Here is a 57,088-nt window from a genome sequence, read left to right as displayed (position 1 = left end):
TTTGAGGTTAGCCTACAGTAAATAGTTAATGAGTTCTAGACCATCCTGCTCCACAAAATAAGACCTTCTTTCAAAAAAAAAAAAAAAAAAAACTCTAAATAAGTAAAATAGAAATGCAATAAAATTGGCAGTGGTAGCAAGAAAATTAACCTCTGGAAGGAGGCATTTAATCTTAGTAGAAGTTTGTATAGAAAACTATAAGCTGTGTCTGGTCTGTTGAAGATCGATAATCACATTTGTACCTGACCTGATTTCTGAGGTCAGGCTGTTTTCTCTGCCAGTATTTATTCTCTACACACTGTTGGCACAGACAGGAGATTTTTTTTTTTTTTTTCTGATGTCAAAGAAGTGACAGTGAATGCTACTTAAGCTTTATTATAATGTTAGGAAGACCAGTGTTGTTTATGATTTTCTAAAATATTAGCCCCTAAGAGCCCCATGGCAAATGAATGCGTCCACAAACAATGATGAAGCTTAACAGATCTGTACAAACATAAATACACAAATAAGCAATAGAATTCAGTCACAAATGTATAACTGCTTTTTGATTCCACTTAATACAACAAACTTGAAACAGACAAATTGGAAAAAAACCCAAAAAGCAGGCAGTCGTTTCCAGTGTCTAGGGGAAGGAGAGAGTGAGGTTTAGTATTTTGTGAGGGGCGAGTGTAGACTTGAACAAATGAATAACGTCTGTAAACAAATGGTGGTGACGCTTGCCCAGAAATATAGATGCATTTGTTTTGGTTACATTTATTTAGCTACAACCAAAAAAAAAAATTTAAAATGTTTTGTAAAGAAACTGAGAATTGCAGTCCTCTTTTCAACTCCAGGAGCTATTATATTTCCTCTCCCTTTTCTTTAATCTGTCCAGACTTGGGAGGGTAGTGGAGAGTGATAGGAAGATGTGTTTTATTTTTGAGAAAAGGTCTCTGGTAGGTTGCCAATCTAGCCTTAAACTCATTATCATCCATGGTGTTGAGATTATAGATATGATACATCACACCCATTTTCAGTTTGTTAGCCCCCCCCCCCACATACACACACACACACACACACACACACACACACACACACACAGAGGAGTGGGGAGAGAGAGAATATGAGCATCTTGGTTTATGATTTTTTAAACTTGTTGTCTACTTTTAAATTATTTTCCCCCCTGGAATTATTTTGAGATTGTTTTGGCATTCTTAACCCCTTCCCCCCTACTTTTCTTCTCTACTGCAGATTAAACCAGGGACATCTCTTGTGGTCATATCTTCCCCATGATCAAATCTTTTCTAGACTTCTGTGTTAGTTTTGGTTCTTCCATTCTTCATTAATGAGCATATGTAAATATATATGAGTGTGTTTATGCATTTATAATCTGTAAACATATTCAGCAGATTTAGTACAATGAGCAGGAATTTTAAGTGCAGACAACCTTGGAAACTCTCTTCATTTCTCTACTTTTAATTTCTTCATCTGTTAAACAATTATTTTGTCTTCTTTAATAATGATTGACACAAGGTTTAAAAAGGTATGTTTTGTTCATTATTTAGAATATTATAGACAAACAACAAATGACAGTCATCTTTACCCACATGTTTGCTTGTGGTGTATCAGAGTCTCCAAGAGCAAAGGAAGGCCACATTTACAGAAGAACATGAGAGACTGTGAACCTTGCCTGTCCAATCTTGATTTGCCTTGTTTCTCTATAGGATGTAAAATAAGAACTCACTGAAAGTTAGAGATCAGCAACTGTAGACTTCTGTATAATGAATTTGAGGATACTGTGGGTTTTCCTTTTCCTCACCACAAACTGTCCTGACTCACTTTAAGCCAAATGACAAGATTCAGAGAACTTGGCATGGCAAGGAACACTTGAGTCATACTTAAAAACCATAAGGTGCTTAGATGGTGCTGGGTACCTACCTGACATGTCACTTCACAAATACCATATTAGATATAAGTAATAAGTGATATATTTTTATAGATACATATTTTTTGTTCCTTTTGTACTCTGTGGGTTCTATGAAAAAGAGATGGCTATGCACACCATTCAGATATACATGACTTAAGAGCTTCCTGGCAGAGGAACGACAAGGCAGGAAAGGTCTGGGCATACAACCTTAAATAAAAACATTAAGGTAGGATAATTAACAGTAATCAAAGAAAACAAGTTCCAATTCAGAAGTCTTTAGCAATAGATTCCTAGGGAAAATAACTCCAAATAACTGACAAAAACATCCCATGGGAGGTAAAGAACCTGTGGATATTTACTGTCTTCCAGAAAACTCTTGCATCAGATTAAATATAAAACCTGTTCTATCTGGAACCAAAGTAACTGATCGAACTTAGAAAACAGATCGATAAAGGAGATGTTAAGTATGACTTGCACTTCTCACTATGGTCTAACACCTGAGATGATTACGAACAGAAGAAAAGCAATTTTGAAGGAGATAAAAACCTAGAGTTTGAATAGTAGATTTAAATGCCTTTTTTATTGCTTGTGAAAGTCTGGAGGATACCAATTGCCCAAAGTTTCTGGGAAAGTTACTGGACTGGCCTGAAATTTCAGCCAGATAGATGAACAAGCTGACAGAGCAGGTTCTACAGGAACAGTTGCAAGTAAGAATAAAATCAATTCTGGCAGCACCCTGTTGGATCCAGCCCTATTATTAAACCAGTCTCATTAACCACGTGACCAAGGACAAGGAATTTCATGTCTTTATTTCATCATAGGAAAAAAAAATAAGAGAACTATATTCAAGCATTACACAAATTAACTTTCTTATTAGCACAAAATATCAAACATTTAATACTGCGTGGTCTATTTAAATTTCAGTACAAGTTCCGTATTGTTAAAAGTATTAAAGACAATAAATTCCCCACTTAGAAAAGCAGAAAACAAAATAATAAGATAAATTTTATGGTCATCTTTTGTGAACTCTTTAAAAGAACACAAGAAATATTGACCAGAACGTGCGAGAGTACACTAGTTCTTTATTTCTGATAAATATTTATCAATATTTTTATGTTTGGGTATTTGGCCTACTTGTAGAGACCAGAAGAGGATCTCAAATATCATGGAACTGGAGTCAAACACGTGATTACAAACCCTCAATTTGAATGCTGAGAACTGGACCCAGGTCCTCTAAAAGAAGAGTTTTTAACTACTGAGCAATCTATTTCTCCAGCTTCAGTAATAATCTACAACTCTGATAATAACCATACATGTATAGGCTTTCTCTTCCATGGATCGTTCCACTGACAATAGCTGGTGTTTTAGCTCTGTTTATTGAAGTAGTTGTTTTCATATGACAGGCTGACATGGAGCTGGCCATTCTTAGACAGTCTCTCTCATATACAACTACTGAGGCTTTCCGCTGAAGCACATCTTACCTCCTCCAGCAGGCTAGCAGAGATAGTGTCCATTGCATACTAGGAGAACAACAGCAGCGGATGCTGCAACACTCTGCAGGTCTAGGCTTGGAATTTATATAATATCAACTTTCGAGAGGTGAGGGAACCTTTACAAAACAGGGCCTAATTGGATGTCTTCAGTTAAATAGGGGAGTATCCTTGAAGGTGTATCTTGACCCGTCCTCCCGTTTTTATATCCTAGCTGCTGTGAAATGAACAATTTGTGCTGTCACGTATTACAGTAATGATGTAATGCTTTACTGCTATACAAGAAACAAAAAGATCAATTAAGTAGACTGAAGCTGAGTCTAAATAAATTTTTCTCTTTTTTTCAGTTTTTGTGTTATTTTATTTTATTTACATTTCAAATGTTTTCCCCTTCCCAGTCTCCCCTCCACAAATCCTCCTCTCCATCTCTCCTTCCCCTTGGCCTCTAAGAGGGTGCTCCCCCACCCACCCAACCACTCACTCTCAGCTTATCCCTCCCCCATCCCCCTTCGTTGGGGCAACAAGCCTCCACTGGACCAACACCTTCCCTCCCATGGATGCCAGATAATGCAGTGCTCTGCTACATATGTAGAGGGAGCCATGGACCCTCCTATGTATACTCTTTGGTTACTGGTTTAGTCCCTGGGAGCTCTGTGGCGTCCTGTTAGTTGATACTGCTGTTCTTCCTATAGGGTTATAATCCCCATCAGCTCCTTCAGTCCTTCCCCTAACTCTTCCATTGGGGTCCCTGAGCTCAGCCCAATGGTTGGTTGTGAGTATTTCCATCTGTCTTAGTCAGGTGCTGGCAGAACTTCTTAAGGGACAGCCATCAGTCAGTAAGCTCCTGTCAGCAAGCGCTTATTGGCATTAGCAATAGTGTTGGGATGGATCCCAAGGTGGGCTGGTCTCTGGATGCTTCAGTCTCTGCTCCAATTTTTGGCTCTGTCTTTCCTTTGGACAGGAACAATTCTGGATTAAAAATTTCTGAGATGGGCAGGTAGCCCCATTCCTCAACTGGGGGCCATGTCTATCTACTGGAGATGATCTCTACAGGTTCTGTCTTCCCTTTGTTGGGTATTTCAGCTAAAGTCATCTCCATTGTGTCCTGGGAACTTCTCATATTTCTGGTGTCTGAGATTTTCTGGTGGTTCCCCTTGTTCTCTACCCCTGGCTGCTACTTATTTCTATTCATTCTTCCCTCCCTGGGCTTCCCATGATTATTTTGTTCCCTCTTCTAAATGGGATTGAAGCATCCACACTTTGGCTTTCCTTCTTGTTAGGCTTCATATGGTCTGTGAGTTGTATCCTGGATATTCTGAGCTTTTGAGCTAATATCCAATTATCAGCGAGTACATACCATATATGTCATTTTGTATCTGGGTTACCTTAATCAAGATGATATTTTCTAGATCCATCCATTTGCTTACAAAATTTGTGAAGTTGTTTTTACTAGGTGAGTAATATTTCATTCTGTAAATGTACCACATTTTCTGTATCGATTCTTCCACTGAGAGACATCTGGATTGTTTCCAGCTTCTGGCTATTATAAATAGGGCTTCTATGATTATAGAGGAGCATGTGTCCTTGTTATATGTTGGAGAATGGTACAGCTGAGTCTTCAGGTAGAATTATTTCCAATTTTCTGACAAATCAGCAGATTGATTTCCAAAGTGGTTGTCCCAGCTTGCAATCCCACCAGGAATGGAGGAGAGTTCCTCTTTTACCACATCGTCACCAGCATCTGCTGTTACCTGAGTTTTTGATCTTAGCCATTCTGACTAGTGAGAGGTCGAATCTCAGCGTCCTTTGATTTGCATTCCCTGATGACTAAGGATGTTAAACATTTCTTTAGGTGCTTTTTAGTTGAGAATTCTTTGTTTAGCTCTGTACCCTGTTTTTCCTTTTATTTTTTTTATTTTTTTCTGCCATTTATTATTTTCTTTTTTAAAATTTGTTTTTTAATTTTTTTTTAACAGTCTAGACTTTTTGCCCCTCCCAGTCCACCCTCTGACTATTCCACACTTCCTTGCCCTGTCTCCAAGAGGATGCCCTCCCAACCCACCAGATCTCTCCACTTCCTAGGGCCCAAAGTCTCTCAATGGTTAGGTACAACTTCTCTGACTGAGTCTAGACCTGGCAGTCCTCTGCTGTATATGTGTTGGGGCTTCATATCAGTTGGTGTATGCTGCCTGGTTGGTGGTTCAGTGTCTGAGGAATCTCAGGGCTTCAGGTTAGTTGAGACTGCTGGTCTTCCTATAGTGTCACCCTTCTCCTCAGTTTCTTCCAGCCTTTCCCTAATTCAACCACAGGGGTCACCAGTTTCTGTCCATTGGTTGGGTGTAAATATCTGCATCTGACTTTTCAGCTGCTTGTTGAGCCTTTCAAAGGGCAGTTATGATAGGCCCTTGTTTGTAAGCACACCATAACCTTAGTAGTAGTGTCAGGCACTGGAACTCCCCCTGAGCTGGATCCCAATTTAGACCTGTCACTGGACTTCCTTTTCTTCAGGCTCTTCTCCATTTTTGTTTTTGCAGTTCTTTCAAACAGGAACAATTATGGGTCAGAGTTTTTGACTGTGAGATGGCAACACCATCCCTCCACTTGATGCACTGTACTCCATTTTTTAATAGGGTTATTTGTTTCTCTGAAGTCTAACTTCTTGAGTTCTTTGTATATTTTGGATATTAGCCCTCTATTAGGTTCAGCAAATCTGGCATTAGGCCTTTGATTCACTTGGACTTGAGCTTTGTAACAGGAGATAAAAATGAATCAAATTTATAATCTTCTACATGCCTACTGCCACTTAAGCCAGCACCATTTGTTGAAAATGCTGTCTTTTTTCCATTGTATAATTTTGGCTTCTTTGTCAAAAATCATGTGACCATATGTGTATGGGTTTATTTCTAGGTGTTCAATTCTATTCCATTGATCAACCTGTCCATTTCTCTACCAATACAATGTTTTTTTTTATTGCTCTGTAGTACAGCGTGATGTTAGGAATGATGATTTCCTCAGATGTTCATTTATTGTTTAGAATTGTTTTCAGTATCCTGGGTTTTTTGTTATTGCAGATGAAGTTGGAAATTGCTCTTTCTGTCTCTGTGAAGAATTGAGTTGGAATTTTGATGGGAATTGCATTGAATGTGTAGATTGCTTTTGGTAAGATGACCATTTTTTTTTTTTTTCTGTGCTAATCCTACCAATCCATGAGCATGGGAGATCTTTCTGTCTTCTGAGGTCTTCATTGGTTTCTTTCTTCAGGGACTTGAAGTTCTTGTCATACAGATCTTTCACTTGCTTGGTTAGAATTATGCCAACATACTTTATATTGTTTGTGACTATTGTGAAGAGTGTTATTTCCCTAATTTCTTTCTCAGCCCATTTATCCTTTGTGTAGAAGAAGCCTACTGATTTGTTTGAGTTAATTTTATATCCAGCCACTTTGCTGAAGTTGTTTATCAGATTTAGGAGTTCTCTGGTGGAATTTTTGGGGTCGCTTATGCATACTATCATATCATCTGCAAACAGCAACACTTTGACTTTTTCCTTTCTGATTAGTATCTAGTTGACCTCTTTTTGTTGTCTAATTTCTCTGGCTAGAACCTCAAGCACTATACTGAATAAATAGCGAGAGAGTGGGCAACCTTGTCTTGTGCCTCTTCTAACATCCATCCATAGTGAAGAACCCCAAATGGAGTTGTGAAATCTGAGCTTTTGCCTACAACTACTGGTACAAAGAAACAACACAATCTGAACAGCGAAGAAACAGACTTGAGAGAGAAAAGCAGAACATTGAAGAATGCTAGCAAAAAACTCCCATACTTTTGCAGGAGATGTATACCTATGCATTGAAGAAGCTTTAAAAAAAATCCCAGAGAGATAAAATAAAAAAGATCTACAGTAAAATATATCACAATCACAGAGGGCTGGGAGGATGGCTCAGTGGTTAAGAACACTTGTTGTTCATCCAGAGGATCTGAGTTCAATTTCCGTCATCCATAAGGCAGCTCACAGTTATCTGATTGTAGACAAGTAAGTTTATCTAGAACAGGATAGGTTGGGCAATCCTTGTGGTGGTAAAACAGTTTAGTTAATTGATAGAACCAATGTCAATATCCTGGCTGTAAAATTGTACTATTGTCTTGCAAAATGATACTATTTGGGGAAACTGAGTAAAGGGTGTATTGATTTCTCTTTATTATTCTTTACACCTGCCTGAGAATTGTCAAGACTTAAAACTTAATGAAAAACTTATTTTCAAGTTGCAAGATTATTAAAATTTTTCTGGGGAATGAATTAGATAATTCATTGGCTTGAGTTTTACTGCAAAGTACAAAATATAATTTAGAAAGTTTGCCTAGGATGAAAGTTTATTTAGTGGTGTTTGGAAATTTACGATATCTGGGAAAGACAGAGAGATAGAAGATCTAGAAGATAACGAGAATAGGCTAAGAATTCAGTGTGTTATAAACAAGGCATTTCCCAGACATCATGGTTCTCTTCTAGGTTCCTGGGAATCATTAATAGAAACCCTAAAACACATTTGATGAGGTCCATACTAAATATTTCTCCTTCCATTTTCACTCTGCAATTAAACATTAGTTTAAATGTTCCTGAGAGAAAAGCTTTGGTTGGTGTGTGAGGAGGTTTGGGAGAAGAGGGTCTGTTTTCTTCCTTAGACAACTGGGGATGAGAAAATAGAAGTTCTGCAAACAAAAAGAGATGCTGAGAAGGTCTTTGATGGTCACAAACACAGTGGAGTCACGTACAAATAGAAAGCCATGCTTTATAACAAAGAGGCTGCTTTTTGGAAATCTAAACCAAATAGCTGAGCTGAGGAGATGGCTCAGCAGGTTAGCATGCTTGTCTAGAGGGCTGATGATCTGAGTTTGATCCCTAGGACTCACATGATGGAAGGAGAGAAAAGACTCCAAAATGTTACTCTCTGACTACGTGCACATGTGGCACCCATGCACCAACACATATACACATAAAAAAATAATACAATGCAACACAAACTATAAACATTTTAAATGCTGAATTCTGGTAAGTAGGATGGATACAGGAAGGCAGTTCCTTATCTATTTTTTTCCTGCAGTTCTTGGTGTTCTTTATTTCATCATTGGATAGCAGATACTGTATTTTTTTTTTTTTTAGAAAGTCATGCATTTTTACTTATCTTCCAATTATAATAATATATAAATGTACCTAGGATTTCTTAATTAGTTTTAGCATTCTCTTCCATTTATGTATACCCTACTTAATTCTAATTTTATATGTACTATCTATTATAAAACAAATTTTTATAACAAACTTAAAAATCTAAAAGCATACTAGGAAAAATCATCTGAACTATAGGATCCAACAATAACTGCCTCAAACTCTGATATCCATTCCAACAATATGTACATTGTAATACACATGAGCAACTTATGTGTAATTAATAACTATACACCTTTTACTGGGTTGGGCCCTATTTAACGTAAGCCAGCCACAGTTACTTCGTTTCTCTGTACAGTGTGGTTCATTCAGGTAGAGTCACCACATTACCATATAGGTTGAATGAAAAATGTCCCCCATGGACTCAGATAGTTGGGCATTTTCAGTTAGTGGATCAGTTTGGGGTGGGGGTTGCAAAGCATTGGTGGGGGAAGTCTATCACTGGGTGTAGGCTTCAAATGTTTACAAACTTGCTCCACTTTCTGTTTGTTTTCTCTATTTTCTGCTTGTAGTGAAGGATGCAAGTTTTTAGAATTCTATTTCTGTTGTCATGCCTGCTTCGCTGCTGTCTCTGCCATGATGAAGTCTTATTCCCTTAAGCCCACTTTCTTCTTTAAGTTGCCTTGACCATGGAGTTTTTCCTCTGCAACAGAACAGTGATTAATTGGATATGTAACATATCCAAGCCAATCAATGGCTGGCATACACCTTGTCATAGTCATTGACTCGTGAGTAGAGTTTAGTTTTCAACACGTTCAATATTTATATCTGTTAAGAAAAACAGCTCTCCAGGCAGTGGTGGCTTATGCCTTTAATCCCAGCACTTGGGAGGCAGAAGCAGGTGGATTTCTGAGTTTGAGGCCAGCCTGGTCTACAGAGTGAGTTCCAGGAAAGCCAGGGTTATACAGAGAAACCCTGTCTTGAAAAACAAAAACAAAAACAAACAAGAAAACCCCAGAAAATAAAAAAAAACAAAAAAGAAGAACAAAGAAGAAGAACAAAGAAGAAGAAGAAGAAGAAGAAGAAGAAGAAGAAGAAGAAGAAGAAGAAGAAGAAGAAGAAGAAGAAGAAGAAGTAGAAGAAGAAGAAGAAAGTCTCTTCCACAGCACTCCCCAGGCATCATAAAAAAAAAACCATTTGGTTCTAGAGCTGCAGGAGGGCTATGCAGAAAATAGAATGGGTTCACAGGAGTTACAATCTAAGTAGAGAAGCTGTCTTGATCTCAGTATCAGTGTCCCTAATACCAGGTTCTCAAAGGTGCAGTATCAGATGTCTTTACTTTTACTGAGCAAGATAATGTTTGCCCATTTTACTGGTAGACAACATGCAAATATTTCGATTGTCTACAAATCTATGATAGTTACATTTGTGTAGCTGACTTACTTGCAGATAATTGTCTTTGGGAGGCTTGAAATCTCCCCTAGAAAATCCTATTTTTAAATGAGATGTTATTTGCTTTCCAGATTGTCCTCTCAATTTTCTGAAGCCTGAGGTTCATAAATATAGAACTGGCGGATGTGGCTTGATTTTAGTGCAGCAGCCTGCGTTTAGATGCCAAGGCTATGTTAAACTGTAAGAGTGTTGTTGAAAGTGCTGACTATATTTAAAAGATTTTGGGTCAGTTGAACTTAGGAGGCCTAAGCACTTCTGATAAGTGTTGAAGCCACATTTGTTAACCCTCAAAAAGTAACCTACAGGCTGTTCATCTATGGGTATCTGAAGTTGCAGGGCATTCACCTAAGCCAGGCAATTAACTTCAATCCCATGGAGAAATGCTACTCTTGCCCTAATAAAACCCAAAGACCCACACATTATCACAGTGAACTTTAAACATTATACCAACAATTCCTCACACCTAGCACTGGAGCATGGAGAAGTCACACAAGGACTCCAATCCTTTGATTCATAATCTGTGAGTACAGGTAAATTAAGGTAAAATACTCCATTCATATGTTGAATTCACACCGAGAAATAAAAGAGTGCATCCTAGGTCTACTGGGCCCATTCTCATATTTATTGATAGATAGTAGGTGCCGTCTCCAGGCCTGCCTTTATTCTAATAGACATTCATTAGCACCAGGGTCTCAGTTGTTAATTATTCTCAATTCTATATAAAACAATAATCTCTAGTATTTACTGATTTTTTTTCACTTACTGTATTTATCTTTCACCTCAATGTAGATATATGATTTTTTCTTTTCTTTCTTTCTTTTTCTTTTCTTTTTTTTTTTTTTTTTTTTTTTTTTTTTTTTTTTTTTTTTTTTTTTTTTTTTGCCTCTGACCTTAATGGCTAGGTCTTTCCTCAGTTTCTGACAATGAAATCTGCTTTGTATAATTTTGTATACATTACAAGTTCTAGTGGGATAGGGTCGAGAAAGAGCACATGTAATTTTCTAGCATGACTGCATGACAGGTAGGTAGGTGACAAACAACTGTGTCAGTAACTCATTTCAGAGAGTGATAGCTGTTAAGAAGAAGAATGAAGATGGAAATGTAGAAGATACCGAGATAGAGGGGGATGGCAATAGGATGTACACTTTATTGAAGGTGATTTGGCAGGGGTATAGTAAATAGTGTGAGATAGTTTGAGGGAAGACTTTGTGGTCTTCCCTATGAAGTGAGAAGTTGCCGGACTGTGTATAGAATGCCTTGACTTCTATGAAGATGGCCTCAAATGGAAGCAGAAAAGCTACTTGGGAGGATGCTAGACTCAAAACACGATCCAAATATGAAATAATGAAGATCTGAGTTAAAGTAAGAAAACAGAACTTGGATGGATTGGAAAGACAGGCAGACAGACAGACAGACAGACAGACGGTAGTGAGCTAGGAAGATAGATGATGGAGAGATAGGCAGAAGATAGATTTAATAGACATACCTAGAAATACATATACAATCATCAAAGTATTATATTAATGCTAGTTGATGGGTCTTATACAAGATGAGACTGGGGGATGACCATATAGCGCACTGCTAGTGTTTGATGCCTGGGATGATGGTGACACCATTTTCTCAAGAAAAGAAGAATGAGTTGTGAGTGGGATTTTTGGTAAAGAATTTGGCTTTTAGGTTTATAAATTTGAGACTACTTACTATACATCGAAGTAGAAATGTCCAGTATTAATCTAAAAATAAACAAAACAAAACCACAAAGTGAGGGGGTGGGGGAGCAGTAATGAGCAAAGTATCATTATATACATGTGTTAAAATATAATAATGAATCTGATTACTCTTTTAATTAAAATATTTGACAATTTTATACATGAATAGTATATTTACATAATTTATACTGCTCTATGTTTTCCATCCAGCTTCTCCAGAACACACACGAACACACACACACACACACACACACACATGCTCACACATGTGCACATGAGTATGGACACACACCCGCAAGCCTCAGTTTATTTAGTGATGGTTATATGTTTTTGTGCTTAGGGCTGATAACTTAGATGAAACACATTATTCTATATACTAATTATTTAAAAGGAGGAGTTGTCATTTCTAGACAAATGAGAGAATGTACAAAAACCACCTATGATAAGTTGTGTGTGTGAATGTGTGATAGTGTGTGTGTGTGTGCGCGTGTGTGTGTGTAAATAAAGTATATCTAGCTTACTAGCTTATAGAGCTTCAGAAAGGTCAAAGATAGAGATAAACAACATAGATACCTGAATTTATGTATATTATTATTGAAGCCAAAGGATCAGAGGTAAGACCAGAGCATAAACTTCTTCCACTCAAAGAAGAGGGAGAAAGAGAGAACAGAGAGAGAAGCAAAGGAAATTAAGTCTGAGAATATTAAGGTTTTAATCTTGTGCATGTGTGTGCATGTGTGTGCATGTGTGTGCATGTATAGTGTGTATTGATAGATTTTGATTGGAGTAAATAAATTGGTTTACGATATTATAGGTATCTCCATAAATTAGGTGGTTATATTGTTATAGATTTGTGAATTTTTTTTTCTCATACACTCAGCTCTTAGTTTTATATGACTATGCCATGTATTTTCTAGCTTACCAATTTACACTTGCATATTATTTTAAATTTTGCCTTAGAATAATATTTTGTTCTGTTCCTGAATTTATAGTATATTAGCTTTTCTCATTAATGGTTCTTTTTTTTTCCTTCTTATTAAAGACCTTTAAATGAGTACATTTTCTTCTAAACACTATTTTGGCCACATCCCATCACATTTTGATATTCAGAGCTGTGTTTGTTATTACTTTAAAATAGATTTTCATTGCATTCTTAATTTCTTTCCTAAGCCAATTTTGACTTATAAAAAATATTTTAATATCATAGGAAATTAAGCAATTTGTTAATATTTTCATTATTCTTTCTTAAATGTCTTATATTAAAGTATGTGTTGGACAGAATCTCTGTTCCTAGGAGACTAGTGGCTGATATTTTAAATATAATTTTATGTCCTATTTAGGACATTCTTTGGGTGACAGCTATGTATTGATATTTTAGATTTTTCTTAGCTAATTTTAAATTTTTTTAGGATTTTCTTGAGTTGAATTGCCTACATTTTAAAACTTTCATTGATTAGTTTTCATCATGTTAATATTTTTTTTTTTTGAGATAGGGTTTCTCTGTGTAACTGTTTTCTCTGTTTGGCTGTCTTGGAACTCACTCTGTAGACCAGGCTGGCCTCGAACTTGAAACCTGCCTGCCTCTGCCTCCCAAGTGCTGGGACTAAAGGTGTACGCCACCACTGCCTAGCCATTTTAATACTCTTAATCCTTGACTTTCTTGCTCTTTAGAATCTCCATTCCTCTAGAGGTAATTGAGATCATGAAGAATGATGGCAAGGATCTTCTGTCTATGGTAAGAAGAGTTTATGGTGAAATATGTTATTGCTAGTGTGTGTAGTGGGTGGATAAGTCTGCAGGATTATTGCTTTCTTACCATGCCTTCCTAAATGCAAACAACATGGACATCTAATCATGAAGTTCTGCTTCCATTTCTTCCTATAACTTCTCTCAGGATGGATTCCACCTTCACTATGTTATCCCTCCAGGGGCCCTGATTCTTCTTCTTGATCCTTTTGCACATACCTGGATGAAGAGATGAATCATCACAATTATTTCTCTCCACTTCCGACCTGTCATTCATGTTTTTTGTACTCAGTCTACTGTTTGAGATTTCCTCAAAACACCGAATTCAGTGAAAATAAAAAGAAAGGGAAAAAATCTATGTTGACACTGGGGAATGGAGTTATTATATTGCTAAGCTTTCATTCTGATTCTCTCAGACTCAGGATGTAAGAAGTATTGACATTCTGATGTGTGTGATGTACTAGCCACTTTCCTCCTTGCTGTACAAAAATACCCGACAAAAAGTAATTTAAGGGAGGAATTATTTATCGAGGCCTCATGGTTTGATGGGATATAATCTATCATGTTGGTAAAGGCATGGAAGCAGGCAATTCCATGGCAGCTAAGGCATGTAGAAACATTATGTTACAATTTTGTGGCATCCTTCAGAAAGCAGGGTCAGAGTTCTGCAGGATGTGAAGCTGTGTTATAATCCCCAAGAACCACCGCCCTGTAACCCATATCCTTCAATTAGACTATGCCATTTAAGATTTCATAATCTCCAACAAATAGTTCTCTCAGCTTGGGACAATGGCCCCAAAACACATTGTTTCATGGGAGATGTCTCACATTTAAATATAACACTCCCTCTACCCTTCACAGGCCCAAGAGCTTCGCAGAATGCACAGTCCATTCAGTTCAACTTTAAAATCCAGTCTAATACTAGATTGACAAAGTCCAGAGCTCAGAGTCTCTTTGGAGACTGAAGTAATCTCTTAACTATGAGCTGTGTTAAAAAATAAAAGTCAAGATACAAACCTCTACCACACAAGACAGATTAACTGTTCCATTCCAAAGGAAAGAACGGAGACTTAGAAAAGATGACTAAAAGCAGAGAAAATACCAACAATTCAATAGAGCAAACACCCAAAACTATGGCATTTGAATATGATAACAACATCATTTGTAATGAAACAAGCTTGGGCATTGCTGACCTTCCAGCTGTGTCACCTGTAGCATATGTGACCTCTTGTGTTCACTTTCGAGATAGCTCTACTTGGTACCTGCAAGGGTTTTTTTTTTTTTTTTTTTTTTTTTTTTTTTTGTTGTTGTTGTTGTTGTTGGTGGTGGTGGTGGTGGTTGTGGTGGTCTGTGTGTGTATGTGTGTATGTGTGTATGTGTGTTTGTGTGTGTGTGCGTGTGCACGTGCACGCACAATGTTTCTGGCATCTCCAATGTTCTGGAGTCCTTATTTCAATCTAGGTTTTACTTTCAAAGCTTTTCACAATGGCCTCTCAGGTCAGGGCCTTCCTATCCCAAATCTGAGCCTGCTTCACATTTCCTGACACTAGTTTCTTTCTGGAGCCTTGAGACATGCCTCCATGATTCTCTAACTCTTGGATTTTATGTACTTACAAGACCAGAACAACATGGGTGATGCCAGGTTCTGCCATAAGTTCAAGACATGCCCTTGGCTCCTTGGCCAGAGATGCAGTAGTCTCTTGTGTATCTTTATGGCTGAACCTGAAGAGATGGTACCCACGCTTCCCTGTTCTACTGGAAGCACTGGGGAACTCTGCAAGTTTTTCCAAATGAATTTATATCTTAATAGTTTTGAGTTCTCCTGGGTAGACGTTCCCCTATGTGGCATCTTTCTTTTGTCTTGATGCAAAGTTCCTGTTTTTCTCTTTAATGGCACCAACCTCTAACAATTATAGCTATTTTGTTTGCACCAGGATAATCCACAATTTTGATCCCCCTTTAAAAAAATATTTCTGATACTTTTTTTTTTTTTTTTTTTTTTTTTTGCTTTGGACTCCAATCTTACTGAAAGCAGCTAGTAACAACGATGGCATACTGTCTTGAAATTTATCAGTGAATTACTCCATTAAAAAAAAAAATTCAGCCCCACTCACTTTTTCAGGACATATGTAGAATACTGCCAGATTTTTTGACAGAATACAACATGTATGAGCATTATTCTGATTTCTGATAAAGTTCTTGTTCCTGTCTGAAACCTCAGGACTCCAAAGATCTGGGAGGTGAGAGAGACTCTCAGGACTCAAAGAGAGGGACCTTAAAAGAAATTCCCTACAGTAGTGATAGGGAACTTGTAGAGTTTACCTCCAGTAGGAAGACAGGGCATCAAGTGAAGGGATGGGGTTGTCGTCCCACAATAAAAACCTCTGACCCAGAATTGTTCCTGTCTGAAAGAACTGCAGGAGCAAAAATGGAGAAGAGCCAGAGGAAAAGGAGGTCTAGTGACAGGCCCAAATTGGGGTCCAGCTCAGGGGGAGACCCCAAGGCCTGACACTGTATTACTGATGCCATTGTGTGCTTACAAACAGGAACCTATCATGACTGCCCTCTGAAAGGCCCAACAAGTAGCTGAAAGAGTCAGATGAAGATATTTACACTCAATCAATGGATAGAAGCTGGTGAACCTTGTGGTTGAATTAAGAAAAAGCTGGAGGAAGCTGAGAAGGAGGGTGACCCTATAGGAAGACCAGCATTCTCAACTAACCTGGACCCTTGGGATCTCTCAGACCACTAACCAGGCAGCATACACCAGCTGATATGAGGCTCCAAACACATAAACAACAAAGGACTGCTGGGTTTGGACTCAGTCAGAGAAGATGCAGCTAACCCTCAAGAGACTTGAGGCCCCAGGGAGTCGGGAGGCTTGGTGTGGTGGGGGTGGGGGCATCCTCTTGGAGGCTGAGTGTGGGGAGGTGTAGGATGTGGAACAGTCAAAGGGTGAACCAGGAGGGGGATAAAGTCTGGAATGTAAAATAAGATTAAATAATAAATTTTTAAAAATGAAAAAAAATTTAAAAAACAACACAAGTTTTTGTTATTTCTAGATATTACAACAATAGAATGTATACAGAAGTGTCTTTTTTATTTTACTTAGGATATCACATCATTAGGCAGTACCTATCATGCTTAATAATTTAGACACTGATATCTAATATTTTGAATATCATTTTTCTTTGTAATTCTATACTCTATTTGCTCATTTAAGTTTAGTCGTTCATTAATTGGTTTTGGTTCTAAGTATAAAATGAGACTACTTTTTTTGTTTGTTTGTTTTTATTTTTTGAGACAGGGTTTCTCTGTATAGCCCTGGCTGTCCTGGAACTCACTCTGAAGACCGGCCTGGCCTCAAACTCAGAAATCCACCTGTCTCTGCCTACCAAGTGCTGGGATTAAAGGTGTGTACCATCACTACCCAGCAAGACTACTTTTGATAGGTAGCTTTTAAATTTTTATTTTTTATTTTTACTATTGTGACAGGGTCTTGCTAAATCACTTAGGCTGGATTAGAAATCACTGTGTAACCAGGCAAGTCTTGAACATGTGAACTCATCCTCCTGAGTATCTGACTTTAAGGACAGTATACTAGACCCAGTGGCTGACGTCTGTAGAATTTCTTAAAAGAAGTAATATTTAAAGGTAAATTATACTCTGGTTAGTTAATTTCCATTTGCTGATACTCTGTTTCACTGGCAGGTATGCCTTTTCATACATAGATTGCATTACATGTTCTCTTAAAATGATTAAAGAAAATGTTATTTAATTAAATTCTACAATGTAAATCATGGACATATTTTCATTTATGTTTATAATTAAATGGGAAATGTAAACTTTCCATTTTTTTCTTTTCTGTTATTTTATGCAAATTGTCCTGTGTCTGAATATGTCTCTCCTTTATTTCTTTTCCTTTTTTCAATATTGGTATTTTATTATAAAATATATTTGCAAATAAATAAAAAACATCACACACCCAAATTAACCAGACCTTAAATCTATACAACTCTGTACATTTTTATATAGTTTAAATAGGCATTCAGAACCGAAGCTGTGGAGCTTCACATTAAATTTTACACTTTTAGTATTGAAGGTTTTGTGCATGTAGCCACCACCTGTCGTTTTCTTTGCTAGTCTCTTATAGGGTACTGAATTCATCATTTTGTTGATTATGATATCAATCCAGTTCCTGCCCGAGTTCTCAACATCATGTTTTCAAGATGATTTTCTTACCATTGTAAAGCTGCTAATAAATTACCATTAAGTGTTATTTAAAAGTGGGATATGAGGTCAGGAAGTTAGCCTAGGAACCTGTGAAAACGAACTTCCCTCTTTTCAAGTGAATATTCATCCAACCAGAAAGGGGGTATTTAGAGGAATAGGAGAAAAGGATTTGTTTGGTTTCTTTGTGCAGGCTTTGGAAATAGTATCTCATCACATATCTCCATCTGTCCTAAAACTCACTGCCTTAGTCACCTGAGTGGTAGGGCTATAAGTCTATGTTAACCATTCACAATAAGGCTTTCTTTAAGGAGCCATCTTGAGTGTCATACCAAATACTGTTGTAGTCACGTTAGTTCTACAATTTACAGGGGCAGTCATTATGATTAGGAAAAAGTTTAAAGACACTTGCAGGTTATTTGGCATAATTCTAACACCTCTCTGGATATTTTAACTTTGCATAGTGAGCTTATGAATTTAAAGAATGCTGCTCTGCTGAGCGTTGATGCGGCAGATACTGCTGATAAAATTACCCATGGCCTGAGGTCAGTATTTCTATTTTGGTCAAGCTTCAAGTATGACATATTTAGCTTGATCATGCTAGTTCTTTTTGTCCTGGGAATACTTTTTATTCCTGCCCATTGTGTTAAAGCTTGTCTTTAACAACATAAACATGTGGATAGCCAAAGTACATGGCTTGAAACTGAAAATGGACCCCCAAGACAGAGTTATTAAATTAATAGGCTGGCAAGCCAAGTACAGGTAAGATTCTGCACAGAGAATTACCAACCTAAAACAGAAGTGAATTGGCTTTGATAATGCATATTCCATGATGAGTAAGGAAAGCATTCTTGGCAGAATGACCTAAAACAGGCTCAGTCTTGTTTATGAAATAAAAAAGGGGAGAGGCACAGAGCTTTTGGAGCTGCTTGGCAAGAATCTGATATGGGCCAAGGACAAGGAACTGGGTTGCTTGGCAGGAATATGACATTGCCTAAGGATAGGGAAGTGGGCTTCAGGCAGGAATCTGACATTAGGCTAGAACAAAGAAGTAATTTCAGGAAGGAATTTAAATCTTAGGCTAGAACAAGGAAGCAAGCTTCAGATATGAAAATGACTTTGGGCTAGGACAGAGAAGTAGTCTCAGATAGTTTGGTCATCCTGATAAGCCCTCAGAAACAGTGATCATGGAGTGTTCACAGAATTTTGTTTATTGCCTGGCTTGTTCCTTGACTATTTGTGTTTATTGTCTTGCTTGATCCTTGACTATTTGAATTTATTGTATTGCTAGTTACTCAACCTAGAACTGACCTTAATACTTGCAGGTAATTAAAATGGTATAAAAGCAAAACAGAGGAGGGGTGATGGGATAGGGTGTTTCTAGGGAGGGGAAACAGGGAAAGGGGATGTCATCTGAGATGTAAATAAATAAAAGAAAATTTTAAAAAGGAACATCTGATACCAAGATTTATTACATTCAATTTACCATGTCATAATTTTATAATTCAGGTTCTAAAAGTGGTAGTCATCCTAATCTGTAATCTTTGAGTTCAGATTAAGCTGTCATGTTATAGTTAGATTCATACACTATTTCTTTGCCATTGAGAAGAAGGTAGAGAAAAACAGATGTGCTAGTATGCTTCTTGCTTTCTCTATTGGTGAGCATGGTTTTGGCTGTGACAGATACTTGGCCAGCCTGACCGGAGTAAAAAAGAGACTTATTTTCTCATATAACCCCAGAGAGAAAATTGGAACAGTGATAGAGAAGGGCTGTTCACAGTACAGCTTCTAACACTGGCTTCATCTTGAGCCATCTCGATTCCTTTATGTATGTGTGGAAGCTCTCAGGGTAAGACCTGTAAGACCTACCATTAAAAAATGACCCTCTCAGTCCAGTTTTTAAAAATGCTGACAAAGAACTATGCTTGGTGTTGCTTTGAAGTCTCACATCATCATTTTTATTGGGAACAGGAGGGTTCTCAACTGATTGGCCCCAGTTAGTGGCCATTAAGCCTGTTGTCTGGTCTGGTAGGAGTATAGTCTTTGAAAGATAGTTGAATGTTTACAGAGGGAAAGATGTATTTTCCAAGAGAAGAAAGTACTTTACAAGGCAAAAAGCTTGGCCAGAACAATCCCTAGTCATTATAATAATCTGTATTCAATTGATACCACTTATACAAGAATTCCTTTTAACTTTGAGACAAGTTATTATATAAAATTCTCTGATTCTGTCATTTTTAATGCTTCATTTTAAAACAATTATAGCTCAGTTTTGAATTTTTTGGTTTGCCCTACTGATGAACTTCTCATGATTAATATTATTCTTTTTTGCACCTTAATTACATTTTATTATATTTAAAAACTTTGTAAAAACCTCTCCTGTCGTATAATATTTATCTTTTAATTAGCACCCAAAGTAGCACATTTCATCACGATGTTTTCAAATGTAACTCGTTTTTGTTGATCTCTTCTCTTCTCCTTCATAGTCACTACAAGAAAAGTGAAGCTTCAGGAAAATGTGTGGACCTGGAAATTATTATATTAAACGTAGTTACCTAGATTCAGAATGGTAAGTGTCCAATATTGTCTCATATGTGGACTTTAGGTTTAAATATTTATACATATGTATATATCTGGATATGAGTGTGAGTACAGGTCATAAAAGTAGAAAGGGAACCATGGGAGAGGAAACAAAGGTGTTAAAGAAAGTGGGGCTGTGTACAGGCACATGTAACACCCAAGTGGGAGAGGAGCCACTGAGAGTTAATGCAAATAACATTATTTCCAATATTAAAATAAATACATGTATTTAAAGAGCAAATGTTGTTATTTTGTACAGTATCAAGTAACATGAAAGGGTTTGGTCTAATGTCTATTTCGCCAAATCCTCAGTCAACTGCTTGTCCCATAGCTTTCTAATTCTTTATAGCCATATTCAAACACATACACACAATTCATGAAACTCTTTGTATGATGTTCTGTAACTTTATCTTTTCTTTGTTGAAGTCAATTTTATATTTCAGCATACACATAGTGTTTCCCCATCATACTTAATAATTATGTAGTATTCCACTGTGTGAATATAATAGAAGTTGTTTCATTAATTTTCTCTCATTGTTCACATAAGCTGCTTCTAGTTTCATTATTTCAAAGCAAAAGGTTTGTGTGTTCCCAACAAGTACAGACATATCTTTGTGTATGTTCCTCTGTGTTCTTATGTGACTGTATCTGGAGGAACAATTCCTAGAAATGGATAGCTGGGTCAAAGAATATGCCAGCAGTATCCTTAATTACATTACTGTGGTTAATGATTAGGTTGCAATCTCTTTGATTCTAACCTGTCTAGGATTAATGACTGCTGTAACTACTCTCATGTCTTTGATAACACATTATTACTCCTTCTTTACATTTTGATTGTAATGTCTAGAACTATTCGATTGCAAAGTTATAGGTTGTTTCCGAGCTTGCCTATATTATGAAATGGTTTTCTTGTGCTAAAATGATTTTCTTGCTGAGGGTTTTGTCTGTTTTGTTATAGCTGCTGTCAGTTTTTTAATATTGATGTTTTCATTTGTTAAATCTTTCTGTTAATATTCCATTCTGTTCAAGAGGGAAATTCTGGCATTTTGGGTAAGGTTTTCAGAAGAGGAATACCATGTATCTCTGATGTCACAATTATTCAACTGTCCACCAGAAGTGGGACTTCACATGCATTGTACACTTAGAGACAGTGACACATTTACACTGGATAGATTCCTTTTATATTCTATTTTAACTCTTTCAATATTTCTCTCCTAGTTCAATGTAAAGTATGGTTATTCTAGATAAGGTTGCTGCTATTTCTTTGTATTTCTATAGTTATCATCAGGATAAGGAATCAGCCTCTCCAAGCATGGGCCTTTTACAGGTATCTCATCTTTAGAAAATCAAAGCAGTTTTAGCATGCTTGTGTGTGCATTGTCTCCAAACTTTGCCACATTAACTTTTGTTATCATGACAATACCAATTAAACAGCTGCAGACTTTAAAAAAATAAACCTAATCTTTAAATCACCAACAATTTCAACTGTGTCACTGTTTTTTACTGGCATGCCTAGGTTTAGACTTTATGCAATCTTTTCTTCCCCTTTCTCTTCCCTTTCCTGTTCCCTTCTTTTTTTTTTTTTTTGTTTTTGTTTTGTTTTGTTTTTGTTTTTTCGAGACAGCGTTTCTCTGTGTAGCCCTGGTTGTCCTGGAACTCACTCTGTAGACCAGGCTGGCCTCGAACTCAGAAATCTGCCTGTCTCTGCCTCCCAAGTGCTGGGATTAAATCCTGTTCCCTTCAACCCCTTTCCTTTCTATGCAGGATTAACATGCTGCAGAACATTTCTGAATGTCTTGTTGGTCCCTCGGAGTAAAATGAGGCTGTCTACTTCATAACAAGATGACTAATAGAAGGAACAAAATGTCTAAAGATCTGGGGAGAGCTTTGCAGAGGTTCTTTTCTCACAATCTGCCCCTCAGTTGTGAACTATTATAGTACTTGCTGTCACAGAAGACCCTGCCCTTCTTGACAACATCTATGAGCGCATTCTTTCATCAAAATTAATTATAATTACTTTCAACATAAGCAAAGAGATTACACTTTAATCATTAAAGGAAGTCCAGCGTATATCATATGAATGAAGTCTCTAAACGTCACAAAGTTAACAGACCTTGTGATTTCTTTTTTCTCTTTTTGCAGGTGTACTGCATGATTTTTAAGATTTGCTTTAATGTTCTTGAAAGAAATGAGTTTTATATTATTTATGAATATAGTGTATGTACATATGATTGATACGTAACATATATATATAGTCTACATATGTACTTGTTAATTATGACGTCACTACATTGAAAACCACATAATATCTTCAGTACAAATGATTTAAACTGCCCAAATATATAAGAAAAACATTACAAAGCTTAAATATTAAAGAAGCCAACCATAACATCATATAACTAAAAACACTTATAAATCACCCTTTCTCAATTTTCTTAGTACTATGTGACCTTCCTTTCCCAATATTACCTATTTTATCAATTTCATGTATTTTTAAAGATATATTTAAGAATACATAGTCACCTTATTCAGTGTTTTTCTTTTTTGAACAAATGGCAGTATAGTGCAAATGTGTCCTACAAAGCCCAGGCTGGCCTCAAACCTCCAGTCCTTCAGCGTCAGATCCCCATGTGCTAGGGTCATGCACAAACACCACTACACCAGTGCAGTTGTCACATTTTAGTGGTTCTATAGCATTCCTCTATATGAATGTATGCTTGTTGATGTGACTATACCTTACTGTTAAATATTCATCTTTGGTCTGTTGCTTTTATGCTCAATGTTGTAATCAAATACATAGATTGCATTCCAGCACCTGAATGTCTGAGTTACAATTCTTAGAGGGATCATTATACCAAAGGATACATATTTACAACTTTGATAGGTACAGTGAAATAACTGTGCCCTCAGGCTATTGCAATTTACACTGTTTCTCTTAGTGTTTTATGGAACTCTTTGGCATTGACAATGTAAGAAGTGAAACAGGCATCTCAGTATAACTGTAATAGCTTTAATGTTTTGTATTTTTATTATAAAATCTTTTAATTTTTTTTATTATTATTTATTTTATTTTATTTATTTTCTAAAAGAGATTTATTTCCCTATTTTATGTACACACCAGAAGAGGGCATTAGATCCCACTAGAGATGGTTGTGAGCCACCTTGTGGTGGCTGGGAATTGAATGCAGGACCTCTGGAAGAGGAGCCAGTGCTCTTAACTGCTGAGATATCTTTCCAGCTTTATTTATTTATTTATTTATTTATTCATTCATTCATTCATTCACTTTAGAACACTCTCCTGGTCCCTCCCTTCCACAGTCGCTTCTGCCATCCTGCTGCCCTTCTCCTCTGAGAAAGTGGAGGCCTACCCCTATACCAGTAATGAAGACAAGGTTCTCATATCTTTTTACCTTTTGCCCATTGTTTTCATTTGATTGTTTATATTTTTCTTATTGAGTTATCAAACTTCTTTATACAACAGGCCCACCAATTGTTTATGTTTTAGGTTGTAAATATGTTGTCCAGCTTTTTTGTATATTGTTTTATTTGAGGTGGTATGAACCATAGTAATAGGAAACATTCTTAGTAAGGTTAAATTTCTCAAGTTTTGCTTTTGTGCTTTATTTTATCATTTGAAATAGCGTAACCATTTCTGTGTGAATTATTTTTCTTGTTTTAAAAAGAGAGCCATATTTTTATCTCAGGCATTGCCAATTTATGAAGAAGCCTGCTACTGTTTTCCCTGTGAAGAGAGAGTGACTTGACTTACCATAGCAGGGACCTTCACCTTGCAAATGTGACTTCAGGCTGAAGTCAGGGTTCATTATTTCTTTTTCATTTTTTTTTCCTTGCACAGTTTTTATAATGCTGCCAGAAATCTCAGCATTTACTCTGAGTTCTGTCTTCTGTGCCTCTCTCACTGCATCTGCACCAATCTGGGAGAATTCAGATGTAGCTGAGCTCAGCCTGTCACCAGCATGCCACCACAGCGTCGCGAGAGTAGGATCTTCTAAAGCTTATGTTACATTTATGATATTTTTACATTTAAAAGCTTCACACATTTCAAATCCATTCTGGTGAAATATATGAAGAAGTGGATTTAAGATATTCCTTCTAGATGATTACCTCCTTTGACCATTTATTGCATAATTCATTTTCCCTTCTGATAATAATAAATGCTTTTGATATAACTATATAATCGGCTTTGCTGGTATAGTTGGGCTTTTTTTTATTAATACTGCTAACATTGTAGCATTGTGTTAGGTCAGATTTATTTTTATTTGTCTCTTTGTGTTTGAGGGTTTTGTTTTCTTTTGCTTTGTAATCCTGAAAGTAGATGCCAGGGATTTGCAAATGACACTCAAGCATTCCCTCACTAGGCCACAACCCAGCCCTGGACTTTTTTGTTTGTTTTTTTGTTTGTTTGTTTGTTTTTCAGGGGAAAAAAGAGGCTATTTTTTGTTTATTTTCTAAATTACAATTCAATCAGTTCATGTGTGAGAAAACCCCCTATTGATATTTTTAATTGATCATATGACTTTTGTGGGTAGGTTTAGAGAATTCCCTATGTGTAATGCTCACTTTTCTATCAGTTCACTCTTCTGATCTCCTAAAGGGCACACTGATGCTTTCTTATGAGAGCCTTTTTTTTGCTAAGTCTATTCCTACTATTATTTCTTGGATTTTGCTTTTGTAAATAAGTTTATTTTCTTCATTTAGGTGTTATAATTGTATTTGTTTATTTAAAAGCTTTTAATTCTGAATATAAATTTGGTGTTTAGGTATTTCATTAACTTATTTTACCAGGATCTTTCTTTCTTTCTTTCTTCCTTCCTTCCTTCCTTCCTTCCTTCCTTCCTTCCTTCCTTCCTTCTTTCCTTTCCTTCCTTCCTTTCTATTTCTCTCAAATTTTCCAGATATACATATTATTTGAAGGCAAGACTAGTACTGGTTTCTGCTTCCCAGTGTCTTACACTTACATTTTCTCTCACATATAACATGTCATAATTTTAAGTAATTCCCTTAAGGGAAAAGTGTATAAATTTATGCTGAAGCTCTGTCATTGTAGGAGACACATAACCCGAGATGATTTATTATAGACTGATTTGTCCTCTCTCTGGGAGCAGAGACAATTGCAGAGCTCTGGGGAGAAAACCTGAGAAACATGATGTAGTGTGGGTAATCAAAGCCTTGCATGAACTCTAAGACAAGAGGCTGAAGGCCCTGCCTAACCAACTGCCTGTTCCTGAGAGAGCAAAGGCTGATTTCAAAGCCTTTGTTGACCTCTTGGGGACAGATCTGAAGCCAGCTAACAGCTGGCAGGTTTCTATTTTATCTTTTAAAATTTACATAATGCCAAGAATCGCAGAGTCTTCTCGGATTGCATATCTTAAACATCTCCCTGAGAAACTCTTGCTTACTGATATATTCTGGGGCACAGACATTGTTTTCAATGTATATCAGATGTGAGCCCAGCAGGTTTCAAGGGGTGGTTCTAACCCACTATTACACAGTAAACTATGACCCTGATTAAATTGGTGGAACACAGACAAAGCAAGGAAACATGAGTATTCGAAGGGGGCACGTAGGAAGGTAAGGAGAGGTGTCTTAGTGGGAGGAGATAACAGAGTGGGATGTGAGAGTAATCAGAATGTACTATAAATGAAAATGTCAGAGAACAAATATAATTAGTAAACAAATAGTACAGAAAACGAACACACACGCAAAAACCAAACTTTCAATACTCTAGACATTTTCTTTAAAGTTCACATTGAATTTTACCTCTTTTATCCCTCTTTATAAAACAAATGAAGCTTTCTTTTCCATCCAGCTCTTGAATTTTGTGTTCAACATTTGGTTCTGTATCTATGACTATGGCCCCCAGTTGAATTTATGTCTGAATACCACACAGACATACTTCTTGGAAATAGGACCACTGGGAAGTAACCTCCTTCTACGCTTGAGCAGTATGATCAGGGGAGAGGGGGAATAAAAGAAACCATCTTGCTGATTGAGAAAATGAGCAGAGAGTATCAAATGAAGAACAGTAGCTACACTTTGAGTTCAGGAAACTTGGTGGAGAAGAGAAGATAAGATTGGATGGTAAGGCCACAGCTCTGCAAAGATAAAAGGGAGTGCGCACTTGCTCACTCACTGTTTAGACTGTGCAGTGACCATGCAAATGCACCTGTCATATCCGATACTACCTCTACAGATAAGGAATCGGAATGACTAGCAGTGCTGTGAACTCCTTCACCTCTTTCCTCAACCTTGCTTCTCATAAGCTGTTCCTGGCTGATCACTGTGGGTGCCAGAGACAGCTGACAAGGGTGAAACAGACTCAAGAAAAGCTCAGTGGCTTTTGATGAATTTTGTTAGTTCTTCCTCGAGCCTCATACTGTTCCATGGACCATTCCATCTTCTCCTTCACAGCACTTACTTGCATTAGGATCTGAGGCATCTCCCTCCCTTCTCTACTCTAAGCTTCCTTCTACTTCTCTTTGCTACATTTCCCTAGAGAATCTCCCAGACTCTTGAGTTTACTTAGTGTCTGCTTCTTGGAGAACTTACCTTGACTCAGGCTGGACCTGCCTTGAGTAAATTTACAAGATACAAATGACTATTGACAAAGAGGGCTTCATCTCTCTGGCAGCAATCCCTTATAAATCCCCCAGTGTTCTATTTGCAGGTCACAGGTCCTGTTGCTGGGTCACACCTTTTTCCTTGTTCTCCTAATGGGACCATTGGCTCTCTCTGAACTTTGAACCTCACATTAAGCTTTCAATCTAAGGGCATCAAAGGCTTCTAAGCTTGCTCCTGGCCTGGTTTCTGCCACTGAAACATTACTCATTTTGTGGTCACAACAGGGATGTATTAAAATGAACATTTTTCATTGTTAGAACACCACTAAGGTCAAAGCTCAGGAAACAGATGTTTGTGTTAATAAATGCTAACGGAAAAGTTCCAGAGACAATACAGCAAGATAACATGACAGTCTATTGACCTTCAATTCTCCACACTTGCAAGCCAAAGAGCTGAGAAGTATGTTAACTGGAGAGAGGAAATTCCCAAGAGTTGACATGAAAATGCATCTCCACAAGGCTCATATGTGTGGCTATCCCATAGAGATCAGCTCTCTAATCTCTCATACTTTACAGGTCCACCCTGGTGGTCCCAGAAGAGCAACATGAAGAGAGTTCCAGGAAATAACTATCCTCAGTTTGAAAAATGAGAAGGCTCTTGTCTTCTCCCAGGGAGGATGATAGTTTTCTTTGTGCTGATACAGAAATAGGGATTATGCAAATGCTATGATGACTCATCTTGAAAAGTCTTCATGAAAATGGGTCACCCTACTATTTACTGGGACTAGGATGATCAGTCAGCAAAATGCTTGCCTGAAGCATGAAGACCAGACTATGATTCCCGAAACTCACGTAAAAAGTTGGATGTGATAGCATATGCTTTAATCCCAGCAGTAGGAAGGCATATGATTTGTTGTTCCCTGCCACATACACACATGCATGCGCATACACACACACACACACAGCATACTGAGATAAGGAGCCTCCAGCATTGCAAAGCTTTCATTTGAACAGCTAGAGAAGGAGTTGACGGTAATCACAAGCAGTGCAAAATGTAGATGCACTTCTATGAACTTGTGTTGTGAGAATCTCATTTGAGTGTCTGTCCCACAAAGGCATCATCAGCTAAGAAAAAGACAATAAATTCCGCAAGTAAAAAAAGCTCTTTCTTAACATCTCCTTTTTTTTTTTTTTTTTTTTTTTTTGACATGATGTCATAAGATTCAGGATACAGATGGAGGATCACAATATAATAATGAGGGATAATAGAACATGGTACTCTTGTTCACCATGTGGTTGAAGAAACAAAAACTTTTCTATTTGTAATTCTATTATGTAGGCATGTCTCTGCATCACATGTGTGCATGGTGCTTATAGAGGTCAGAAAAGGGTATCAGATTCCATGGAGCTGGTGTTACATACAGTTGAAAAGCACGAGGTGGGTGATGGAAAGGAAACCTGGGTCTTCTGCAAAGGAACAAGTGCTCTAACTGCTGAGTCTGTCGTGGCAATCTTTCCAGACAAGTATTTTTCAGTGCTTGGGGTTTCTCCAATTTGGTGAGTATCAAAATTGTATAGCCCCACAGATCCCTATATTAAATGAATTAGGAAATAGGTCTTTTTTTTAAATCAGGAAGTGGAGGATCCCTTATCTTGGTATCTCAAGAGGGATTTCATGTGCTTGTTCTTATTCTTCTAGACCACACCTTTTATTCTAGACTGGTCAATACTCTGGATATTCATGAGTTGCAGTTAACTATCTTAATTTTTTAAAAGCCAGTTAACTACAACTAAACCTAGTGGTTACTTGGTAACTAAGGATTTCTACTGACTTGTCCAGAAACTAAACTAACCCTCTGGTAGACAAAGGGAATGACAGAGTAACATAAATTTTACAGCTTAGATGGTTTTAAGAGCAGAGAGGAAATAAATTGCATCGTATCTAGCTTGAATTGGAGCTGCCCAATTTAAGAACAAGTACTAATTAGCTGACAGGAAAGCTCAGCTGTGACTTGGCTAAAAATGGGGCCTCTTGCAAAATGCACTTAAAATTGAGCTCCATGGAGCTGATTCACATTCAGTCCGTGTGAAAACCGGACTGGTACTCACAAAACACCATGTGGAAAACAGTTTAGGCGTCGTTTAAAAACTGAATGCATTTTTTTTTTTTTTTGAAGATATGGCCATCTAGCTTGCCTACGGTATCACTGGAAATGAACTCTGGACTGGAGAATTGGGATGAGGCCCTTTGGGTGTTGTGTCCCTAACTGCATTTAGTTGATTTGTTACAAGTCAATCTAATAACCAAGGAAGGATCATGGAATAAGAAAGGCATCTTTAATTTAAAAAAAGGGGGGGGGCGGGGAGATGAAGGGAGATGGGCTCTGAAAGCTTTTGAAGCTTTGCAATGATATTTGGAGAAATGAGCATGGGAGAAAATTGAAGCAGTCATCTTTTTTTTTTTTTTTTTTTTTTTTTTTTTTTGCCTTTTTTTGTTGGATATTTTATTTACATTTTGGATGTAATCTCCTTTCCCCATTACCCCCCACCCAGGAACCCCCATCCCATTCCCTCTCCTCCTGCTTCTATGAGGATGTACCCTCACCCACCCTCCCACTCCCACCTCCCCACCCACTATTTCCCCCACATTGGGGTGTCCAGCCTTCACTGGATCAAGGACTTTCTCACCCACCTATGCCTGACACTGTCATCCTCCCCTATATATACAGCTGGAGCCATGGGTCCTTCCCTATGTGCTTCCAGGCTGGTGGTTTAGACCCCGGGAGCTCCAGTTGGTTGGTATTGTTGCTCTCCTCATTGGACCGCAAACCCTTTCAGCTCCTTCAGCCTTCTCGCTCACTCCTCCATTGGGAACCCTATGATCAGTTCAATGGTTAGCTGTGAGTATCTACCTCTGTATATTTCAGTCTCTGGCAGACCTCTAAGGAGACAGCTATATTAGGCTCCTGTCAGCATGCACTTCCTGGCATCCACATCAGCATCTACCTTTGGTGACTGCACAAGGAATGGATATCCAGGTGGAGCAGTCTCCAGACAGCTCCTCCTTCAGTTTCTGTTCTACAGTTTGTCTCCATATTTGCTCCCATGATTATTTTGTTACTCCTTCTAAGAAGGACTGAAGCACCCACACTTTGGTCTTCCTTCTTCATGAGTGAAGCAGTCATTTTAAAGCCTTACATTAGTGGCAACTCCAAACCTTTCAAGTAACTGAATGGTGAGTTAACATGGTCTATTGTAAAAACCATTCTGATTGAATTTAAAATTTTGTCTGGGTAAGCATAATAGTTTTGATTTTGATGCTTAATTTAATTCACCCACACTATAACCTTCTCATAAGAAATTATAATTCTTAAAACATTGGAGATGGAATCATTTTTGTTTGTGTATTTGTTTGGTAGCCAGAGCCTCCGGATACATCCCCAAATGTCTCAAAGGCATCACCTTCCTGCCTCAGCCCCTCAAGTGTTGGGATTGCAAGTGTGAGACATTGTGCTGACATCTCTCTCTCTCTTTTTAATTTCTTTTTATTGGATATTTTCTTTACATTTCAATTGTTTTCCCCTTTCCTGATCTCCCCTTTGGAAACCCCCTATCCTATCCCTCCTCCCCTTGCCTCGATGAGGGTGTTCCCCCACCCACTCACCCATTCCCATCTTCCCATTCTGGCATTCTCCCACATTGGGGCATCAAACAACCTCAGGCCCAAGGGCCACTCCTCCCACTGACATCTCTTGAGCACACTCATGATGAGATACTATAGAAAGACATGCAACTCACTAAGGACTGATACAGTCTCAAGGAAAGAGGATCCACTGGGGTTAGGAGACAGGAGAGTAACTTCTTTCCATCTACTTTTGCACTGCTTGGAAACCATTTAAAGTTATTAATAATTCAACAAAACACATGAAATAATCCTTGAAACAAATAGCTAAGTGCATGTGAATAAAGAAAAGCCGTCTCATGTAAAGAGTGAGCTATCAGAAGTTGTCTACCTGAGTTTGAACCCCCTTTGGCTCTCTACTTCATAAATGGGCTTAAATGTGGGATTTTACCTGAGTCTATCCTATTTTCTTTATTCTTGACATGTGACAGAACATAACTAAGCTCTGGCAGATTGGTTCCCCAAGTCCCACACAGATGCAAAACCATGAATACGGAAATCTCTGATATAAAATGATGTAGCATTTGCATATGGCAATATGCATGTCTTCCTATGTACATTTTTATTTCCATGTTACTTTAAATCATCCTAGTTAACATGTACCGTGAGAGAAATGCTCCACACTTGCTGCTTGCTATTACACTATAGTTCTTAAAGGAACAGTGATGAGAGGAAGTCATCATGTATTCAGAACAGATACAACTGTGGGGATGGGGCGCTGCATCAGTGCCTCAGCGCAGAATTCACATTTGTGGAACCATTGGTGGTGGTTAACTTAGATGGTTGTGATGAAGACCAGAAGGTAGATACACCTGAATGCTTTTCGCTGAACAGAGAATGGTTATGCTACCACAAGAACCAGTGAGACACCTTCGGTTACTTTTCCCCAGACCGCAGCTCAATACAGTATTCATTTAAAAATTATTCATGTCTTGTGGCTCATACTAATAACTGTTACTCTTCTCAAGAAGTGACATATGTGGTTACGAAAATGGCTTCGTGGCTGAAGGTGCTCACCAAGACTGAAGACCTGAGTTTGACCTGGAACTCACGTGGTAGGAAAAACACAACTCCTAAAAATTGTTCTGACCTCCATATGTGTGCCATGGCATGGTACACACCCCCACACCAATTAATTAATGAATTATATGTAAACAGGAGAAAATGATACCTATGTTCCTGGATGTTTCTGAAGCAAATTTTTGAAATTCAAATTTCTTTAAAAATTTATCCTTCATAATTTTCAAAAATTTGTGTCCTCAATGTTCTCACCTCTGTTTTTCCTTTTGCTCCCCTAGCATTGGGGATGCACATTTTCTCTAATCCCTACCCCTTTCTTCCTAACAGTTTCCAGACAGCTCAGTCTAGGAGTCGGAGAGCCTGTGTGCATTACTAATAGTGACCACTAGGTGGAGGTGGTGACACACCTTTGGGAAGACAGGGATCTCAGAGATGGCAACGTGCCCATGTAGATCCTGGCTTTTTAGAAGATGGGCACTAACAATCATTTATTACAGTTAACTAATTTATAAACATGAGCGAAGTATATTAATGTCAGAAATTACCTCCAGCCAAAGTGTTTTCATATCACCTCTGGCATCATCCAAAGAAACAGCAGGTTTGCTCTGGGCATATTCTAGTTTAGCGGTCTAGTGTCAGGCCTCCCGTCTCTCCGCCATTATGTGCTGTGTCCATCTGTGCACCACATATTAACATGGACATAATATTCACAGTGCTTGTGTACACTGTGAGAGTCCTTGGAAACTGGAGGACAATCTGGGCTAATGTGAGGCAGAGAGCATGGCTGGCTGCAAATAACACAATGGGATGGCAATCAAAATCCTTCAGTGACGGTTTCCATGTCCCAATGGTGATGAATCCTGAGACAGCCTCTCACACACAGTTACAGGTTGCAATTTTTATCAATTCAAAAATTTGATAATGCAACATTGCAAAAGCAATAGTATGCCTAAAGAGTGGGTGCTTTCTCAGAGAAGTGAGTGCATCCCTTCAAACAGAATGCAGTGGTTTGGTAGTCAACGTGTGACCATGCCTGTATGTGCGTGTGTATGTCAGCATGTTGCTGTGGTAATGGTTAGGAGGCACCAATGTGCTTTGGTGTTGGCCAGACTTGAATTAAATCTAAGTCAAGTTAGGTGTTTCTTAACCTCCAGGCCCTCATCCCTCATCTGTAAAGTGAAGACCATAATTTTTTCTTGACAAAGTCATTGTAAGTACTAGAAATAATGTTATAAATGCATGATCATGACACGCTGAGTTCACTCATATGCAGCTTTGTCACATTTGTGCAGTGTCATGCACTCCTATTCTCCAGTCCCACTGTAAGCCATCCAGGTTTATTCTCCCTGGATTTTGCTTGCATGGACTCTTGCTATCTCACAAACCCTCATTCCAGTCCTCACTAACTCACAGCCTCTCTGAATCCACCTTTCATATCCTCAAATCTCCTTCCGTTCTGTTCTAGAGGGAGGCATTCTTTATATTACTTAATAGTATCAATACTTGATTTTATGGTGAGATTCTAAAGCAATTTTAAATGCAGAAACTACTTCAGGTAAAAGTCTTTGCATATCATCTCTAGTCACTGTACCTAGCAGCATCCAAAGAAATAAGAGAACTAACTGGGAGATTCTAGTTGAATATCTCAGGTTCAGCCCAATGCCTTTTCTCTATTCTGCATCATGTCCATCACATTCTGTTAATGTTAATGTTAAGGTAACATTAGTAACATCCTGTGGCCAGTGTGAACATATTTATATTATAGCGAACTTTATAGCTTAGCCAAGCCTAATTTAAAGGTACCCAGAACACATGTTATTCCTCTACATTTGAGTAAGATCTTCTAACTCAAAGCCTACTTCATACTAATCTGATGACTATCTCATACACACACAGCTGAGTGTTTGGTAGACACGAACAGATGCAGAAACATAAACCACAGCCAAATGGGCAGTAAGGACGCTAGGGCATCAGTTGTTAACTGCACAGCAGTGTAAGAGACCACTGAACACACATTAACAATTCAAAATCTGAAATGTGATATCTACTGGATGCAAATCGCATCATAGCGTCATAAAGTTGAAAATTTGTAAGTTAAAATACTGTAAATCAAACTGCTCTAAATGGAAGACTGAATGCATTTTCTGGCCATCAAGTATATATATATATATATGTATATGTATATACACACATATATACATATGTGTGTATATATATATATATATATATATATATATATATATATACAAAGAGATCGATTTTTGTCACTAGATACTGTCACCCTTTTCTAATTGTGACTATGTCCTGAACTTCTTATATGATAACCTCTATCTAAGAGTTCACTTTAATGACATGACGACATGACTTAGCAATGTCTATCCTAGTACCTTACAGTTTTTCCATGGCCCTCTCGACAGGCTACCTAATCACTACTAAAAATGTTTTTATGTTTTATAAGAAATACCCAAGACTGAGTAAATTGTTACATGAGGCTTTATTTAGCTCTATTTAGCTCATCATTCTAGGAGCTAAGGAGTCACAAAGAATATGGTTAAAATGTCTAGTCAGCATCTGAAAGGACCTCCTTCCTACATTGTGCTGTGACAGAATGCATCACAGTGACATAGCCCAAACCTGCTCACTTAGGTCTCACTCTTATAAAACCATCGAGGCCTCATGATACCCAACCCTAAGGTCATCACCTATTTTTATTTGCCTCCTGGTCTAATTTCCTTTCTTTCTTTTTTTTTTTTTTTTTGTTTTTTTGAGACAGGGTTTCTCTGTATAGCCTTGGCTGTCCTGGAACTCACTCTGTAGACCAGGCTGACCTCGAACTCAGAGATCCCTAATTTCCTTTCTATTACTGTGAAAATACATCCTGACAAAAGGCTATTTGGGGGAACAAGGTTTTCCTTTAGCTCAAAATTCCAGGTGAAGGTCCCTCAAGGCAGGAAGTTGGGTTAGCATCACAATATCACATCTTCGGTCCAGAGCAGGAAGAGGCTGAGAGCATGCATGTTTGTTTGCTCAGCTCATTTTCTGTATTCTTACCCTGCTCAGGGCTCAGATTAAGAAGTAATCCAACCCACATTCAAAGTAAGTCTTCCCATTTCAATGAACATAATTAAGAAAAACCCCTCACACGCATGCTCATAGCCAATCTGATCTAGGATTGAGACACTCTTGCCAGGTGATTTTAAACTGTGACAACCTGACAACTAAAACTGATCATCAGTCCTCTGAAAGGCCTGTGTACATTCCATCAATACTCAGAATTAAGTTTACATAATTGGAACTTCCAATACAGTGATTCTGGTGACATGTGTGAAGCATAGCAATCTCTTCTCTTTTAACGTAGCATGGGCCTGAAGCTTCCCACTTAAAAACAGAACTCAGTGCATGAAGAGTGACAATGACTACCAGGATTGGTCAGACAGATTCCTGCTTTTGACTCTGGGTCCAGCATGCTGCTTCTCTGACGGTTGCCTAGTTCCCTCAGAAAGAGGTTCTCATCTTTTGCGTCTGCAGTCCAATTCATAGATCAATCAACAAATTATCATCTTTATATTCTTCTGTAGCTTCCCAGCGGCCACAGACGAACTGGGTTCACCTAAAAGGAGGGCTGGAAATGGAAAAGAGACAGAGGGTCGAAAGAAACATGGAGTGAAGACAAAGTTCTCTGATTAAGGCTCAAAGTTTAATATTCAGCTCTTGTATATATAGGGAAAAGCCCACTTAACCTATCCTTTGTTTCAGCTGGATTATGTCAAGGATTATGTCACAAGTCAAGGTCAGCAGGCAGTCTATTTTTCTAAGTTCATGTAGGAATTTGCACATGCAGCGAGTGTGGATGACTCCACCTAGGTCATGTTGTAGCAAGGTCAAATTTTCTGGCCTGCTCAAGGCTGGGGAAGGGCACACTTTTCTTTCATTTATATTTCAACAATTCTTCTACTCCCAGTAAAAATTTTACCAGAGTTTGACCGTGCATCTTTCCTGATTTCCAATAGTTCTCCAAGCATAAAGCACTTGCATGTTATTATGAACCATTTCTTTCCCTGGTCATCTTTGCCTGCTCCTTTCCCCCTCCTTTCTCTTCTCCTCTTCCCCCTTCTTTTCCTCACCTCCTTTTCCTCCTCCTCTTCTTCTCTTGTTTTGATTTGTTTTTGTTTGGTTTTTTAGTTTTGAGGATTTTGTTTGTGTCTGGGGGAATTGGGCCATGAGGCAGCTTCATACATTGGCAGCAAGTCCTACAGTACTATGAGGACTGGAACAGTGATCTAAGATGGTTATTCCACATTTAATACTTAACAATGACATGGGATGCACCTGTTTCTTTGAGTGTTGAATTTATTTTTCATTTCCTCAAACTTAGAAGAAAAAGAAGCACAGAGATTATATATCTCATGTTCAGTCATACAACTCAGGACTGGCAGAACAGAGCAAGAGTCTAGGCTGGCTGTAAATTCCATGTTTTTCACTAACCAAGGACAAAGAGAGATTTGGAGAAAAATGGAAAAAAAAATGAGGCCACTTGGAAAGCTGTTTTTCCAAATGTTCAGCTCCTCTAACCTGGTTTTCTTTCTCTCTCTCTCTCTCTCTCTCTCTCTCTCTCTCTCTCTCTCTCTTTCTTTTTCTGGCTGAAATATGGAGTTCTCGGGGCTACAGAAAGGAACCTCATCCATAAGTGAGAGAACAATAAAACAACATGGTGGAAGCTTCCCTTCGGAATACAGGCTCCTTAGGGGAAAGTTCCTGTTCGTATCTTTCCAAATGCTCTCATGGTTGGTTTAATACCAGCTGAATCTTCTACAAAATGTTTGCTCAACACGGCTAGAAATGCATGCTAGATTAACCTTGAAGGAAGCAAGCCCTCATTGAAAGTAAGCAGAGAAACACACGGGAGCCAGCATTTTCTGCCTGATGTCACTTGATTTCCTATCAGATATGAAGTCAAACATCACTGATCCCTGATGCTATCCTGGCTCTCGGCTGCACTGAATGCCCCTGTTCACTGGTCCTGTATTCCTCCATGTAGAAATCTTTGGGAGCTTCAACACAATGTTCTGTTCACTGACCTCTTCCTCTATATCATTGGGGGTCAACTCTTTTTTTCACTTAAAACTTCTGCTTTTATTTTTTTAATGCAATAAAATGAAGACCTGTATAGTCTAAGCATCCTTTCTAGTCTGAAAAACAATACTATGATTGATAGCTTCCTTTCTTTACTTTTCAAAATTTATTTTATTTTTGTTTTAATTCACTTTACATCCCAAACACAGCCTGTAGAGAGAATATCCTGTGTATTTTATAGATGCACCACGTGTCAATTAAAAAAAAAAAAACATGTGGCCTGTAGAAAAGTGTAGATTAGAAAGTAAGGCTGATACATGGTACCTGAGCACTGATGATCAGACACATGGCAGAATATAGATAGAATAAATGGAATAACTTTAATTTTGATCTAATAAGAGAAAAGCCTAGCAATATGGACAAGGTATTTGTAAATGTATTTGAGTCTGTGTCTTATTTTTTTCTGGGAGCATGGGGCTGGGACAAAGAACCAGACCAAACTTCTGCAGCAGCCTCCCTTTCTCCTCTCCTTCCAGTCTTGCTCTTATAAGTCCCTCCCCCATTATCACTTTCTTCTCTGAGGAGAAGGTGAAGCTTCCCCACCCCTGGGGCATCTATTCCCAGCAGAACTAAACACACTCTCCCACTCAACCAGGTAGGGGAAGGGGATCCAATGGCAGGCAACAGAGTTAGAGACAGCCTCCTGTCCACTTGTTGGACTCACACTAACAAGCTGCATGTCTGCTACCAGTATGTAGGGGTCCTAGTTCCAGCCCCTGAGTGCTTTTTGGTTGGTAGTTCAGTCTCTGTGAGCCTTCATTGGTCTAGGTTAGTTTACTCTGCAGGTCTTCCTGTGGTGTCCTTGACCCCCCACTGCCACCCCTCTTGCTCAACTCTATTGTCAACCCTTCCACAAGACTCCCTGACCTACTCCTGATGATTGATGCCTGATGAAGCCTCTCAGCAGACAGTCCTGCTTCAACCCCAGCAGTGCATCACTAAGAGTGTCAAGGGTTGGCCCTCTCCATTGAGATGAGCCTCAAGCTGGACCAGTCATTGGCCGCCTGCTCACTCAGTCCCTGTCTCATCTTTATCCCTGCATACTCCATAAGTAGGACAAATTTGGGACTGAAGGTTTTGTGGGTAGACTGGTGACTCCCTCCTTCCACTGGAAGTCTCTCTTGGCTATAGAAAGTAGCCACTTCAGTTTTCACATCCCTGGCTGGTAGGACTCTCACCTACGGTCACACCCAGAGACTCCCAGCTCCAGCTTGTCCCAGCAATGCCTCCCAACTGATTTCCATTCTCACTCTCAGCCCTCTCCTGCCCCTCATCTAGATCACCAACCCCACACCCCTTCTCACCTACTCTCTCACCCAGTTTCCTCTTTCCAATTACTTCCAATGTACATTATGTTTCCCCTTCTGAGTGAGATTCTCCCATCCTCCTTTGGGCCTTCCTTATAACTTAGTTTCTTTGGGTCTGTGGATTGTAGCATGGTTATCTTGCACATTATGGCTAATATCCACCTATAAGTGAATATATGCCATAGGTATCATTCTGGATCTGTTTCCTCACTCAGGAGGATATCCTCAAGTTCCATCCATTTGCCTGCAAATTTCATGATGTCTTTGTTTTTAATAGCTGCAATTCCGTAGAGAGGTATAGAGGTTGTTTGCAGTTTCTGGCTATTACAAATAAAGCTGCTATGAACATAGTTGAGCAAATGTTCCTGTGGTATTGTGAGGCATCTTTTGGGTATACTGGGCTCTTCAATGAGTGAATAAGTCTGGATTTCATCTCTGTACTCTCAGAACCTAGCATAATGTCTTATAGTTTCCCCCTGTCCAGTGTGTATGTATGTGTAAATGTATGTAAGATAGAGAGAGGTAGAAATACTCAAGTAGGAGACAGAGAGAGCATTTGGAGAGGTATTATTTGAGAGGGAAGAGGATAAAGGAAGAATGGGGTAAAGAGAAAAGAGAAGGAAGAGGATCCAGTTGAACAAGTATGAGATGGCTTTAAATGGGTACTCCACTAACAGTCTGTATCTTTTGCAGCAAGGAATTCATTGATATTGCTTTTGTTACAGCTCAATAAACATCAAACTATCCCTCTTATAATAGTTAGGTTTAATTGTCAACCTGAAAAAAATCCTAGAATCTCCTGTGAATAGAATTTCAATGAGAGGTTGTTTACATTGAGTTAGTTTGTGCATAAGATTAATCAATTAAGTTAATTGATATAGGAAGACTCAGATTACTGTGAGTGACATCATTCCTTAGTTAGGAGATCCTAGGCTGTGTAAGAGTGGAGAAGTCTACTTGAGCACAAACAATCAAGTAAGCATATGTATATTTCTCGTTGCTCTTGACTGTGGATGTGATACCTATTTGAAATCCCTGCCTTGACTTCCCAACTAGGATGGCTGTAATCTGGAGTAAGATGAAATAGACTTCTTTCACCTCTAAGTTGCTTTTGTCAGGATCACTTATCACAACAGTGGAAATAAAACTAGAACACCCCCATTTATAATTATGGCTACCCATAAGTATGGCTCATAGCCATTTTGGGAAAGATGAAGAAACTTTTACTGGATCTATTCTCATTGTGTCACAGAATCCTTCTTTCTGTTTGTCTACTGCAGTCAGTTTTCCATTTCATAAGCAGTGGATCTGAGAACTCAAATGAAGAGCCTGGGGGAAGGACCACGACTTTCTATTACAGTGACTGCCTTCAGCCTGCTCATTTACCCTTTTGATTAGGTATTATAGGAGGTACTCAAATGAGTGTCCTACCCATAAGCATCATGCTCTATTACTCATCTCTAAAGATCATCATGTTACTTCTCTCTGATATTTCAACCATTCTTCCTAGTAATACAGGTGAGTACATTCCCTGTCTAATAATGCATCTGTCATTTGATGTGATGGCTAGCTGCGTGTCCTGCTATTAAAGAGCCAGCTCTGACATGGTGGCTTCTAACAAGCCATCTCAAGTAATATCCTCCTAAATAACATTTTTTTGAAAATTGCCTTGCTTGACAGAGTGTCCTGAAGGCCTCTGAGAACAGGATTGGCTGGTAGGATTTCTGTCTAATTATCAATTACAGCATTTTTACTTTCTAAGCCATTTAGTCCCTTCTTCTATAGTTTTCCAGGTATATTTGGCAGGTCTATTACTTTAATGAAAGATATTGCTTTTTGAAAACTTTTATGAGTCAGCAAATGGCATATATTAGACTTGTATTTCTAGAATACTGGTTAAAGTGTTAAATCCTGCACGATGGAGGAAAACCTCTGAATCTACTTTCCCTTGCCCAGCTTTATATTCCAAGGACTCCCCCGATGGTTCCCTCTCTGAGCACACTTGCCCCACCCACAGCCAGACTTTCTCTTGTGCATGCCAGGCCATGCTTTCTGCAGCTTTGGTGTATAATATTTTCAATTTGCTGGCAGTCTGAGCTTTCAAGTTTATGTTGAGAGCCAAATCTATTGTTATGCTTTTAGAAGATGAGGTAGAATCAGATTATGAAGAAGGCAAGCATTGTCTCCTAAGGCAATGTGTGAGATGCCTATAGATATGTATTCCATTAACAATCTGATACTAGTATCTTCCCTAGAAAGGAGTCCATTGAAACTGCTACTGCTCTACTGTCCTATAAATATCCAATTATTCCATTTTAAAAAAATTGTATTTATTTACTGTATGAGTGCTCTGCCGTATATACATCTGCCTACCTGAACAGGCCATGAGATCCCCCTATAGATGGTTGTGAGCCACCATGTAGTTGCTGGGATTGAACTCAGGGCCCTGGAAGAACAGCCAGTGAGTGCTCTTACCTGCTGAGCCATTTCTCCAGCCCCTCCTCCTTTATTCCATTTTTGATAGGTAGCTTTAATTATCAACTTGAGACAACCTAGAATTACCTGAGAAGAAATGACTTGCGATCTATATATTCCTCAAGTAAGTTAAAAGGAGAAAAGACTATATTTTACAATAGGAGATTGGGTCATTGATTCAGACCAAATATAGTGGTTTGAATGATAATAGCCAAATAGGCATATATATATATATATATATATATATATATATATATATATATATATATATGTGTGTGTGTGTGTGTGTGTGTGTGTGTGTGTGTCTGTGTGTCTGTGTGTGTGTGTATGTGTGTGTCTGTGTGTGTGTCTGTGTGTGGGTCTGTGTGTGGGTCTGTGTGTGTATGTGCTTGATTCCCAGTTTTGGAAAGTTAGGACTTGTGGCCTTGATAGAGGAGGTCTATCATTGGAAATAGTCTTTGAGGTTTAAAGAGTCCATACCATATCATTTCCAGTTCTTTCTCTGTCTCTGACTCTCTGTCTCTCTGTCTGTTTCTCTCTCTCTCTCTTTCTCTCTCTCTCTCTCTCTCTCTCTCTCTCTCTCTCCTCTTTTGACCTCATGCTTGTGGATTGAGTGTGGATTGATATGTAAGTTCTTAGATACTGCTTCAGTGCCATGCCCACCTACCTGCTCACATGTTCCCCACCATAATGGTTATGGATTCAAACTCTGAAATCATAAGACCTAAATAAACTCTTTCTTCTATATGTTGCATTGGCCATAATGTCGCATCACAGCAATAGAAAAGTAACTCACACACAACAGAATATTGATATTCAAAGTTCTCATTTGTATCCTCACAGATATCTTCATATAAAGACAACAGGGTGATGATGTCACCACCTTCACGCAACTGATGCTGGTGCCCTTAAGTGGAATGCTTTGCATTTGAATGCAATGTTTATAATCAGGTAATCCAGAGGGCTGGGACAGGAGTATTGCTATGAGTTTTAGACAGTCTTGGGACACACCATGAGTTTCAAACCATCCTGAACTACAGTGTGTATGTGAAAACCTTTAATAACGAAAAAATAAGAAAAACATAAGAGTCACATTATCTAGGTTGTCTCAGTTTTCATTTTACTTCCTGTCTTGCCATGTTACCTCTCTTGCATGCACTGTCTTCATTTTGATGCTATCCACAGCACCATTCCTAGAATCGGAGGCTAGGAGATGCTTCTCTCATTCTCTTAGAACTCCAGAATAGGGAGAAAATTGAACTTCCCATTTTTATAAAGTACTGAACTTTGGGCATTTTGTTACATAAACAGAAAATGGACTAATAAACTCTCTAACTCTGATTCATTGATGAAATTATACTGAATCTATTATTTTCTCTTTCCAATAATGTCACTGAACAGTGCTTACCAAACTATGTAGTTCTTACATTTTCTGTATCCTCGAATTTCTGAAATACTATTCCACAAAGGGGAAAAATCTGAGCAATCATATGTGCTTCATGGCCTAATTATTATAAAGTCTATTAATATCTCCAAGGAGACATGGTCAGTGACTTCTGACCAGTGAATATGGGGTCACCTTCATATTTTCTGTTCTGTTTGAGGTCTATTTCTAATAAGAGTTTAATTGGATTGAGTTCTCTAGAAATAAAAATTGAGTCCTGTATGTCTGCAGGAGAAATTTACTCTGATAAAGGAAAGACACAGGACAGAACAGGGGAAGAAACCTAACAAAGGCTACTATTTTAGTTTAAGGCCATACACTATCTTAGAATATTGGAAATAGTGACTGAGATACTGAGGGATTAACCATATAGAGACACTGAAGTAGAAAATTATTATTCCAAAGACCTTCTCTTGTTTAGGGGATGTGGAAAGGATGCACTTAGAACTTCTGCATTTTACAATCTCCAAAAGGCAACCTGAGGTCAAATAGATGTTGTTTGCTGTCTAATGCAAGAGAAGTCTAATTTACAAATTGAGCTGTATAAAATAACTAAACAGAGGATTCCAAATGAACAAAGTGACAATTAGTAGAGCCCAACACCTGCATACGACCAGAATGACATAAAAAGATCTTTGATAAAGATACCACCACTTCAAAATGACTATAATATTTAAGGATGTTGAAGCCTATGTCCTCTGAGGGGTCATCCTATCAAGTACACATGGACAGGGATATATACCTCAACAAAATAATTCATCCAGAACATTAAGCAAATTGACAAAATTGCAATCAAGCTGTTAGTGCTAAATAAAGTGCCTACAATGAACAATTTAATATCAAAATGTCCACCATTAAACCAAAGATAATAGTACATACAAAGAGGCGGCAAAGAGTGACCCATGAAAAAGAGAAAAAAATAGATTATAAAAAGTGAATGTGAGAGAGACTACTGAGAATTAAAATTCAACTTGAGATAGGCATTTTCAGAACCGAAGCAAACAACACTTGCGATGTTAACGTATGATGCATTGAGACATGCAGATCCAAATGGAAATCATATCATTCAAAAGTACTGTAAATGAAATGAAAAATTTCCTAAAGGAGCTCAGTAGTATATTTCAACTGATGGAAGAGAAAAAAACAATAAAGATATATGAAAAGGAATGGTGCAAATCTAAGGAACAAAAACTAAAACTTGAAAAAAAAAAAAACCAGCCCCAGGAAATTATGACACATCCTAAGTACACTAGCATACACGTAATGTGAGTAGCAGAAAAGTAAGAGAATACAGACACAGATAATTATTGGAAACTTCCTAAATTTAGTAACAAACAAACAAGAAAACATCAATCTACACATCCACAGAAATCAATAAACTTCTAGAAAAAAAGTAAAAAGACAGAAGAGAAAACAACCTCTAATCAACCAAGATTATATGTAATGGACACTCAGTAAGACCAACAACTGAATTCTAGTTAGAAGCAATTATCCCCAGAAGGTCGTGGATTAGCGTGCTAAGTGTTAGAGTAAAGAGAATACAAGGGGACAGAGGCAGATGAGGAAAGTGGGCTCCCAGATATAGTGACTTCTTGTTCCTAGAAGACACCACAAAGAGAACTGGAGTGAAGGCACAGGGACCAGCATCTAAGCAGAACCAATAGGGAAAAAAAAGAGGAGCCAGAGGCCCTGTAATTACCCAAGCCAACATCTTTTTAATGAACTTCCAGCCTTAGGCCTCTCCCATCCCAACTGGTGAAAGCTATCTGTTTCTTTCCTCTGTGGCTTGATCTTCTGTCTTTCCTAGGTGTTGAAGTCTTTGTGCCAGGGAATGTGCTTGGTGACTTCTCACATGACCACTAGCAACCCAGTTCCACTATAAACTAAAACTAAAACTAAAACTAAAACTAAAACTAAAACTAAAACTAAAACTAAAACTAAAACTAAAACTAAAACTAAAACTAAAAAGAATCCCGTAATCAGCAAGGTTATTTTCAAAATGTGGGGCAATCTCACCAAATGAGAAGGTTGGTTTCTGAAAGACCAAACTTATAGGAAGTATTAAAGATGCAGTGAAGATAAGGCTTAGTGGGCGAAAGCTTGTCTAACAAGTGAGTGCCTAGGTTCATTTCCTAGTGTACACACACTAACACACACACACACACACACACACACACACACACACACACACTTCAGACATGGAGGAACTACTGACTGACATCATGTAAATTTCTTCCTTCTAAACATCTTCTAATACTACGTGAAATCCCAGAACTCCTCCCCACAAACCCAGACTCTTGAATTGCCTGCCTCTCTCTCTCTCTCTCTCTCTCTCTCTCTTTTAAATTCTGCATGGAGATAAGTCATTTGTAAGGTGTTATGAATTTGAAGTTAGAAATCTTAGCCTGGAATAAGTTTGAACAGAAATGGCAATTTTCAGCAGCTGTAACAAACAACGGTATATTTCTAGAATTTAATTTTTATTTGTTCTTCTTTTCTATGCCTGCCTTTAAGAGGAGCAGCTTATGCAATACTCTGAAGTTTGGGAAAAGGAATCTTCTCTATTCCTATCCCCAGTTGTTCTGGATACTACTAAGAATTTCCAGAGGAAATATTTGCCATGTGCCCCATCACCATTCTAGATTGTTTTTATAATGCTATAGTCAATTATGTACTAATTGAACCAGGACAATTATAATATGATCTACAAGTAGAAAGAGAACTCAAATGTTTTAAAAATGTAGATGGACATCTTGTCACATAATTGCACTAAAATATGGAGAATGTCTTTGCAAAATTGATGCACCAAAGTAAACATGTTTATTGTTGTATTCTGTCAATGGTACCTCTCACACTCCATCTTTTTTCCATTATTTCTCTTCTCTAGGAGATACAGCTTCAGACAAATTTGTCCAATAAGATGCTTAGGAAACTGTGTTTCCTTGCTTTGATTCCTCCAGTGCCTTCAATAACATTCTTCCTTGTGCTCACTAGTGTAAAGAAGCAGGCATGAAGTCTGTAAGGTTCTAGTTAGCATAAAAAGAGATTCATTTGAAGTGTCTCTGGAAAGGACTTGGAAGTAGATCTTCCATGGCATGATTGTAATTTGTGCCCAGGACTCAGATTTTACTACAACTTTAATGGACTAAGGAAGTTGAGATTTTCTAGGCTCTGCCACCTATGAATAACTAAGAGAAGAGTTAATCCTTGAAGAGCAGACAGCAATGCTTCACTCCATCTCTAAGGGCCTCTTTGACTTTATCATTCCGAAGAGTGAAGATGAAGGGGTTCAGAAAAGGAGTAACCACAGAAACCAGCAGGGAGGCCACCCTGTTGTACTCAGCTGCGTGTGTTTGCTTGGGTTTCACGTAGAGAAACAAGCAGGTGCCATAGCCAATCACAACAAAAGTGAAGTGGGAGGCACAGGTGGAGAAGGCTTTCTTCCGGCCTGAGGCTGAGGGAATCTTGAGGATGGTGGAAATAATATAAGTGTAGGAGACAATTGTGGGGATCAAGGATCCAACAATAATGAAAACAGCCATTAAGAAAAGAATGAACTCTGTGAGAAAGGTTTCATTACAGGATAATTTGAGCAATTGGCCCCGGTCACAGTAGAAATGATCTAACAGATTTGATTTGCAGAAAGTAAACTGGAATGTGGCATAGACTGGCCAGATTTCAGAAAGGAACCCAAACATCCAGGACACAATCACTACCCAGATGCAAGTGCGGCTGTTCATGATAATGCTATACCTTAAAGGATTGCAGACAGCCACATAACGGTCCACAGCCATTGCTCCAAGCACTGCAAACTCTGTGGTCCCTAGAGAGAGGTAAAGGAAGAGTTGGGCAATACATCCAGTCAAAGATATTGTCTGCTTTCCAGGGATCAGAAGCCCCCAAAGCATCAAGGGAACAATTGTAGTTGTTACCAGGATCTCCAGGAGAGAGAGGTTGCCGAGGAAGAAGTACATGGGAGACTGTAGACGTTTATCAACACAGACAATCACGATGATGACCATGTTTCCCAGCAGTGTCACTGAATAGAAGAAAAAGAAGATGGCAAAAAGGATGTAGTGTAGCTCTTGGGATCCAGGGAAACCCAGAAGGCAGAATTCAGTCGCACTAGAGAGATTGTCCATCACTTGAGTTTGACTTTTGATTCCAAGTTTAGGTCTGAATCAAACAGATGCTTCTGGTTATGAGATTTCCCTTCTTCCTCCTATATTAACTGCACAATAAGATATAACGGCAGTCCAGAGAAAGGTTAAAGCATAGAACTTTGCATAAGCCATCCAGAGGCCAACCGAGCAAAGGTCAGGTCAATGTCTAGGGCCAGCGTTCTTGCCATCCTCAGATTTTAAAAATGTAACAGAACAACAGTATCTCCACATGAAGACTCTGGGATGCGGGTAATTTTCCAAAATGTATTTACTCTTTTCTAACTGTGTTTATCCTCAAAAGCCTAGAAACAATAACAGATAATAGCTTGTAAGAATAAGAACCCCGAATATCAGACATTCTGATACCTGGGTCTCTCTGTTCCTCACTTCTGTGGTCTTAATTGTCATTTCCTCAAAAACCTCTTTCCAGTCACTGTTCTCCAAACATGGAAGCATACTCACTAGTGGACTCTAGTTTTCTTCATAGCACTTATTACCTGACATTACATACCTAATTGCTTATTCCCCTCCTTAATATTAAAATATATAACTATGAGGAGGACAAGTGGAAAAAAATCCCTGCCCTGTGTAATTTGTATTCAGAAAAAAATATATGCACTAAACAACATGCCAGAAAATTAATGGGTTGCGTAATAATTAGTTCTCTAATTGTATGATATAGAAACAAATGACCCACAGGAATAGTGTGAAAACTTTTCAGCTGATGAATGTGTGAGCAGATGATATAGGTTAAGTATTAGATCTCCTGGTCAAGGCTCGTTTGCAGTATTTCCTCAGTCCTACTCACCTTAGTTTCCTCTCCTTTTTCACATCAACACCGTCCTTTCTCCCTGCCCTTCCTTTAATTGCCCTTTCTGTTTCTCTGTGGCTGTTTTACTAATGGACATTCTCAGAATTCAAAGCTAAAATGATTGGGAGGGATCAATGTCTGCTTTGCTTTCATAGCCTTTGGGTTAATAGCAGAAAAATGAAGACAAAGCAGAACAGGGAGGAGTCCTCTGATCTTTATTAGGGCAGCCCAGATCTAAAAGGGCATACTGCATGAGGTTGGGTGCTGTGCTGTCCACTCCGCTGCCCTTCCCCCACTCCACAGCTCTATTTGTTCATCTCCATAAGACACCAAAGTCCCAGACTTTCCACCCCGATCCCTTTAGTTTCTCCTGTAGAGAGGCAGAATTTTTACAAAGAACTGACCTCTTTAGAGGGGCTTCATGTTGCTTCTGACATTGTACAGATTCAACAGAAATAAATTGCTTCCTGGCTAGTGCTGAGCTGTACAGCCTGCTGGAGCCTCCCCTCATGGTGAAGAGGGCAGGGGGGTCTTCTATACAGGAGCTTAGGAAGAAGTGTAGCAATGAGCATGTCCTGACTTGATGATTTGTCCTTCTGCCCTCTCCCCTCCACCCTTTTTCTTCTTCCCAAAGGAACTAAAGTCACTGAGGTATGTGTTCTTAATTAACCCAACTTCACAGAGGTCTCTCAGCAAGCTACCTGGGGACATATCAGGGAAAAAAAGTTTCAGTTATCTTCATTTTTGGCCAATTAAGTTGCAGAACTTTCCCAAGTTTTTTTTATTGGAGAAACTGAAATCTTGTTGATCAGGGACTTCTTAATCTAAGGATGCCTTCCCACAATGCCCCAAAGGCAGTTGTCTGGACTGTGTCAGACTCAAAGAAGTTCATCTTCTCAGTTCATCATCTTAGGCTCTTCCCATGACTCTAAGTTATTCAGAACCCGAGTAAATTCCATCCTCTCAAAGGCACCATAATTTTCCTGGAAAAAGTACACTAGTATTTCCTAATGGCTGCATCTCAAGCACAGTGAAAGGTATTAATTAGACCTTAAAAATTTCATGAAGCCTGACACATTTTCCATCTGTGTTACAGTGGGTCTCACCACTAGCACTGACCATGACCCTCCAGAACGCTGTGGGGAAGTTCCATCTGCAACTCTAATCACACTTTACAGAGTATCTCGGATTTTCCCTCTTCTAAATATATGTACATCTGCATGTGTTCCAGCAAGGTTCTTGCAGTTCCTTTTTTTCTACGGTGTGTTGCTGAGTCCCAGCTGGACCACTTCCAAGTAGGGAGAGCAGAGGAAGCTTCTGAAGACAGCTATGCTCACAACCTGGAAGAACTGACAAAATGCAAATCAGAAATCTGTTTGGTGCTGGAGAGAGCAGAATATGTGTGCATTATAAAACATTTGTCTGAGTTTAGGTTCTCATTTTAAGTATGCCTATTCATTCTGAAATGTCAGTTGGCACCTAAGGGGATAAATTGGGAATAATTTTCCTTCCTGTTTTTTTTAATTGCTAAAGCCCAGCTTGTCATATAATTTTAGAGGAATTTCTAACTATGGATTTTCATATTCCTTTAGAGAGAGTGCTATGAAAATCTGTTGTGCAACCTTTTCTATCTCAGTTAACATGTAAAATACATAGCTTCATAAAACCATGCACTATCTCAACTTTTTCTCTTACATAATACTCAATAATGTTGATGTTTTATTCTCTTAATGGCAAACATTTTGTTTATCAGTTTCTGTGTTTTTCCATGCTCATTGTTTAAAAAAAATACCGTAAGTACTCTTAGATATTTATAAATATGCACACAATTATTTTTTTCTAGAATAAATTTCTACAATTGGAATTTCTAGGTCAAACTGTAGAAGAATTGAAACTTTTGTTTTCATCTGGCACAAAATTACACTTCAACAAGTTTGAATTTATTTCCTTATATAACTGACCCACTATGGAGTAGAGGTATAATTTAATTTCTATTTTAATTATGAATTTCAGAGAACAAATTAAGATACCTTAGAATAGAAACCAGTTGATGCAGCTGATAAAATGAAAAATCTTCTGAACAATAAAAACCACCTACTATTTATTAAAAAATAAATGTAACTGTGTGTATGAAATGAAATTCATAGCTAAAACCTTCCTACACAGAGAACTGTAGATCCAGATGGCTTGTCTGATATATCCTATCAAATATTTAAGGAAAAAATGCAAATCTTATACTTCTAGTCTTCTAGTAAGTTGAGAAGGAAGCACTTTCCAGTTAATTTCATTAGGTCAGATTGTTCTCTACACCAAAGAATTTACAGGAAAATAAATCTACTTAGCAATATTTTAGTGAACATAGAACATGAATAGTTCTAAATCCCATACTAAGCAAGGAGAATCCATAATTAAAATGTTGTAATTTTATTCTAGAAATGCAAAGTTGACTTAATATGAGAGAAATCATTACTTTGGAATGTTAATAAAATCAAAGAGGAAAATAAATAACCATCTCTAAAAGGTCAGGAAGGACATTGGACGTAAATCAGCACCTACTGATTCAGAACTCTGAGCAAATTAGAAACAGAACAAATCTTCCTTAAACTGAACAATAAAAACTATGGAAAAAAGCTAACACTAAATACCATCAAATTTATTGAGGAGAAACTTAATACCATCTTTCTAATATGGGAACTGAGGTAAATATAACCATTCTGATGACTTCTATCTAACAATGTGTAAGAAGTTTAACCAATTCATAAAACAAGAAGACTAAATAAAAATTGGGAATAATTTTCCTTCCTGTTTTTTTTAGGAAATAAAAATAACATTATATATTTATAAATAGTATAGTCTTGCAATTTGAGATCCATAAATCCACTAAATTAATAGGTATAATCATCAAAGTCACAGAAAGAAAAGATAGATGTGGAAAAATTTATAGATGTAGAGAAAACCTCAATACCCTATCAATTTATTATAAATTAAAAAAATAATATCAAAACATAAAGAAAATTAAGATTAAACACATTTAACATGCTATATACAAGACACATGTTTAAAATTATAAAATCCTGCTGAGACAAATGAGAGCTAGATAGTCAAACGTTCTATTTTCCTACATTAGAAGATTCAATTATGCTAGAATATCTATTCTTCTCAAATTAGTATATAGAGTAAATGCAAGGTTCATTCAAAAACTTAGAAGGCTTTTAATCATTCATAAAACTTGTCTCAAAAATAGTATGAAATATAAAGAACTTATAGTAGTTAGAATAGTCATGAAAAAGATCAAGATGGAGATGTATGATATGTAAGTTTAATATGATAAAGCTACAGTGATAAAGACAAAAGGATTTTGACGCGATATTGTACAGGTGCAAGAACATATTGATAAATGAGACTCAGATTTATACACTTGAATTGACTGTAAACAGACCAAGTATTGGTAAATAGGATGGCAACTGGAATTGTCATATATTCCTTAGTGGGATGTGCAACAGACACAAAGAATATGTAAATATATGCATCTAGTGCACACCTATTATGTTACTCTTAGATCTTTTCAAAAGGTAAATAAAAACACATGTCCCATGAAAAACACATTTAGGAATAGTGACAGCAGTTTAGTCCATAAAGAACTCCAGTGACTCAAATGATAACAAGTACATAGCGAAAGCTGAGGTATATTCCTGTAGTGAAAGGCTATTCTACAATTAAAAGAAATGCAGACAGAAAGAATAATCACAAATCATGGTGAACAGCTAAAAGGTTACATTAAGGCAAGAACTAAAGATATTAACAAGCTCAAATATAAAAGTAAAATCTGAAGTATCAAAAACTAAATGGTTAGCCAGGGGTAAAAAAATGACTAGGAAGGAACACAACGGAAACTTTTCCATGCTTAACATGTTCTACCACTTGGCTGTGGTGTAAACAAAGCACGTGCAGAAATATGTAAGAATAAATTATTGCAGCTTGAACTGAAAGTATTGCTATTTAGTGTAAAAAAAATTAGCCTACATAAAATTGAAAACATTTAAAAATAAACACAACTGTATAGCATAGGCTGTATCTTTGTGGAATAATGGGAAGAAACATGGGCAAGAAAAATGAAGACAACATTGATGTGAATTGTAAAGCAGTTAGAAAAAGAGGGCTATTCCTTCCTTCCTTTCTTCCTTCCATCCTTTCTTCCTTCCTTCTTTCCTTTCTTATTTTTGTCTATGTCGTGGGGTGTGTGTGTGTGTGTATGTGTGTGTGTAGTATGTGTGTGCTTGCCCATGAAAGCCAGAGGTTGACATCAGAATGCCTTTTCTCAGTTTTCTTTCACCTAATTATTTTAAGACAGGATATCTCACTGCACCTGGGGATTGCCATTTTGTTTTAGTTAGAACGGCTCAGCAAGTCCCTGGAATCCACCTATCTCTGCCTCTCAGCACTGGGATCACAGGTTTGTGCCTCTAAGCCCAGACCCAGCTTACGTGAGTCCGGGAGATCTTAACTCAGCACTTCATGCATTGACAACAATCATTTACCCATTGAGACATCTTTCAAGCTTTTACATACAGGTGAGATCAATTGTCTTGCTTGATAAGAAGCTTCTCACTGTCTCTAGGTTAAAGCCCACTTTCTATAAGGCTCTCCTCTCTTCCTCCCTCCCTTCCTTTCTTCCTTCCTTCTTTCTTTTTGAATATGTCATGTGACACAGGACTAAAATATTCTTTCTCTCAGCCCACAACTGAAAATCTCTTCATAATTACCCTGTAAAACTGAAATGCTTCCTCAATAGTGTGTCCTTTGATATAAGACAGCCTGCACCCAAAGTGCCATTGATGCAGATGTAGATATGTCCAGATCTTAATTTTCAACCCAAGTGACAGTTCGGGAAAACTGTGAAGTACATTGCAGCTCAGAGCTTTCCAGGGGAATAAAACCTTTAGACAACCTCAATGCATCCTGTCCGCAAATCTTCCTTATTTCCAAATGTTACGATAACCATTTTGTTTCCTTCTCAACATGGTTCACTATGTGTCACTATGTATGTGAATACACATATATGTAAGTGTACATTTGTATACCTTTCCTTTTTTTGTTACCTATTTTTCCCCCTTTTGGAAAGGGTCTCACTATGTTAACCATTGTATATCCAAACAACAATGTGTGATCCTTCTGCCTCAGCATACCAAGTAATATACTTTGGTAGGTAATGTTAGTCTTCATTAAATATGCTTCACTGAAGAAGATATTATCTTTACTCTCCATTGATTCATCTTTAGCACACTGTGAAAATAGCTGTTATTAAAAACTTCACAGATATATTCCTAGCACTTGAAAGTTTATAGCAGAAATACTAGCACAGGTTGAAGTCTGGCCCAAAATATATAGTATGGTCTAATAAATCATGGGCTACAGAGTAAGTAAGACTTTGTCTCAAAAGGCCAAAACAAAATATTCTTGTTAAATTCTCTTTAATATAAATTTTGTGTAAGATTTATTTCCTATGTTTAAAATCATTATAGTTCTCCTTAATGAATAGGTAGTTTTGCCAGGGAACTTCAAAGAAACATTTATTTATGATATTTTTATTTTCCTGTAATTATGCATACATGTAAATATTTCAGCATTATGAGGTCACATTTAAAAGTCTTCAAGGCTTCTGGGAATGGTGTTTTCTTTAGAAAAGTCCCACGTTTATACTTCAAAGTAACTATTTAAAAATTCTCATTTGCTACCTTTTACATTTAGATCTGTTTGAACCATCTATAATTAATTTTTTAAGTATGAGATGTAGATCCTGAGTACACACGTTTATCACACGTTCTCTCAGTACTATATGAATTACTAGGATAAGGCAGTAGAGGAGGGAAGATATGGACAGAGAGAAGGAAGGAATGGAGGACGAGAGAGCAACAGAAAGACCTCATCTAGAAGGTTGCTATGATGAAAACCAAAACAATAACAAGAAAGTCCTCTACCTAGACTTGATCATGGAGAGCATCCTATTTGACTAGGGGAACAGAGATTGAAATGGCCAATACTAATGAAGATCAGAGAATATCAGCAATGGAAAAACTTACCTTTTAACACTTTGTCTTTCTTTCACATGGCGAGTCTGAAAGTCAAGGCAAACTTGGTGACCTGTTAAGGTCATATGGCAATTTACTATCTGAATTATAATGAGAAAGTACATACTCCTGACACCTAAATCCATTTTCTATAGGTTAAAAAGAGATGTAGTCACCAGGGACTCATAGACTACAATGTAAGAACACCAACTAAACTAACTTCCAAAGGCACAAACACTTAAAAAATTCCTAGAAAGAGAATTGTTCTTTTTAAATTTAATATTTTATTTACTTATTTATTTTTTACAGTCCAGACCCCATTCCCTTCCCCTTACACCCTCTGACCTTTCCATATCTGATGCCTTCTCTTTGCCCCCTGTCTCTACAAGGATGTCCCCACCAACCGCTACCCACCCCACTAAACCTCTAAACTCCCCGGGCCTCCAGTCTCTTGAGGGTTAGGTTCATTTTCTCTGACTGAATCCAGATCTGGCAGTCCTCTGCTATATATGTGCTGGGGGCCTCATATCATATCATATCATATCATATCATATCATATCATATCATATATGCTGCCTGGTTGGTGGTCCAGTGTTTGAGGGATCTCAGGAGTCCTGGTTAATTGAGACTGCTGGTCTTCCTATAGGTTCGCCCTTCTCCTCAGCTTCTTCCAGCTTTTCCCTAATCCAACCACAGGGGTCAGCAGCTTCTGTCCATTGGTTGGGAGCAAATATCTGCATCTGACTCTTTCAGATGCTTGTCGGGTCTTTCAGATGGCAATCATGATAGGTCCCTTTTTGTGAGCACTCCATAGCCTCAGTAATAGTGTCAGGCCTGGGAACCTCCCCTTGAACTGGATTCCACTTTAGGCCTGTTGCTGGACCTTCTTTTTCTCAGTCTCCTCTCCATTTCCATCCCTGCAGTTCTTTCAGACAGAAACAATTATGGGTCAGAGTTTTCACTGTGGGATGAGAACCCCCTTCCTCACTTGATGCCCTGCTTTTCTGCTGTAGATGGGCTCTATAAGTTCCCCCTACTCACTGTTGGGCATTTCATCCAAGGTCTCTCCCTTTTGTTCCTGAGTGTCTCTCACACCCCCCCTTCCAGGTCTCTGGTACATTCTGGAGGGTCCCCACAACATCCCATATCCCAAGGTTGCCTGTTTTCATTCTTTCTGCTGGCCCTCAGGGCTTCAGTCCTTTTCTTTCACCCAATACCAGAGCAGGTTCCCCTCTTCCCACACCCTCTCATGACCTCTCCACTTTCCCTCCCAGGTTCCTCCCTCCCTCCCTCCCCTGTATTGTGTTTGCTTTCTTATTCCTCCCAAGTGGGACTGAGGCATCCTCACTTGGGCCCTTTAGGTTGTTGACTATTTTGAGTTCTTTGGACTGTATCTTGGGTATTCTGTACTTTTTTTTTTTTTGACCAATATCCACTTATTAGTGAATACATACCATGCATGTCCTTTTGGGTCTGAGTTACCTCAGTCAGGATAATATTTTCTAGTTCCATCCATTTTCCTACAAAACTCAGGATGTCCTGGTTCTTAATACAGAGGTCTAATAATTTTCACCCAGCCTTGGTACAATAGTGGCACAACTGTTTCAGCGGTAACCAGCCAGTTTCTGCTTGAATATGAGACCTACTTCATAGGACAGAATTCATGCCTGTGTACTCTAAATCTAGGCAAAGTCACATGCTTGGGAGTGGTTCACACATAAGGGAGGAACATACTATTGTATTTCTGCTAAATGGTCATGTTGTCAAACTACCTTCTTAATATGATTTTATGCATATTTATATATGTTGTCAACATTGGTCACAATAACTTCTTTTTACAGTGGTTAGTAGGTAATGCTGAGATTCATAACTGGTCAAAGTATTGAGAATAAGAGACTGAGAGCCCAGCCTTAAATGGGACATCTATATCAACCCCAATGCTACCAAGGCTCAGGGAATATGATGAGAGAGGGGTCAGAAATTATGCAAGAGCTAGAAGATGAGAAACAATTTTATAAAATGTCTTCTGGACATGGCATGGCCATTGTACTCATGAGTTTATAGCCCTCATGATTACCTATGCAAAACCTACATAAGATTATGTAGGAATTCCATCAGAGGAAGGAGTTCATGGGGTGCCAACCATAGCTGAGGAACTATTGGCAAATGATGGCTGCTGGGAGAGGAAAGAACAGTTTTCTTTGGGACCGTGACCACTGGCAGGTTGCTCATGAGCTAGTGGATCTCTTCATTCACTTGCACATACAGGCAGTATTAATTGGATTCAATAGGTTGTAAATACATTTCTTAAACTATAAGAAATTGTAAGAGGGATGGATGTGGGCAGTTGGAGGGGAGAAATAAGAGTTGATATGATGATCAAAATACATTGTAGAGATGTATAAAAACAATTCAAAGAACAATTTGCTTTAAAATATTTAATAATTATTTAAAACAAAATGCATTCTTTGAATTGAATAATTCACATATTACCATAAACCAGCTGCTCAAAAACTACAAAGCAATGAACATGGATTGCCCTCGTAAGTAATAAAAGTTTTGCATGCAATGGACACCTCCTGTATGAGCTAGAGTGTGTGGCTTGTTACAGCCTTAGTGCTTAGGAACTTTGATGGACTGGAGCACAAAGGGATCTTCATTCCGGTGTTCTCACAGCAGAGTTTCCTCAAGCTTTGTACCCTTACTTAGTCTATAACAGTGATTACATCCCCAAGGGCCTCAGAGGACAGTAAAGAGGTAGAGAAGAGCATCAAAGAAGCAGATATTGACTTGCTTCTCCCAGTTCGTTAACATGCACATTGTGTTTTTAGAGTCTTGGGATTAATGCACTTTGCCTCTGGGTGCTGTCTGAGAGAATAGGTGCATGACTTTGTTAAGCATAACATCAGCTCCCCTCAACCCAGAAGGCTTTGTTTTCTCTTATTCCTATTACCACAATAAAAACCAGATTGGAGTCTGTAAATCCTAACCCCAGGTCCAGATTAGTTCTATAAGTCAGCAAGACTAAGGTTTTGGGCAGGGAGGACAGAAACGGAAACAGACAGGGACAGAGACAGACAGAAAGAGACAGAGACACAGGGAAGAGGAACAGCAGCAGGAACACTCACTTTGGGAACAAAGCACAGCAGGAGGGATGTAGACTCCAGCATTTCAAACTGCAAATGAATCAGAGAGCCTGCTGTCTAGGGATGTAGAGAAAGACATGCTCTTTCCTCAACAAAGGCTCATTATAAGGTTTTGGTACATTTTAATCTATGAAATCTTTTGCCCCTCCCTCTGCCACCCCAGTGCCAGGATCTATTTCTCACTTGAAAGTCATATCTCTATGCCAAAACTTGAGTACCATAGGAGGCTCCACTAATAACCTGAGGCAAACACCTCAATAAAAGCTCATCTGAGGACTGAATGATGAGTTAGGATTGGGTTTACATTCAGTCAATGCTGGAAACTGAAGTTAGACCTGCTGTTGAGGATACCGGAAGGTTTCATATCTTACTGCTTGAGAATCAGATCCAACCCTGAAACCCAGAGCTCTGGGAAGATCCTCAAGACCACAGAGGAATAGCTAACGTGTGTCTCCCTGGTACACCGTTTGCTCCATTGTCAAGTATACTGTTTATGGAATCACTCAGTGACCTAGATTAAAATGTACAACCTGAAAAAAATAAGGTACTGCAGAGCCAGGAACATAAATGTCATCATCATCACACACACACACACACACACACACACACACACACACACACACAGACCACATCCCTTTCATACTAAAGCACAGTGAGATTAGAAGGGATGAGAATGATAATTTTCTACGCCAGCTATAACAGCTCCTATTAGTTGAAGCTTTTCTCACTGGCAGTCATTACCCAGTTTGACATGCATAATATCTCCATTGTTTTTATTTTACAACTGAGAAAAATCTCAGCTCCAAGAGCATTAATATTTGCCAAGTGGCAATTAGTAGTGCCAGGATTTAAACACAGGCAGTCTAGGGTCTAGACTGTTAGTTCCCTCCCATGCTAGAGAAAACAGGATTAAGAAAGGGGGGAACTGGGGTGCTGATGCACCAAGGACTGCCCAGCAGTTTGCACACATTTGGTTACATCTTTT

General features: G+C 38.2%; 1 protein-coding gene across 3 annotated transcripts; it reads right to left on the bottom strand.

Moving 5' to 3' along the window:
• Window positions 1-41,280: 41,280 nt before the first annotated feature.
• LOC117721054 (olfactory receptor 9A4-like) lies at window positions 41,281-47,519 on the bottom strand. Of its 3 annotated transcripts, none has more exons than XM_076913466.1 (2): window positions 47,294-47,519; window positions 41,281-45,954 (listed from the first exon to the last, which is right to left on the bottom strand). In XM_076913466.1, exon 2 carries the CDS (start codon window positions 45,935-45,937, stop codon window positions 45,116-45,118), a length of 822 nt encoding a protein of 273 aa, XP_076769581.1. In that variant the 5' UTR covers window positions 45,938-45,954; window positions 47,294-47,519; the 3' UTR covers window positions 41,281-45,115. The 3 variants fall into 3 exon arrangements, with proteins under 3 accessions (XP_076769581.1, XP_076769579.1, XP_076769580.1); XM_076913464.1 differs by having other exon boundaries at window positions 41,281-46,380; window positions 47,294-47,517; XM_076913465.1 differs by having other exon boundaries at window positions 41,281-46,146; window positions 47,294-47,517.
• Between the last annotated feature and the right edge of the window lie 9,569 nt (window positions 47,520-57,088).

This window comes from Arvicanthis niloticus, chromosome 15, assembly GCF_011762505.2.
Source record: "Arvicanthis niloticus isolate mArvNil1 chromosome 15, mArvNil1.pat.X, whole genome shotgun sequence".
NCBI classification, from domain to species: domain Eukaryota; kingdom Metazoa; phylum Chordata; class Mammalia; order Rodentia; family Muridae; genus Arvicanthis; species Arvicanthis niloticus.
Note: the sequence above shows the minus strand (reverse complement) of the source record. Positions and strands in the feature narration are given on the sequence as shown.

Bases quoted from the DNA above. Each gene is read 5' to 3' on its own strand.
- LOC117721054 (XM_076913464.1), bottom strand. From the start codon at position 46,057: ATGGACAATCTCTCTAGTGCGACTGAATTCTGCCTTCTGGGTTTCCCT.